The sequence below is a fragment of the Brassica napus genome, chromosome C3, assembly GCF_020379485.1.
Source record: "Brassica napus cultivar Da-Ae chromosome C3, Da-Ae, whole genome shotgun sequence".
In the NCBI taxonomy this organism is placed as follows: Eukaryota; Viridiplantae; Streptophyta; class Magnoliopsida; order Brassicales; family Brassicaceae; genus Brassica; species Brassica napus.
The window spans coordinates 55,059,746-55,126,207 of record NC_063446.1 but is presented as its reverse complement, the minus strand read 5'-3'; the positions used below and the strand labels follow the sequence as shown (position 1 = coordinate 55,126,207).

Sequence of the window (66,462 nt, the reverse complement as noted above, 5' to 3'; positions counted from 1 at the left end):
AAGAGTTGAAGGATTTGTGGTCAACAGGGGTGAGGATGTATGACTGTTCAACGAAGACGAATTTTACGATGCGAGCGATGCTTTTGTGGACCATAAGTGATTTTCCTGCCTATGGGATGTTGTCTGGATGGACTATACATGGACGACATATGCGTTTCAACTGAAGAATGGTATGAAGATAAATTGGTTTGATTGTCACCGTCGATTTCTTCCCATTGGCCATCCTTACCGAAGAAAAAAGAATTTGGTTAGGCACAAAAGGGTTGTGAGAGACACTCCTCCTCCATATCTAACTGGAGAACAAATTGAAGCGCAAATCGACTACTACGGAGCTAACGAAACAGTTCGTTGGGGTGGTAATTGGCATGTCCCTCGTAATATGCCAGATTCTTACGGTGTTCATCACAACTGGCACAAGAAGAGTATATTTTGGGAGTTGCCATATTGGAAGGATCTTCTTCTGCGCCACAACCTGGATGTGATGCATATAGAGAAGAATTTCTTTGAGAACATCATGAATACAATATTGAATGTCCCAGGGAAGACAAAAGACAACATAAAATCGAGGTTGGACTTGCCGGATATTTGCTCAAGAAGCGAGTTACATATTAAAAGCAATGGACAAGTTCCCGTTCCGATATTCAGATTATCTTCAGAAAAAAAGTCGGTGTTGTTCAACTGGGTGGCATCAGAAGTGAAGTTCCCCGATGGGTATGTTTCGAATCTCTCTAGATGTGTTGAAAAGGGTCAAAAGTTCTCCGGGATGAAGAGTCATGATTGTCATGTCTTTATGCAACGACTACTGCCCTTTGCATTTGCGGAGCTACTTCCAACAAACGTACATGAAGCACTTGCAGGTACGTAGTGTATTATATCACAATAATTTACAAAATAATATATGACTAACAATGTGTTTAATTTTTTTTGAATATAAAAGGCATTGGAGCATTTTTCAGGGATCTGAGCACACGCACTCTTAAAGAAGAAGTTGTGGAACAGCTTCAGGAGAACATTCCCATCTTATTGTGCAACTTGGAGAAGATATTTCCTCCCGGATTTTTTGACGTCATGGAGCATCTAGCTGTCCACCTCCCATATGAGGCATTGCTTCGTGGACCTGTACATTACGGATGGATGTATCAGTATGAGCGAGCCATGAAATATTTGAAGGGAAAAGCAAAGAACCTCGCCAAAGTTGAAGGTTCTATAATTGCTGGAAGTTTGACGGAAGAAGTTTCTCACTTCACATCGTACTACTTTGCGTCAAAAGTACGTACCCGGAGAAGAGCTCCAAGAAGATATGATGATGGTGGTGTTGCGCCAACATATGCAGTTGCTGGTGTTCCAGACATCTTTAGCCAGATTGGGCGACTCGGTGGGAAGTCTAAAGAGGTTTGGTGGTCGAGTGAACAAGACGCTCATAGTGCACACACCTATATTCTACTCAATTGCGAAGATCCATTGATGCGTTATTTTGAAAGGTAACATATATTGACACTTCGAAACACATATAAGTATAATTAATTGTATAATTGCGAGAGATTCATTCCTATAAAATGTGATTTTACAGCCTATTTGTTTCTCAAGTCGAAGAAACATTTCCTGGTATATCCACAAGTGACGTAGACAAAAGGAAAGATCAACACTTCATTAAGTGGTTGCGGAATCAGGTATTAACTCAAACTTTTTTCATACATGATCTGTATTTCATTAACATTCTCTTTATTTTTGCAGGTTGATTATGACGACGACGATGCAGATTATCCTAAGTGGTTACACGAAGTAATTCAATCTCCACTTGTAAAGGTCACCACATCACAGATGTATTTCACACGAGGCTATACTTTTCATACATATGACTATGGTAGACAGCGGGCGACCAGTAACTATGGAATATGTGTGAAAGGGGAAACAGATTTCTACGGGATCTTGACGGAGATTATTGAAGTCGAATTTCCAGGGATACTGAAGCTGAAATGCGTCCTCTTCAAATGTGAATGGTTCGACCCCGTCGTCAACAGAGGTGTTCGGTCTAACAAATTCGGTGTAGTTGATGTCAACGGTGGACGAAGGTACAACAAATTCGAGCCTTTCATCTTAGCTTCACAAGCAGACCAAGTTAGCTTCCTTCCATACCCTCGGATGAGAGATTCAGGTATAAATTGGTTAGCAGTGATCAAAGTTACACCTCGAGGACGAATCATCAGTGGAGAAGAACCACCATTGCAAGAAGAACAGATAAATGAATTCGAGGAACCTGAACAAGAAATTGATGACATCCTTCTCATTGATCCGCATAATCACGAGTACGAAGATCTTACCGATGATGCCACAGACGAAGCTGTTGAAGACGAGTTTAATGAAAATGATGATGTTTCTAGTGATGACGAGAATGTCGATGTATCCGATTGATGTATTTGTTTTATGAATATATAAGATGAGGGAGTTTGTTTTATGAATAAGATAATGTGGGGTTTGTTTTATGAATAAGGTAATGTGGGAGTTTGTTTTATGAATAAGCAAATGTGGGAATTGTGGTTTGGAATGGAAATAAAGATGGGGTTTGGAATATATGAAGTAGAAAATAAGGAATGTGGGGTTTGGGGTTTCGGGTTTCGGGTTTTGGATTCTAGGGATTTAAACATAACACTCGTTAATTCCACGTAAGCACAAATCGTCGTAAAGTCCTCGTATTTCAACGAGGAAATAACGACGAAATATAAAAATAAAGAACGCCGGACTCGTTAATTCCACGTAGGATGAAATCGTCGTAAATACCACGTAGGATGAAATCGTCGTAAAAACCACGTAGAATGAAATCGTCGTAAAACCCACGTAAGACAACGAGAAAATAACGACGAAACCTAAAAATAAAGATGGGGTTTGGAATATATGAAGTAGAAAATAAGGAATATGGAGTTTGGGGTTTCGGGTTTGGGGTTTGGGGTTTCGGGTTTGGGGTTTTGGGTTTCGGGTTTGGGTTTCGGGTTTCGGGCTTCAGGTTTCGGGTTTCGGGTTTTGGGTTTCGGGTTTCGGGTTTGGGGTTTGGGGTTTCGGGTTTCGGGTTTGGGTTTCGGGTTTTGGGTTTCGGGTTTCGGGTTTGGGTTTCGGGTTTCGGGTTTCGGGTTTGGGGGTTGGGGTTTGGGGTTTCGGGTTTGGGGTTTGGGGTTTCGGGTTTTGGATTTCGGGTTTTGGGTTTGGGGTTTCGGGTTTCGGGTTTGGGGCTCTAGGGATTTAACCATAACACTCGTTAAAAATAACGACGAAACTAAAAATTGATGGGGTTTGGAATATATGAAGTAGAAAATTAAAGTTGGGGGTTTGGGTTTCGGGTTTCGGATTCTAGGGATTTAAACATAACCTCGTTAATTCCACGTAAGCACAAATCGTCGTAAATTCCTCGTAGGATGAAATTGTCGTAAATACCACGTACGATGAAATCGTCGTAAATACCACGTAAAAGGATTTAAACAAAACACTCGTTAATTCCACGTAAGCAGAAATCGTCGTAAAGACCACGTAAAAGGATTTAAACATAAAACCCGTTAATTCCACGTAAGCAGAAATCGTCATAAATACCTCGTACTGTAAAAACTATAAAAAAGGGGGAAAAGGATCAAAATACCAGAATAACATGTGGCAAGACTTCCAGCAATTATAATACGTAAGTCTCGCCCACATGAATTCTAATATCTTATCCTTTTCCTATTTTTTTCAAATATTTATAATTTGAATAGGATTTTGCTAAGGAATGTGATTTCAGATAGGGTGTAATTTGGGAGTTTGTGTGTGGTTTGAGAATGAGAGTTGTGGGTATATTTATAGGAAAGCAAGCCTCGTTAATTTCACGTAAGCTAAATCGTCGTTAATACCCTGTATAGAAAAACACGGGCCTTTGTGATTCCTCGTAAAAAAAACGGGCCTGTGTAACTGCTCGCTATTTCGTCGTAAAGTTACGAGGAATTTGCGACGATATGTAATCTTATATATACACCCGAGCGCTCACTCTTTCTTTCCTCTCTACTTCCTCTCCATTTCGTAGCAATGGTAAGCCTCTTTGATTCCTCTCTAATTTGGTTAGTTTAGGATAGATTGGGTGGTTAGTATAGGGAATTTAGATAGGTTTGCGGATTTTATGTTATTTAGTGTTGATTAGGTGGATAATGTTGGGAAATATATTGTTGATGTTAATTTTAAAAATTTCATTTTTTTCTCAGGTTCGAAAAGGAAGACTTACTGCCCATTACAGAGAGATCTTCGGTGAGTCGGGTAGTCGTTTAGACCCGGCCTCTTCTTCCGCTCCCGGTTCTTCGGGTCAGGAGACTGTCCCCGAGACTCAGTACACTCAGAGAGTCTCTAGGTCTACTTCTTCTACTGCACCATCGGCTCGTCATGTGCCTTCCTCGATGGCTCATCCGACGATGCCTCCTCATGTGCCTCCTCCGATGGCACCTCCTATGGCCGCCGATATTCATCCTGATTTGATGGTGCCTCCGAGTGCTCCTTACTCGCAGTACACTGTAGAGGACATTCTCAGTCTGCCAGGCAGAGAAGGTTTACCAGTCATCGACCCAGACCGACCGGACGGAATTGTGGTATGTTGCATTAATTTTTTTTTAATTCGTTTAAATTTCTTTTATAACATTAAAAAATAATTTATATTTTAAATTTGTATTTTCCAGGTGGGGGGTTGACGGATGTCTTGCACCGGACGTAACCGACACGATCAAGGGTTACTTCTCCATGCCACATCCAAACTGGAGTAAGACGCCTCACTACGTCAGAAAGACGTGGTTCAAAATTTACGGTGTAAGTTTCTATTAATTAATTATATATACTTTAATTTTTTCATGATTTATATATATACTTTCTAAAAAACTAATTGTTAATTTATTTTTTCCAACAGCAAAAATATAATTGGGCCTTGGGGATCACTGAGAGGGTGAGGAAGAAGTTTAACGCGAAGGCGAAAGTTCGCTTGTTGGACACGGTCTCCAACTGGAAGGGTGACTGGATCGTGAAGGGATATGAGCGTGGCAAACCCGCTGAGCTCACCACGGATGTGTGGGATGGCCTCATCCGTTATTGGCGCCTTCCTGATTCCATTAGAATCGCCCAGGCTTTCTCTAACTCCCGTAACACGGTCGATGAGCACGGAAACGGGCCGATGCTTCACACTACGGGCCAAAAACCCCACGCCGGTGTCCGTTTGGAAATGGTAATTAAATATTTTATTAAATAATTTTTTTAATATATATATTAATTTATTCTAACTTTCTTAAATTTTTTTAGGCCAAAGAGACGGGACATCTCCCGTCTCTTATGGAACTTTACGAGAGGACCCACAAGAACAAGGCGGGCGTATTTGTAGATGGCAAGTCCGAGCAAATCTACAACGACGTAGTTGCTCGGGTTGAAGACCGCCAGACTCAGCTGACCCAGCAGTCTACCGACGGATTACCCGTCACCTTATCCACACTTGAAGTGGATAAGATTTACGAGGAGGTAAATTTTCAAAAAATTAATTTTTTATTATTCATTTAATTTAACTTTAAATTTTTACTTACAATATTTATTTTTTTTTTTAAGGTTGTCCCTAAAAAAAGGGACGGACGTTGGGTATTGGTTCCGTCAACGATGTTCCGAGAGCGACATCGTCTTATGGTCAGCGACGGGATGATGAAGTCACTGAGCTGCGTAGAGAGTCCGCTCAGCTGCGTAACGAGTTGACCGCGACAAAATCTCGTATGGGTGGAGTCGAGGGCTTCTTGGACGTTATTGCGGCCACAAATCCGGAATGGGAGTCCATGTTGAGGAACATGCGACAACAACATCCCATTCAAGGCGAGTCATCCGACGTACATAACGAGGCAGATGTTACGAGGAGGAGTGATGAATTCTACCAGGCGATGAACGACCCTTAGTTTTTTTTTGGTTGTTGTATTATATAAATTCAAAACTTATTTATATATAAAATATTTTCATATTGATTTATTTTTATTTTAAATTTTAATTTATTATTAAATTAAATAATTTTAATTATTTTTTGATTATATTTTTAAATTCTGTAAAATAATAAAAACGAAGTAAATTCGTAGCTAATGTACGATCTCTTTACGTGGAAACCTTACGAGGAAATTACGAGGAATAATAAACGAGTAATTTACGAGGAAACATTTACGAGGAAAAACGAGGAAAGATAAACGAGTATTTTACGAGGAAATTCTTTCGTGGTTGTTACGTGTATTTTGCGAGGAAACTCTTTCAAGGTATTTACGTGTAGATTACGAGGAACTTGTCTCGAGGTATTTACGAGGAAGTATAGCGACGTCCTTACGTGGAATGTTGACGTGGTCTTTACGACGAAATGCTCTACTTCGTCTTTACGACGAAATATATTCCTCGCTAAGTTACGACGAATTAGCGAGGAAATATGTGTTACGACAGATGAGTAACGAGCAAACGCGCTTCCTCGCTAATTCGTCGTAAAGCCTCTTTTACGACGAACTAACGAGGAAAACCGCCCTCGTTAAGATTATGTTTTCTTGTAGTGCAACGTTGACGATGGAGACTCCCACATCTGGAAATGATGGGATGTGGCGATTCAAGAAGAGCTTCGTGAAACGCAGACACAACTTAGGATGGTCAAGGATCAATTCTTTGAGAGTGACCAGAAGGTGGCTAAGCTTGACAAGATCGTGGGTGTGTTAACTAAAAAGACATCAGTGATTAACTATGGTTTGGCAAAGGGAGTTAGTGTAATGGTGTTGGTAATACTGGTCATCGTTATGGGCTGGTAAGTTTCATACCTTATTTAGATAATTAATTTGATTTAAAATTTGAAATTTTAACTGTTTTATCTTATATCATTCAAGGAAGAGCTTCAGAGGTTTTAAACATCAGTGTCAGAACTCGAGATGGGGTTGGCAGGTAACTTGTTTCATGCTTACTTACTAGTTTCAGTAATAAAAAAAAAACTTATCTCTTCATGCTTTAATTGTTTTTAATGCTAGATTTGATAGAATCGTACTTGTTAGGTTTAAGTGTAGCTAGTGTAGAAATTATTAGTATGATTAGAGTGGTGGTAAATGCTTGTTTGCTTTCTATCTGCCTAACACTCCGAAACTAAATGCGAACTTACTTTCTATTGGTTAATTAAGGGTTTGTGTTGCTAATAGAGTAACAGAAACCTATAATCTAAACATGAATACCACAACTGGCTTTGTTAATCTAATGTATTGTCAATCTTCAGTTGATCTTGAGTCACCCAAACCAGCTTGGTTCGGGTCGCAAGGTCCTGATGAGTTTGTTTTCCACCCTGGTGTCGAGTCTTCTTTCCAACCTGGTGTCCAGTCTGCTGTCCAGCCTACTGTCGAGTCTGCTAACAAAAAGAGGAGGAAATGGTCTCCTAATGAGGATAAAATCCTCATTGGTGCTTGGCTTAACACCAGCAAAGACCCCGTTGTCAGCTGTGACCAGAAAGCTGAACGTTTCTGGAAGAGAATTGTTGACTACTACAACGCAAGCCCTCAACTGGTTGGGACAGTACCTAGAGAGCTTGGTCCAGCGAAGCAGCGGTGGGCTAGGATTAACGAGCAGGTCTGTAAGTTCGTTGGATGCTATGAGGCGGCGTTGAGGGGGCAGAGAAGTGGTCAGAATGAAGATGATGTGATGAAAGCAGCCCTCGACTCATTCTTCAACATTTATGAGCACAAGTTCAGCCTCGAACATGCGTGGAGGGAGCTGAGGCATGACCAGAAATGGTGCACCACCTATATGGTTAAAGATGGTGGGAAGGAGAAGCGCAAACCAGTGGTGGACGTTGATACAGAAGATGATGTTGCCGAACCTGAAAGCAGACCAGTTAGTGTGAAAGCTGCTAAAGCAGCTGGTAAGAGGAAGAAGAGTGGCAAGGAAGAAGAGATGTCACAGCTTCAGTCCATCATGGAAATGAAAGAAAAGCTCTCTAAACAAAGCTCTCCAAAAAAGATCCTCTCTCCGAGATGGAAGAATCTCTTAAACTGAAACTCATGACTGAGATGTTATGATGATATTTAAGGTATTAGGTTAGTTACATGTAGTTACATGTAGTTATATGTAGTTTCTATTTGTATCACATGTCGTATTACTTTATTTATTTGCTAACTCTTGTCTTTTGTTTTCTTTCAGGTGTAGCTGTTGGACATGTGAACCTAGTCACGGGTTCTGAAAGTGTTTTGTCGGTTGGCTGAAGTGAATCCAAGTCACGGGTAGTTCTAAGAAATGTACTATAAGTTTCCCTTCTATCATGTCTTTAGGTAGCTATCTCTTTTGCTTAGTTTCCACCAGTCGGAGTTGTAATCTCTTTTGCTGTAACTCGGAAGTTGCGGATGCTCTTATTATCTCCAGCAACTTGTAATCAACTACTACTGCTTCTCTAAATTCGGTAACTTGTAATGAAATCCTCATGCTTCTCTTATATGCAACTCTTTTTAATCAACAAGTACTGCTTTTCTTATATGCTTGTAGTTGATCATGGTTGTAGTTGATAATGCTTGTAGCTGATCATACATATAAACTCGGTAACTTGTAATGAACCACTCATGCTTCTCTTAGTTACATGTAGTTGACCTTGCTTGTAGTTGAACTTATAGCTGATCATACATATAAATCAACTAGGCGTAGGTACATCAAACTTAGAAGGTCGAGTAGTTGGTCATTCTTGTATCACACTGATAAATCAACAAGTATCACACTTATAAATGTATGACCAACCCAAATAAACTTGTAACTTATAAATAAATTAGTGTGTTAAACTTATAGTTTTAAAACTTGTATCACACTTATAAAACTTATAGAAACCATATTAAAAAATAAAAGTTATACTTAAAAAAAAAAGTTATACACATTTTTATAGGAAAAGTAAAACTTATACCTTCTTTGAACTTATAGCTTTAAAAAAAGTTTTAAAAAAAGTTATACTAAATTTAACTTATATATTTTTTTAAAAAAATAAAATTTATACTTTATAGGAAAATGTCGTCATCTTCATCTGACGAAGTTTTCGAAGAAAGATTTGACGAAGTTTTCGAAGAAATCTTCGAAGATACATTCACCAACAGAGTCGAGGCCCAAACCAGTAACCAAAGGAGCCGTGCTTATATTGAACGAAACCGTGAAGGAGGACAAGACCGCTTATGGAATGACTACTTCAGCGAAGATGCGACATTCTCGTCACAAATATTCAGACGCCGCTTTCGCATGAATAACGATTTATTCTTGCGTATTGTCTATGGGCTATCCGTGAACTTTCCATTCTTTCAGCAAAGAAGAGATGCAACCAGAAGGTTTGGTTTTTCTGCACTACAAAAATGTACGGCAGCAATTCGTATGCTTGCTTAAGGTTCTGCGGCTGACACGGTTGACGAATATCACTGCACCTTCCTGTTTACATAATTTCACTAACGGAATAATACAGTTATTCGGAAATGACTATCTACGACGACCCACACCGGAGGATCTTCAACGACTACTCGATATTGTAGAAAAACGAGGGTTTCCTGGGATGGACGGGAGCATTGATTGTATGCATTGGGAGTGGAAAAATTGCCCGACCGCTTGGAAAGGACAATACGCACGAGGATCAGGAAAACCGACAATTGTCTTAGAGGCTGTTGCTTCACAAGATCTTTGGATATGGCACACTTTTTTTGGTCCTCCAGGTACCTTAAATGATATCAATGTCCTCGATCGGTCTCCTGTGTTTGATGACATTTTTGAAGGTCGAGCTCCCAGGGTAAGGTACATGGTCAACGGACACAGGTATAAGTTGGCATACTATCTAACAGACGGTATATATCCAAAATGGTCAACATTTATCCAATCTATCAAACTCCCTCAATCTCCAAAACAAGAGTTATTTGCTAAAGCTCAAGAAGCAGTCCGAAAAGATGTGGAGCGGGCTTTTGGAGTATTGCAAGCTCGATTTGCGATTGTCAAAAACCCGGTTCGTACATTGAACAAAGAAAAGATAGGGAAGATTATGAGAGCATGTATCATACTACACAATATGATAGTTGAAAATGAACGAGATGGATACATGCGGTACGATATATCTGAATTTGAAGAAAGAGACGTCACCAGAAGTTCACAGGTGGAAACCAACATGCCTACAAATCTGAATAATATGTTTCCCAATCGGAATGATCTTCGGGATGAGCATATTCATGAACGGTTGAAAAATGATTTAATCGAAAATATTTGGAATAAATTTGGTGATGAAGATTAATAATTAGTGTTTCTTGATTTCTTTATATTTATCATTGTATCTTTTTTTGTATCATGCAATTAATAAAATTTCAATTTCAATTTATAGAAAAATACTATAATATTCTTAAGGATTAATTTTGTGAGATGTTTTTGTGGAAAATTGTTTCTTATATTTCAGGACGAATTGGGGCAATGTCTTCTTTCTCATTTGACTACTGTTTTTTGGCTGAGGTCACTGCTTCAAATCTAAATGAAGACAAACTTGTGAGTCAATTTAGTTAGTAAAATAAATGGTTTAATCTATTATGTGTCTTTACGTTATTTGTTTGCAGTACCTTCCTGTGGGAGCTACGAGTTCTACTCCTTTGCACAAACAATGTCAAGAGACGATACTGGTGAACAAAGAGGGAAATTTATGGAATGTGAGTTTGCGATTTAGCGAATCTGGCGGCAAGTATTACATCACAAGAGGCTGGAGAAAGTTCTGTCTCGATAACAGATGCGAGATAGGAGACTTATTTGTGTTCAATGTGGTTGGAGATGAGAAAACTACTCCATTGATGTGTGTATGTACGGAAAGAAAAGAGTGCTCTGAAATTCTGAGCAAATACTTGAGCAGAAAGAGTGGTGAGTCTTCATTAGGTGGTGATTTATAATCATGCTGTATTTTAATATTTAATCATCTTATAAACTCTTATGTGTAATCTTTATATTTAATCATGTTTTTATTTAGGATTTTTTCTATCTTTATGTAAAATTATGGTTTTTATCTTTAATTGTTGTATTTTTATGTTTAATTATTGTTTTTATGTTTATTTATTGTATTTTATGTTAAATTATTCTATTTAATCATCCAATATATAAACAAAAAAAATAATTATTGTATTTAATTATTGTATCTTTAATTGTTGTATTTAATCATCTTATATTTCATTAAACAAAAAAAAATACATTTTTTATTCCTAAGAATTCCAACTTCGGAATCACCATTGTACACACATTTTTCACAAGAGTCCTTAACTATTCAAAAATAATAATAATAATAATACTAATACTAATCTAATCCTAAGGACTCCACAATGGGTATCACCATTGTGGATGCTCTTAGACTTTCTTCTTAACCGAGTTCGATCGGTTGGGTTTTTTTTGTTTTTTTTTTTCAGTTTACATGTCTTTAATTCATGGGTTTATTGGCGAAATAACCATTTTTCAGAGACAAATTAGGTAACTAACACTGATTTTGACATAATTTAATGTTTGTCTTTTTACTCACTTTTCAGCCGGTTATCCCCCTTTTAGTTACAATTGTTAAAATAGGTGACGTGGTGCTTTTCTGTCGAATACAAACACGTACATACATATAAAAAGGTGAGACGCCAGCTATTTATCACGTATGATAGTTACATTATAAAGAAAAATAAAAGGATACTAAGTGTACACGTTTTACAACTTATGGAAACGTAACGGAGAAACCAATTTCTTAACAATGCAATTTTATATGACGAAATAGAATAGGTGACGACGTAAAGGCTAAATAGCATGAAAATAAAATACAGAAATGAATATATGTTATAACCTATTAACTAATCACTAAACCCTGCAGAGGAATATGACCCTTAATCCAATATGAACCCATATCACCGAAAGTGTGAAATTCCAGGCATATGCATTCATAGTCTACCTAAAGCGCGTCGAATATAAACTCAACCGAAAATGTGAACTAACAGGCTGATGAATTTTTATTCTGTATGACCCAGGTGGAATAAGAAAATTTAAAATTGCCAACTACAAATGACAAAGCCAATTTTGTAGACATAAACGTATGTTGATATGGATATGGCTTTATGAAGCTGGTACTTCTGGCCCCAAATGTCAACACAAGTCGACTATAATTTAAACCCTTTCAAGTAATCACTATACCCAAACATGAGAATATAAACCCTAAACTCAAATATAAACCATAAATTCAAATAGAATGGAACAAAATAAATAATATAATATGAAAGTTCAGGAGTGTTCTATTCCATACCAAAATAGTATATAACACCAAACTCATACAACCCCTCAATAATTAACCATATAACAACCCCTCCATAAACTCCTAAATACTTAACCTTAAACCATAATCACTAAATCCTAAACTAAAATATAAACCATAAACTCAAATATAAACCTTCAACCTAAATAGAATGAAACTAAATAAATAGCATAATACATATTGATGAAATTATGAAATGTTTATGATATCATGGAAGAAGTTAATGCTAACCTCAACCTTACCCCTTTAACCAACAAAATACTATACTCTAAACCTTAATCATTAAACTCTAAATCCAAATATAACTCATAAACCCAAATATTAAAAGTATGTAAAATAATTAATTTCCTTAAATCATAAACTTAACCCCCAATCTCACCCACCCTCTAAATTCTAAACCTTAAACTTTATTTACTAAACCCTAAATTCAAATATAAATCTTAAACCCAAACAACAAATGTAGATGTGGTTAACAAAATTTGTGTGAAGTTTACACTTATGTGGATCGGGTTAACGAAATGATAAAATTGAGTTTTAAATTCTTAGCTTTGATCAATACGCATAAACTAAGATTCATAGCAATAATACAACAACAAAACATAATAGTGCTTATGCACTGTACAATCATATTTCTATTATATGTTCTGCGTATATAATAGAATACAACAAATAATAAAGATTATATACTCCATTTCACATGAATGGTCTTTCCATTTTACATACACACGATCTATTTCACTTATATACACATTGTATCATTGCATATAAATGAAAATACATTCACCAGCTGGCTCAAATCCAGTTTCGAATAATCTACTTGACAGCCTAAATCTTCAATTTATAACCTGAGAAACAAGAGAAAGATAAAGGTGTTAGGATTCATATAACAAGGTAAATGCAAAATAAATTATATAGTATAACAATAATATGGAATGGAAACTCTGTAAGATGTAACGATATGCATAGCCCACGATCTTAAACCACACAGGAGAATAAGAAACCCTATCAACTAATCATGATACCCTACACGGAAATATGACACTTAATTCAATGTCAACCTCAATCTTGCAATGACGAACTTAATATTCCGAAACTGACCCCTCTCCAATCATCACTAAACCCTACACGGAAATGTAAACCCTAATACAAGTATAAAATTAAGTAAATATAAATACAAGTATGAATTCAGAATCTAAAGAAGGTGATATAAAATTTTCGAATTGATTTCATTCAAAATCAAATGGAATATAAACGTCTATATTTTATTCTATTCCAAGTCAAATGGAATATACCTAACGGATATCATGTCATTTCTAGACGGTGAAACCCGTATGTAACGCAAATGCTATTCTATATCGAAACAATATTACTAACCATTTACTATGCATATCAGATAAAAACACAAGTGGAATAGTTGATTTGGACACAGACAAAGAGAATATGAAAATAATTTAAGGAAAAACACGGAGAACTTACAGGAGTTTCAAAGATCTGTGAAGAATCGAATTCGTGAAGTTGAAGAGGAAGGTTGTGTTACTAACCGCCGGTGAAACACTAACGCGGAAGACAATTGACAAAGGAGATGTAAAAGCTTTCGATTGCATGCGGATGCGAGGCGTTGGAGGAAATCGGCGTCGGAGACCTTTCGACTTCGAGAAAATTACCAAATGAAGTATAAAAGAGGAGATGTGAGGTAGGGGAAGACACGTTTTACTTTTGTACATAGTTAATAATTAATAATTTTAATTTAATTTTTGCAGGTTGCGCCGGTTATACGAAGGGGTATTACAGTATTAATGTATATATTTAATGGCGTGTATAGGACTGTTACGAGAAATAGCTAGTGGGTGAATTACAGTTTTTTTCATGGTTATAGGCTCCAATTTCCCTTAATTCATTCTCCATTTGTATGGATATGTTTCAAGTTTAGGCTTATGTTAGGTTCACGTTTACGTAACCAAGCTTTGTTATTTCTCAACGTATAATTTTTGTGTGTTTTCTTCTTAGTTTTTTTTAATTGCCACACACTGAAATTTAAAACAGATATATTTTGAAAAAGGGCTTTGAATTAAAATGAAGATAAAAAAAAGAATTACAAAGATATGATTTTTCAGATCATATGGTTTGAGAAAGCAAATACAAAAGAGAAGAGCTGCCACTTGAGCTAAAACAGACATGGTTACGGGTATACGCAAAACGATGGACAACAAGAGTCAAGACAATCAATCTTGGTGTTCATCATCTTCACCTTCAGAATCTGCAAAGAATATATATTGAAAACAAATAGCTAACACAAAAAAAATCCGAATAGATAATTTACAACATTATAAAGCACTAGTTGGTTTAGATATATGTATGCATATATATAAATCTTACCAGAACGGACGTCTCTAGCGATTTTGTCTTCGGAACGGATTTGGATGATGAACATACGACATATCAAGACCCACCAGTAGATGTGAAGAATCTGTAAGCACCATAGAAATGTGTTGAAAATGTAGTACATTGTAGAAGGCAGTCCAGTTTCTATGCCAGTAATTTCCATCGAATGCTTCTTGTCCCACTCTAGTTTCACGTTTATAGATTCATAACTGCATCGTTCAAATATCATACGTGGAGAGGAACCAAAAAAAAAAAAAAAAAAACATAAAGATCCAATTAAGTCGTTGCATTATATAAAATGAGTTATGGAGTTTAAGGTGAATGGTATAAACCTGGTACCCCAGAGGATCCATAAAGGGTAATAGATGAGTCGCAGAGCCGTCCATAACAGGAAAAATAGGATGAACGAGACAGTAGCCATGGACTCTTCGCCGCTGTATTTGCACATCTTGCCTATCTCTGCAAACACGTCGGTGATATCGAGAAGAGCCAATATTACAGAACCTACACGAGAAAATCTAGTGTACAAAGTATAACAAGAGGAAGTTGATGAGTTCAAAAGTCTCGAGAAAGATCAGAAAATGTAAAAAAGTCCTTAATATACATTGGGAGAACGTACCTGAAAACGTAAGACAAAATGATGAGGGATGAAGTTACTATGTGATGAACTATCATGACTTTGAAATCAGATCGTCTTGTTTCCCAAAAGAACAAAGCAAATAAAGAATACACATTCAAGCCACCGACAAACGTGTACAGTCCCTTCATTTTCAACCTGCGCAAGGGTAATATACAACTCACAAGAAATTAGGGTTTGATTTCTTGCGTCTGACGTAACACATTAAGTCAAGCTTATTCCTGAATCTTACTTTATCTTTTGGTCAGGCCATATCTGGTTTCCTGGTCCTAACCAGAAGCATCGTGTGTCTTTAAACCATGGCTCATTATAAGTGACGTAGAGAGCAAGTGCTTCGGTAGAGATAGAGCAGAGACATTTCCAAGCTGATTCTTTGAATTTAACCATCCTCTTTCTTCTACCGATTGAATCAACACAGTTTCCTCGAGGAAACACCACTCTTCTAGCAACTCTCTATAATGTGATATATTATGAATCTCTCAGAGATGACTTGCTTCCCAAGTCATGATGAATAGTAAGAGATATAAAACAAACTGAGTAGTGGGGGGGGGGGGGGGGGGGGGGGGGTACTTACCTCGAATATGGATCTGTCGAGTATCAAACGAAGAAAAAGGAAGAAGGGAGCAAAGAAGATGAGAACCCATAAATCAGAAGAAGATGGGTAAGATTCTTGGTTCCAATCCCAATTCAAGATTTTGAGATCCATCTAGTCGAGATCCTACAAAAACCGAAGTGTTTGGAGTATCATTAGTCTGTGTGTTTCACTTCTTGTTCTTCCTCTTTGTCCAAGTCAACCCCAAGACAGGAAGGGATGCACATGCATCCACTAAAATTATTTCAATTTTGGTTGTTCAGTAAGGAAAAATCATTAGATAAAATGGAAAATTTTAATTATTGCATCCATTATTTACATCAAGATTCGCCGCCCCTGGTCAACCCCATAGGAGAAAGAAAAGGAGTATCCTTGCAAGAGAATACATCGGAAAAAGAAGTGTTAACCGGGGTCCAACCCTGTTGAAGCCATCATGAACCAAAACAAACCATTGGACTGATACCGGTTTAACATCACTACACTGACATTGGTGTTCGTCTCGGAGAGCATTATCTTATCGTATAAAATTTGGTTATTCAAAGTTATAATTAACGCACGATTGTGACACATAATAATCTATTATATTAAAATATAAATATTTTCATGTGTGATATTTTTATTTGGACGTAATTTAGTTTTTTTATTAAATGTATTACTTTAATGCTAATAATATATAATTTTTTTACTACTTTAATCATAATATCTTTTGATATCTTTTTAATTTAATATATATATTTATATTTATAAACTCTAACAACTCTATTGAAAAGATTGTAACATGATCTTAATTGTCAAAAATTAAATATAAATGTTTTCATTAATTTCGTAATTAGTAATGAAATGTTATTATACATTAATATATATATATATAGATTCAGTTATATTTTATAAAATGAAATGAATAAAATTATATCCTATTTGATCTATTTTATAAGAATATCAATCATTTTAAAAGAAAACCATTAACTAAATATGATGAAAAGTATTTTAAATTGATAAGTTAATATATTTTGTTTTCATAAATATAAATCATTTGCTAAAAAAATATAATATGTTGGTAGAACGGTTTAACATTAGTAAACTATATAATACATGTATAAAAGTTAACTTATCTGAAACATTTATATATACAGTAATTTATTATATAAAGTGAATAAACATTAAAAAAATTGCTAAAGGAAATCTATCATTTTAATAACGAGTCAGGATCATAATATATTAAATATAAAATAGTTTTCAAATATGTTGTTTCATGCATCAAAATTTTGGTTTAATAATCAAACGCAAATTCAATAGTACAAATATATACTAAAAAGCAACATATATGTAATGATTAATTACTTTACGGCATGAAAACTATAAAATTATTTTATTTGAAATAATTATATAAACATTTAAATATATGAGTAACTTTGAAAATATATACTCTTTCTGTTTCATAAAATTATATATTCTTGAGAACAAATTTGTTTCGAAAGATTTATTTATTTTTTACATTTTCAGTGCATGTTTTATTAACTAATTGCAAACTTCAAAAAACTTAATTTCATTTATTGAATTTTTATTAGCTTAAAAATATAGAAAAAAATCACAAAAAAATTATGCAAATTTAATATGTTTTATTAAAATGTGTGAAAAATTTAAAATATATAATATTTTGAAACAGAGGAAATATTAATTATATAAAACAAATATATATATATATATATAAATGCGAAAAAAATATTTGCACGCACTTGTGCGTATCAAAAATCTAGTAATATATTTAAAATTGTGACATGACGATTATTAAAACAAAAGGTCAAGTAGGACATGGTAAAGATCAGCTTCAGCTTCTGAAGCGTGGAGACGACGATTGAAAATCACGTCGCTGGCTGGAGAGACGTCGGCGGTGATGGATAACTGAAGCAATGCACTCTCAAGAGAAAAGATGCCACGTGTTTCGGAATGCAAGAGCTTCTTCGACGTGTTTTCTGTTGTTGTAATCTTTTTTTTTTTTTTTTGTAACTGGCTTTCTTAAATTAAAATCCAAAATAAGTAAAATGTTTTACAAGAGCCCATAGGCTATATAGTGTTAGAGTCTTGCCCAATAAACTCATATAATGAAAACCCAATTTAACCCAATTAGTGATAGAGCCCAAGATGAGATGGCCCAATGATGAAGATGGGAGCTTTGTAATTGTCGCAGGGGAAGTTTGAGAGACACGACTTTGACGATCAAGGTGTTCGGTGAGAGGGAAGTACGATGATCTCCAAATGGCTCAGCGAATCCATTGCTGCATCATCTCCGACGATCGGATTCCCGAAAACTTTGAATTTTGTTTCTGATCTGATGGTCAATTTGAGAAAAGAGAGAGTCAATTGATCTGAATTGGTTTGTATGCAGGCGTTGATTACGCTCGTACCAGATCCAATACATAGTAGCCTGCCAGCCAAGAAGGGTGAGTGGTCGAGTTGCAGTAGGGGGCGGGAGAGAGATCATCTGGTTGAGGGAGCTCTCCCATCGCCGGTCCGGTCGGAACCTGCATCTATACGAGACTCGGTTCCACAATTCAAACGCAAAGTCGCATTCCGAGTATAGATGATCCCGAGACTCATCAGTTGTGTTACATAGGAGGCATAGTGAAGGGACCTGAAGGCCCCCAGCTGATTAGCCTGTCTCGAGTAGGGATCATGTTCTGCACAACTAGCCAAGCACGAAAACTTTGTCGTGGGATGCTTCGAGAGGTCCAAACTGCCGATGACCAATCAACCTCCTGGATTTCTCCTCGCAGGTGATGATATATCTCCCCCGTGTTATACTTTCCTTTAACCCTTCCATTTATCTCCCACAACTCCTCATTGAACTGGATCGTAGTAATGAAGGAGAGAACCTGTAACTGATGCTCTGTTCTTGCTGCAGGAATCCTCCACGCTCCATTACGATAAAGAGAGGCCAGTGTTGCATCTTATGGAATTCCAAGTCGTGATCTACCACCATCCAAATATTCTCGCAAACTCCCATAAAGACTCCAATTGTCAATCCAGAATCTGCCACATTCTCCATTTTGTATTCTCAGATGAATCAAGGGGTAAGCTACACTTCTTAACTTCAACAATTTGTTCGGTAACCAAGAGAAGTTTTGTGATGGGTTTGTTGTCCAGAAGTATTTTATTGACCCTTTGAGTATCACTTCTTTGAACCAGGTGACCCATACAGAGTCCGGTCTGAAGAAGAGAAGCCATATTAATCGCAGACAACAAGCTTTATTCCACGTCTGAAGGTCCTTCACTCCCAAGCCGCCCTCCTTCTTTTTTTTTACAACCGTAGACCAGGCCACCCTCGCCGTATTATTAGCCTCAAGATTTCCTTTCAACAAGAAGGCGCTGCACATTGAGTTTATCTTGTTCACACAAGCTTTGGGAAGCACAAATGATGCGCACCAAAAGGTGGTAATCCCTGAAATAACAGTTTTTATTAGCGTTAATCTCCTTGAAAATTATACTATTTTTGTGGACCAGGAAGAGAAGCGCGTCTTGATCTGGTGAAGTAACGGTTCACAGCTTGCGAGAGACATTTCCTCGAGTTCGTAGGCACTCCTAGGTATCTTAAAGGTAAGTTACCACACGCCATTCCTGTCGATACTTGAATCGTATTTATCTCTTCTTCTGTTAGTCCTGATGCGAAGAAGCTCGTTTTCTGCATGCTTACAGCCAACCCTGATCTATCTTCGAATTCTCTGAGGACTTGGAGTACACACTGGACTGACTCTAGGTTCCCCTCGATGAAGATCAGTAGATCATCAGCAAAGGAAAGGTGCGTCAATTTTATTTTCTTGCAGTTTGTGTGGTACTTAAACCTTGTCTGAGTTGCTACGGCATTGAGCATGTGGGAAAGGCAATTCATTGCAATGACAAAGAGGTAGGGGGAGAGTGGATCCCCTTGCCTGAGTCCTCTTGTTCCTTTGAAATACCCATTTGATATATGGTGTTTTTAATACCATTATATGTGTTCTTTGAGTTAATTCTCAGTTCTAATTCGTGCTTATTTGATATCATTCCAGGTTTGGAGCAGGTGAAAGAGTAAAGAAGAGAGTGCCATGAAGGAAGAAGTCATTTTGGAATATCTAACGCATAACAGCTAGTCGGATCAATCCGAAGGTTGTTCCCAAAAAGAGCAAGCGACTGACTGTTCCCGACTATTAAGGAAACCTCCAAGATTTCAGGGGTTTGCCCTAGATTTTCTCTCCTTTCTCAGCTGCCGGCGCCTCCATATAAAAAGCCTATGCTATCATTTGTAATTCCTTACGCTAGTTTTACAAGAGACCTAGAATTATATTGGATTTAACAACTTGTAAAGGAGAAGGCTTCATCTCTCATTTTCACGAGAAGATCATTCTGAACCCTTGTCTTTCTATTTTATTTTATATGCAGTACTATTCAGAAATCATGTCTGTGTCATCTTGTTTTATGATTGAGTAGTCGGCTAAGCTTGCTTAGGGTTTAGAGTGTCAATTGCATGAGCTAAACGCAAATAAGTGATTTTAACTGTTCTTCATTCATATTGTTCTTACTGCTTGCATTGAATTGATCACTTAATGTTCAATCTCTAGTTTAATCACCTAGCTAACCGCTTAGGAGATAAATTGATATATATTGAATGAGCTTCATATCCCTAATCAGCGAGAGTAGATATTAGGTATTAAGTGAACTAATCGGACCTGATCTCTAAGGCTTGCTTTCGCGTCTTGTTCCAAGTGAGAGCTTAGGACTCAAGACCGATCAGCAAAGGGAACAAGTCCGCGATAGTGGATTGTTCTAGATGAGTGATCCGAGTTCTAGACTGCACCTTGTTGCACTTGAATAGTTGTTTGGTTCTGCATTGACACCCGATGAACAACCCTAAGCCGGCTTTCATTTAAATCGAATTTGAATCTTTAGGTATTCTAGTTACTTACGTCACCATTGATTTTAAAACCCCACTTGTTTGCCAGCTTAATATTGAACTCATAAGAGTAAAGAGTAAACAGGTCCTCTGGATTGAATCTCAAATATTACGATTACCACTATTAACTTGACAGTAGCAAATATTCATTTTTAGTGTATCAAGTTTTGGCGCCGTTGCGACGGGGACCAGGCTTTTACCTTTATTTTTCGGTTTAATATTTAGTCTAAGATATCTAACTTGCTTTTAATTCTTTGTTGGAACAGATGATCCAAGTGCATGACCAGTAAACATACTCGGAGCAACGCACAAGGACCACTACATCAACTGACCAAGGACGAACTCGCAAGATTAGAAAGATAGAACCGTCAACAATCCAGAACAACCGACACCAACATGGGTGATCACGGCAATCAGGATGACCTCACTACTGCACTGGCAATCATTCAACAACAAATGCAGACTCAGCAACAATAGATGTTGCAGATGCAGCAGACCATACAAAATCAGCAACATGCTCAAGAAGCAGCTGAGAAAGCTGCGCGAGAAGAGCGTGGTGCTCTTATTGGGGAGCGGAACCTTCCGCGGAACTTCGCTACTAACCGCTCCCCCATCAACCCTCCTCCTTGCACTCGGCAAGACTATGAGACCAAACCTTCACTGATAAGTCTGGTACAGAAGAGCACATTCAGCGGTCTCACTACTGACATCCCGATGGACCACATCGAAGCATTTGAGAGAATCTGCAATTTCTCTCGTTCTAACGGAGTGCCACCAGATTATGTCAAATGCACGCTGTTCCCATTCTCTCTTGAAGGGAAAGCTTCTCGCTGGCTCCAATCTCTGCCGACCGGTTCTTTTACCTCATGGGACCAGGTCCGATCAGCGTTCCTGAGCCACTTCTACACGAAGTCTAAAACCGCGGCTCTACGGCACATGATCTCCAATTTCAAGCAGAAGTCTAATGAACCTTTTCATGAAGCTTGGGAGAGGTACAAGGAGTACCAGAGAGAGTGCCCGCACCATGGGTTTGACGATGACTATATATTGGAGGTGTTCTATGATGGAGTGAGCTATGAGTTTTGAAACTCCCTTGATTCTTGAGTAATGGAGACTTCATGACTCAAACCACACCTGGTGCGTTCGAGCTGATTGAGAACATGGCTTCAAGTTCACTAAACAAGAACAAGGAGCATAACCGCTCGAATAGTGTGAACAACATAGATGATCTCGCTGCAAAGGTGGACCAACTGCTTAAGGGAAACCAAAGCCAAGTGTTCATAATGGAAGAAGCAGCTCCTGAGAAGAGTGCCGGTGACCTGGCGTTTGATGCTGAAATATCAAGAGACGATCAGCAAGAGGTGAGCTACGTGAATGGGCAAGGATGACAGCTCAAAAACTACCACCCAAACCCTAACGTGAGGAACAACCCACAACTTTTCTGGCCTAAGCAAGACAAACCAGCTGATCCTGCACAGAGTAACCAAGGTCAGTATGCCGGGTATCAAAAGAACTACCAACCCCAGACCTATGTTCTAAGTCAACCGCAGAACAATCCACCTCAGATGCAGAAACACCAGAACACTCAGCCAGCTACCTCCGCTCCTGTCGCTGTTCCGCAAGATGAGACAAAAGCTATGTTGCAGCAGCTGCTCCAACGACAACAACTCCAAGGGAAGGCTTTAAACCAGGTTACTACCGAGATCAATACCAGAATGAACCATATGTTCAGCGATTTGAGCACCAAGTACGACAATGTCGCGAGTCATATGAGTTAGATGGACATTCAGATTGCTCAGACTGCTGAGAGCATCAAGAGGCAACAAGGTACTCTACCTGGGAAAACCGACAAAAACCTTAAGGAGTGCAATGCGGTTGGGTTGAGAAGTGGAAATCAACTGTCTGAGCCGGTAAAGAAGAGGTTCACTGCGGTTGAGAAGGGGAAGCAGAAAGAGTCGGAACAACCACCAGCCGATACCCCGGTAGCTGAGAAGGAGAGGGAACCAACAGTTGGAACCAATTCGCCAGGACCAGAACAACCAGCTGAGGCTGTCCGCCCGATCCCAGAGCATGTTCCTGCTCGCGAATACAATCCTAAAGTCCCTTACCCTGTTCCAGCAAAGGCTACTCGTAAGGACCGAGAGGAGATGAAGTACAGAAAGATGCTGGAGGACCCAACAGTCCGACTCCCCTTGATGGATGCGATCCAGATGATGCCCTCCATGCGCAGCTTTATGAAGAGATTGATCTCAAGAAAAATATCAGAGGAAAGCGAATTCATGACTGTCTCTAAGGAGTGCAGCGCCGTGCTTCAGAACAGGCAGATAAAGAAGCGAGGAGACCCTGGCAAGTTCATCCTCTTTATCCAGATTGGGAAGACAGTTTTCTCATGCTCCTTGGTTGATCTGGGATCCAGTGTAAACCTCAAGCCCTACTCTGTAGCACGACGTCTGGAATACACGCTTTTCAAACCAACTAAGATGTCCTTGGTGTTCGCAGATAGATCAGTTAAGTCCATAGTTGGTATTCTAGAGGATCTTCAAGTAAAAGTCGGGAACACCTCTGTTCCAGCAGACTTCGAAGTTCTAGAGCTGGAAGAGGAATCCAAAGATCCTCTCATCTTAGCAAGACCGTTCCTATGTATTGTTGGAGCCATCATTGATGTGCGGCAAGGGAAGATTGATCTCAATCTGGGGGAAATAGTCATGCAGTTCGAGATGGATGAGCTGCTGAAGAAGCCGATGTTGGATGGACAGACCTTCGAGGTAGATGAAGGGATTGATCCACTGCAACCTCGCGACGGGATGATCGAGGAGATTCTAACAGAATATCCACTTGAGCTTGCACTAGTAAGAGCTGAGGCCGAGCAGAGTGTCGAGAACATTGACGTAGACGAGTATGCAAAGATGCTTGACTCTGCAAGGAGTTTGGAAAGAATGGTGGCGAGTCTAAGTCTGGGGGAAGAAAGCAACAAGGACGAGAACACTCCAACTGGAGCAACCCCTTTACCGAACTCGCTTGTTCCGCCGAACCTACCTGATGATCCCTGGAGCAAGTTGAAGAATCCCAAGGTTGAGCTAAAACCCCTTCCCAAGGGGCTCAGGTACGCTTTCTTAAGTCTGAATTACACTTATCCAGTCAGTGTGAACGCTGAACTCAATAATGTGGAAACTGCATTGCTTTTATGTGAGCTTAGGAAGTATCGTAAGGCATTAGGATATTCACTAGCTGACATACATGGCATCTCACCTGATTTATGCATGCATAGAATACACCTAGAAGATGAATCAATGACTTATGTTGAATATCAGAGGAGGTTAAACCCGAATCTAAAAGATGTTGTTAAGAAAGAGATAATGATACTTCTTGAAGCGGGTGTGATCTATGCCATATCTGATAGTAAATGGGTTAGCCCTGTTCATATAGTACCTAAGAAAGGTGGGATCACTGTTATCACAAATGAAAAAAATGAATTGATCCCTACTAGAACAATGACATGACATCGTATGTGCATTGATTTCAGAAAATTAAATGCAGCCACTAGAAAGGATCACTTTCCACTTCCCTTCATTGATCAAATGCTTGAGAGAATGGCTTATCACCCATATTACTGCTTTTTAGATGGTTATTCAGGTTTCTTTCAGATCCCTATCCATCCGGACGATCAGGAGAAGACGACATTCACATGCCCATACGGAACGTACGCATACAGGAGAATGCCATTAGGCCTGTGCAATGCGCCAGCAACATTTCAGTGCTGCATGATGTCGATCTTTACTGACCTGATTGAAGACATTATGAAGGTTTTCATGGACGATTTCAGTGTCTATGGAAGCTCTTTTAGTGTCTGTTTGTCAAACTTGTGCAGGGTACTCAAAAGGTGTGAGGAGAAACATCTGGTGCTCAATTGGGAGAAGCGTCACTTCAGAGATGAGATTGTTCTAGGGCATAAGATCTCCGAGAAAGGCATTGAGGTAGATAAGGCAAAGGTCGAGGTGATGATGAGCTTGCAGCCACCAACAGCAGTGAAAGCTATCAGAAGCTTCTTGGGTCACGTAGGGTTTTACAGGAGGTTCATTCAGGATTTCTCATAAATAGCGAGACCACTCACCAGACTGTTCTTCAAGGATATCAAGTTTGATTTCGATAGCGAGTGCTTTGCTGCGTTCCATACGATCAAAGGAGCTCTAGTCAGTGCACATGTTGTACAACCGCCAGACTGGGATCTCCCTTTTGAGATCATGACTGATGCTAGCGATTTTGCAGTTGGAGCAGTCCTTGGGCAGCGCAAGGATAAGAAACTTCATGTGATCTATTACGCAAGCAAAACCATGGATGAAGCTCAATGCAGATACGCTACGACTGAGAAGGAACTCCTGGCTATTATTTTTGCATTCGAGAAGTTCAGATCCTACCTGGTGGGATCAAAGGTGATTGTGCACACAGACCATGTTGCTCTTAAGTACTTGCTCACAAAGAAGGATGCAAAACCGAGGTTGTTGAGGTGGATTCTTCTTCTCCAAGAATTTGATCTCGAGATAAAAGACAAAAGGGGAGTCGAGAATGGGGTTGCAGACCACATGTCCAGAATGAAAATTGAGGACGACACAGCTCTTGATGAAGAACACAGAGTGGAACACGTCAACGCGATTGGTCTGTGCTTCGCGGAACAACCCCTGAGCATAACATCCGATTTTTCTCGCATACCGGAACAACCAGTAGCCGCGATCCAAAAGCAGTACTCTCACCTTCCCTGGTTTGCTGAGATTGCGAACTTCCTAACTGCTGAAAAGGAACCACTTAAGTTCACTGGAAACGAGAAGAGGAAATTCTTAAGAGAGGCGAGGCATTATGTTTGGGATGAATCGTACTTGTACAAACATTGCAAGGATGACATATTCAGAAGGTGTGTTCCAGAGGCAGATATTCCAGTGATTCTACATCATTGCCATGGTTCCTTTTATGCAGGGCATTTCGCCACATTCAAAACGGTTTCCAAAATCCTCCAAGCATGTTTCTGGTGGCCAACTATGTTCAGAGATGCTCACGCCTACATAGCTCGATGCGATGCATGCCAGCGACTTAGGAACATCAGCAAAAGGAATGAAATGCCTCAGAATTACATTTTAGAAGTTGAGGTGTTCGACTGTTGGGGAGTTGACTTCATGGGACCATTCCCTCCGTGCTTCAAGAACGAGTACATCCTGGTCGCCGTTGACTATGTCTCCAAGTGGGTAGAAGCAGTGGCGAGTCCCACTAATGATGCAAAAGTGGTGACTAAGATGTTCAGCTTCGTCATCTTTCCGAGATTTGGGGTGCCTAGAGTGGTCATTAGCGATGGCGGAACACACTTCATCAACAAGGCATTTCAGAGCCTGTTGAAGAAGAATGGGGTGAAACACAAGGTGGCTACCGCTGATCACACCCCCAGACGAGTGGACAGGTTGAAGTTTCCAACAGGGAAGTCAAGAACATTCTACAGAAAACTGTCAATACCTCGCGCAAGGACTGGTCGCTTAAGCTGGACGATGCTCTCTGGACCTACAGGACAGCCTACAAAACGCCGCTAGGGACCACCCCCTATAACCTGGTCTACGGTAAGCCTTGTCATCTTCCTATCGAGCTCGAATACAAGGCTGCATGGGCGGTCAAGTTACTGAATTCCGACATCAAGCCAGCAACTGAGAGGCGCATGATCCAAGTCCTTGAGCTGGAAGAGATAAGGCACCTCGCCTATGAGAGTTCCAAAATTTATAAGAAGAAGACAAAAGCCTACCATTACAAGCGAATCATTCCCAGACGTTTCGAACCAAACGATAAGGTCTTGCTCTTCAACTCCAGACTTAGGCTGTTCCCAGGCAAGCTGAAATCTAGATGGTTCGGACCCTTCACCGTTAAGGAAGTCCGCCCTTACGGTGATGTTGTGTTGCTGGGCAGAAAGGGAGACGAGTTCGTCGTCAATGGTCAGCGCATCAAGCATTACCTTGCTGACTTCACTATCGCAGAGGGTGAAGAAATTCCCCTAAGCGATCCCCCATCAGCCTGATCGGCTGAGCCAAGTCAAGCTAATGACTTTAACTAAGCGCTTGGTGGGAGGCAACCCACTGGTGAGTGTATATATTGTTTTCTATAGTCTATTTTATTTCTTTTCAGATTTAGTTGCATGTCAAAAACAAGAAAAACTGAGGAGGTTCATCGCTCGCGCAACAGACGTTCGTTTGATCCGGCCGAGAACGGCGAGTCCGACTGAGTCCGCAAGGCTATTCTCTATCCATTGTTCTATCTATCTGAACTCTTTATTTTTATGCTTTGTGTTGTTATTTGGCTGACCTCGATTTGGTTTCACACCAGGGATGGTGTAAATTAAATATGGGGGAAGCACTTGTTGTGTGCTGATACTCTTCGTCTTTGTTTCTGAGTCAGTCCCTATGTCATTTGGATGTTTTATTGAGTCAATTTAGGATCGAGTCAGCCAAAATTCTTGTGGGAATTAGGACCTTGTGTTGTGATAATCTTTTAACCACCTCGTGCTCTAACTTTCTTATCCAGTGACCTTAGCAGTGATTAAAGACCCACACTTGGACCTGGAACACCCCTGACTTATCTCATTTGATTCTCCAGAAGCTCTCAACCGATCAGGTTACACTGGGTAGACTCAACTCCACCTAACTTGAACCTAATCTTGGCTGAAGTTCTTCTTGTTATGGGCACTAGATCAGGGAAACGAGACTTACACTCAGGACTTCTTACTCCTTTTACCAATTTTTCTGATCTTGAGTGGCTAGCTCATCTTTAGCTAGTTCCCACCTTGCGCCTGAGCCTTTATTTTTACCCTCATGCACTCTGCTTTTCAGTGTCATATGTGCAGATATGTGCAAAAGGGCCAGAGATGAAAGGATCGACGCAGCCTCTTACTCGTTAATGCCATACACTCAGAGAAGAGAGATCAAGCATGAATAGAACAGTCGATGAGACCATGCTCTAACAAGAGAACAGTCTATGAGTGCATGTTCTAACTAGAGGAACAATAGCGACCAGTGAGAAATAAAAGAATAGACCACCAGTGGCTGCGAAACATTCATTCTGTTGCGTCTCCCTCGCAACCCCATCACCTTGTATTCAAAAAAAAAAAATAATAATATATATAAACACACGCCACTGGGAAGGATGAACAAGGAGTTGGTACCAATTTTTGAGGAGTAGGCAAAGGAAGTCAAGAACTGAAGAACAGTCCCACGGTTGATCCGAAGGACAGAACAACTGCACCCGTGAAGCAGAAACGAGTAAGGTCTGTGGACATCAATGGATCTGTCCTCCCCTACTATTTTGCGCGATATCCTGCATCCACTTAAATTTGGTAGCCCCTAAACACTCTTAGCTCCACAATGAAATAGCCTGTTCCTTACCTAGCCCGTCTACCCTGAATAGTGTCTGTGATGAGAAGCTCACGCTGTTCTTAATTGAATTTAAGGAGTTTTGTCTCGATATTGTACCTTTTTTCAGGTATGAGATACATAGTATGGAGCTGATTTTCGAACAGCAATCGTGGGTGTTCTGGTAAGGGTGTGTGGTCTGAGTCTACAGCTTGTATGGTTCAGAGATGTGTGGTAAGAGTATGGTTATTGAGGTCAAACGAGTTTCCACTCTTTCAAACCTTTCTCCCTGTTCTTGAGGCTTGGCCTTGTTCGAGGACAAACAAGGATCTAAGTCTGGGGGAATTGATATATGGTGTTTTTAATACCATTATATGTTCTTTGAGTTAATTCTCAGTCCTAATTCGTGCTTATTTGATATCAATTCAGGTTTGGAGCAGGTGAAAGAGTAAAGAAGAGAGTGCCATGAATGAAGAAGTCATTTTGGAATATCTAACGCAGAACAACCAGTCGGATCAATCCGAAGGTTGTTCCCAAAAAGAGCAAGCGACTGACTGTTTCCGACTATTAAGGAAACCCCCAAGATTTCAGGGGTTTGCCCTAGATTTTCTCTCCTTTCTCAGCTGCCGGCGCCTCCATATAAAAAGCCTATGCTATCATTTGTAATTCCTTACGCTAGTTTTACAAGAGACCTAGAATTATTTTGGATTTAGCAACTTGTAAGGGAGAAGGTTTCATCTCTCATTTTCACGAGAAGATCATCCTGAACCCTTGTTTTTCAACTTTAATTTATATGCAGTATTATTCAGAAATCATGTCTGTGTCATCTTGCTTTATGATTGAGTAGTCGGCTAAGCTTGCTTAGGGTTTAGGGTGTCAATCGCATGAGCTAAACGCAAATAAGTGATTTTAACTGTTCTTCATTCATATTGTTTTTACTGCTTGCATTGAATTGATCACTTAATGTTCGATCCCTAGTTTAATCATCTAGCTAACCGCTTAGGAGATAAATTGATATATACTGAATGAGCTTCATATCCCTAATCAGCGAGAGTAAATATTAGGGTATTAAGTGAACTAATCGGACCTGGTCTCTAAGGCTTGGTATCGCGTCTTGTTCCAAGCGAGAGCTTAGGACTCAAGACCGATCAGCAAAGGGAATAAGTCCGCGATAGTGGATTGTTCTAGCCGAGTGATCCGAGTTCTAGACTGCACCTCATTGCACTTGAATAGTTGTTTGGTTCCGCATTGACACCCGATGAACAACCCTAAGCCGGCTTTCATTTAAATCGAATTCAAATCGCTAGGTATTCTAGTTACTTGCGTCACCATTGATTTTAAAACCCCACTTGTTTGCCAGCTTAATATTGAACTCATAAGAGTAAAGAGTAAACTGATCCTCTGGATTGAATCTCAAATATTACGATTACCACTGTTAACTTGACAGTAGCAAGGATTCATTTTTAGTGTATCACCATTAATTGTGCCGTTGTAACCAACCATGAAGCTTGTCTTGCAGGTACACGAAGAGAGCCAGTGCACAAACTATTGTGGGACGCCCAGTCAACGGAGGCAAGAGAATAGGAACTCCCAAGACAGAGTGTCGAACGCCTTGGCTGTATCAGCTTTGATGGTAATCTTCTTTGCACCTTTGTTTTTGTGATATCCGTTGATTAGCTCACTAGCTAGGACTGTGTTCTCAAGTAAGAGTCTACCTTGGATGAAAGCTGTTTGGCTTGGGAGAATTAGACTAGGCAGAACATGCTTCAATCTTTTGACAAGCAAGCAAGAGATGATTTTGTAGATAGTATTGAGACAAGAGATGGGCCTAAACTCTGTTATTTTTGATGCACCAGGGAACTTAAGAATCAAAGTGAGGATGGTTGCGTTTGTTGAAGAAGGGAGGAAGCCTGTTAGGAAGAACTGAGTGATGGAGTTTACAACTTCTTCCCCCACTGTGTCCCAAGCTGCCTTAAAGAAACCTGAGGTGAGACCGTCTGGCCCTGGCGCCTTGTTCGGATTGAGCTTGAATATCACAGATTTTATCTCATCAGCCGTTGGGATCATCTACATTTGTGTGCTTTGTGCAGGTGAGACTGTATAGTTTAGAAGGCTTTGAAACCATTTCTGCGAGGAGGAGATGGAAGTTGAGGGATTGAATGGTCCCAAGACAGAGCAAAAGTGGGACACAACCAGGTTACTCATCTCTTCCGGATCAGTTATCCATACACCTGCAGCATTGAGAAATGCTCGGATTGCGTTGTAGCTAGAGCGGACTTGGTAGATCCTATGAAAGAAAGTGGTATTAAGGTTTCCTTCCCTCAGCCAATTTATTCTAGACTTTTGTCTAAAATACAGTTCTTCAATTTCTCTCAAAAAATTCCACTTTTGGTGAAGGTCTCTCTCCACTTGGAAGTTTGTTGGGCTCGGGTCCTGAAGCGCTTGTACCTGCACATGTTGTAGCAAACTGTGAGTTTCAGATACTTTCTCTTGAATTTGCGAGTAATTCTCTCTGTTTATTCTCTTTAATTTACTCTTAATTTGTTTCAGCTTCCAACACAACTGTGTTAGTGTGTGGCACACGCTTCCAGCATGAATCCAAGCGTCATCAACTAAGCAAACCCCGGGTGTTTAGTTAGGTAGTTTTGGAACTTGTAGGGGTAAGTGCCAGTTTTGGGGAGGAAAAGGGCAAGGTTTAGGAGGCAGGGGGTATGATCTGAGGTTTCTTGTGGAAGGAAGGATGCAACAGCGTGAGGATAGGAAGAGATGGTGGTGTTATTGACCAGCAAACGATCGAGTTTCTTTGCGATGGGACTCTCAGGTTGGTTGTTTGTCCAAGAATGGCACGGCCCGAGATAGCGCAAATCAAACAGACCAGCCTGGAGAAAGCAGTCCTGAAGTTGATACATGAGGCTGTCAGTATGATCAACAGCTGGGTTTGAGTGTTCTAGTGGGAAGAGGATCTGGTTAAAGTCTCCTCCTACTACCCAGTTTTTGGTCTCAAGGTCGAGTGCTGAGTGGTTTAGTAGGATATCATTCCAGAATTCAACTCTTTCATCACTGAGATTTGAAGCATAGATGGCAGTATAGATGATAGGGGTTTGGTTTGGTAGAGTGATTGAGCAGGTGAGTTGTTGTCTAGTCTGAGACAAGAGCTGAACCACCAAAGGCTCCTTCCAGATCAGTATGATACGGCCACCAGGGTCTGAAAAATGGTTAGAGAGATACTTCCTGCCATAGCAGATTTTAGTGATGATCGGGTGAAGAAAGGGTTCTTTTATATGAGTTTCTAACAGGGCACCAAAAAGGGGCTTTTGGCTACTAAGCCAATCTACAAAAGGTTTGTGCTTATCCGGGTCATTTAGGTCTCGGACGTTCCAAAAAAAGAGTTTGACACTCATTGGGATGGAGATAGAAGGTCCTCATGAAGAGGAGGTCCTCGAGCACCAATAGAAAAAGAGGTTTGTTGAGAGTTTGGGACAAGTTGGGTAAGGAAGGGGTCTGGAGGTTTAAAGGCAGAAGTGTTCTCAGTTAGAGGCAGAAAAAGGTTTTGTGAAGCAAAAGAGGGGGTTTGGTTTGAGATAGGAGGCGGGGAAAGGGTTGGAGAAGAGCGGGAGCGCTATAGTGATGGTCGAGGAGTAGGGTCGGGCGAGGAGAAGATACAAGAGTTTTGAGGAGTTAGGGATGGGCCAGGCGGTAAGGAAGATGGAGGAAGCTTAGGAGGTGGATCCTTTATGACAGGTTGTTATTTTTTCTGGTTCTTTCTTGAGAACTTTGAGGGGGTGAAGGTAGATTGGGGAGTTTGGAACTTTTGAGAGGTTTTGTGCGGAGGTTTTTGGGGGGTTTCTTTAGGCTTAAGGTTTTCATTATTCTTGGTAGTTGATTATTTCCCTGTTTCAGGGGCAGGAGGTGAGTAGCTGAGACAGTTTCGCACGATGTAACCAAGCTCATGACAGTGCGAGCAAGTTGGGGGAACCCACGGATAGTGGACTAGAACTTCCACAACTTCACCACTTTCCCTCTCGAATTCAACCACATGAGGTAAAGGCACCGTTAAGTCTACTTCAACTTTTACATGAGACACAGTTAGGCTAACTAAGTTCTTTGTGAACTCATCAGTCTCTTTTGGCTCACCAATCAGACCCGCCACTAAGCTTAGCCCTTCATCGTAGCGGAGATCGAGGGGTACACCCGTGAGATGCGCCCAGATCTTAATGGCCTTTAGTGGAGGCGTTGACATGGAGTGATCAGAGTTCCACTAGGCCGTGTGAAACATAGAATCGCCGACGTACCAAATACTCTTGTCGAGGATCTTCTGCCTGAGGTAATCGCTTTGAATTCTGACTATAACTGAGTGGTTTAAGGGATGTTATGAATTTCTAACTTCTTGCCTTTGCCCCACATATAATTAAATACACTTTGTATTTGATTATATAGTGGAGATTTCCCATTGAAGTAGCAAATGATGAAATCTTTGTGAATCTCTGCTCCCTTTTTGAAAACAGAGTCAGGAATGACCACTCTTGGACGGCCTGAAGGAGCTAACGTTACAGGAGCAAGGCGCCTTAAAGATTTATCAGTAGAGGCTCTCAGTTTCTCAACAAGAGTTTGATTCTGAGGATGAGCATTCTCCAATTCAGAGGTAGTTAACGGAGGGTTTGAGTTCACAGGTGAAGAAAGGGAAGGTAGGGTTGGGACAGAAGATGAGGCTTGGTTTGTTTGGATAGGGGAAGATTATCTTGGGGGGAGGATGGTGTAGTTTTGGTTGAAGTTTGTTTCAGAAACTTCAGATTGAACTGTAGCAGATTTAGATTCACTTTCTGGAACAGTGACAATAATGGATAAGGTTGGGTTTTCTTTCTCTATCTCCATTGAAATGGTTCCAGAGCAAGTAATGGTATCTTGCGTCTTCTGCGGGGCAAAAGAAGTAGTGGCAGACAGCTTAGACTCTCGTCGAGGTCCTTTACGAGAGGAACCCGAGAGAACAGTTTTTGTGGCGGTTTCAGTTAGGGTGGGAAAGTTTGCAGGTGAAAGAGGCGAGGTTGGGTCAGGAGAGTCTGGAGGGAGGATGGGAGGAGGTTCGCCAGTGATGAACGCCAGAGGATTCACGTCGGAAGCATGACCAGAGACTTTCCATACAGATTGCATTGGGAGTTGTGTTAGAGAGAATTTGACTTTTTTTTTTTCCTGTTGTAATCTTCTATGATTAGACTAAAAAATTGGTTCTTTTATCATTTCTTTATGTAACGTGCCCATTGAGCTTTATCAATAATATCAATGTTGACCTTAAAAAAAATCTATACTGTGCTTTGTATAAAGTTTTGCAAATCCATGTATAGAATCGAATAATATCGTAGAAGAAAATAGTAGAAAAAAACAAGAGATAAGGAGTAGTAGGCTTATGATTTATGCGCGGACTGGTGCCAAAATGACTAGGATACACATGTTGTATGCATTTTAGCTTCTCTGACTAACATTCACATGCACTCTTCACGACCCTTTAATTTATCACACATTAACACCAAAAGCATATATATAAGAAACCCTTGAACAGAAAGCAAATTTATTTTCAAAATTCTAAAAATTAAACGATAAAAATAAATTGATAAATCGAAGATAGATGTATCTAGTAATTATCACAATATCCCTCTCCATAAAAAAATTGGGTTAAAATTGTGTATTTCAATCATTGGGTCATTGTTTGGGGTTTCTTCTTAATCAAGTTGGGTTTATCTTTTCAATTTACACGTGTTTGATTCACTTTCCTTTGTCTGTATATGTTTCAAGTTTAGTCTTATGTAGTCATCATAGGGTACGTCCCAAAGCTTTGTTATTTGTCATCATTGCTTTGTTAATTCGCAAAAAAATGTGGTTTTATTCGGCAAATGTATCAAACAAGTCGACATCACTGATGCTTCAAATTGATTAGACAAGAGTCTGAGACAATCAATCTTGGTGTTCATCATCTTCACCTTCTGTGTCTGCAAAGAATATATATATTGATCAAAATAATGGTTAAAACAAAAATAAAATATGTATATATTATTTAGAATATCACAAGAACATATGATATTAAAGCATTAATTTGTTCGGTTTAGATATAATGTATGCATATATAAATGAATCTAACCAGAACGAACGTCTTTATCGATTTTGCCTTTGGAACGGATTTGGCTGATGAGCACACGACATATCAAGACCCACCAGTAGATGTGAAGAATCTGTAAGCACCAGAGAAGTGTGTTGAAAACGTAGTACACTGTAAGAGGCAGTCCAGTTTCCATCGTATGCTTCTTGTCCCACTCCAGTTTCACTTTTATTGATTCATAGCTGCATATAGGCCAAACATATCATACGTGGAGAGCAACCAAAAAAACATAAAGATCAGTGTTAAAGGTTTATGGTATAAACCTGGTACTCCAAAGGATCCATAAAGGGTAATAGATGAGTCGCAAAGCCGTCCACGACAGGAGAAATAGGATGAACGAGAGGCTAGTCATGGCTTCTAGGCCGCTGTATTTGCACATCTTGCCTATCTCTAGAAACACGTCGCTGATTTCGTGAAGAGCCAATATTACAGAACCTATACGAGCAAAACTAGCATACAAAAGATAACAAGAGGAAGTTGAATTTCAAAGTCTTGTGGAAGATAAAAAAAAAATATTAGTCGTTGATATCTTTTAATTGTTAGAAGTACCTGAAAACGTAAGATAAGATGATGAGGAATGAAGTTACTATGTGATGAACTATCATGACTTTGAAATCAGATCGTCTTGTTTCCCAAAAGAACAAAGCAAATAAAGAATACACATTCAAGCCACCGACAAACATGTACAGTCCCTTCATTTTCAACCTGTAAAATATATTACTCAAGAGGAAATTAGGGTTTGAGGGATACTTGACGGTTTCTTGCCTCTGACGTAACACATTAACTTAAGCTTATTCATGAATCTTACTTTATCTTTTGGTCAGGCCATATCTGGTCTCCTGGTCCTAACCAGAAGCATCTTGTGTCTTTAAACCATGGCTCCTTATAAGTGACGTAGAGAGCAAGTGTTTCGATAGAGAAAGAGCAGAGACATTTCCAAACTGATTCTTTGAATTTCACTATCTTCTTTCTTCTGTGGTTTGAATCAGCAGAGCTTCCTCTAGGAAACACCACTCTTCTAGCAGCTCTCTATAATGCGATTGTGTATCTCTCAGATCGGTTACTCATAAGAGATTACTTGCTTCTCAAGTCATGATGTATACTAAGAGATAGAAAACAAACAGAGAGTAGTGGGGGTACTTACCTCAAATATGGATCTGTCGAGTATGATTCGAAGAATAAGGAAGAAGGGAGCGAAGAAGATGAGGACCCAGAAATCAGAAGAAGCTGGGTAAGATTCTTGATTCCAGTCCCAATTCAAGATTTTGAGATCCATCTAGTCAAGATCCTACGAAAACCGAAGTGTTTGGCCTCACATTATTCTGTGTGTTTCACTTCTTGTTCTTAGTCTTTATCTAAGTCAACCCCAGAGGAGAAAGAAAAAAAGTACTATCCACTCGACTTTACTTTCGCAAGAGAAATAAAGAAAAGGCTATTACGTAATATCCCTAGTCTTTTTTTTTTTTTTTTGAAACACTCCTAATATCCCTAGTCAGGCATCAGAAAAGAAGAGTTAACCGGGGCCAAGCTATCACAGAATTATTTTAAAAAAAAACGGTTAGTCCGACATCGATTTAACAATACTCTTTAACTCTCAATTATGAAAATATTGATATTGGCTTCTGGATCCAATTCTTGGCACGGTAAGTGATATTTAGCCACCGACGTCTCCGAGAGATTACTTGCATAAAGTTGTAGACAATAATGGATACAGTTGTTGAAATCGTTTTGTTTATTGGATACTGAAAGTAAGTAGAAAATAAACCACTTTTTAAAGAAGAAAAGAAAGCTTGGGTTGGTTGGTGAAAATGGATACAGCTGTGAGAGGGGTACAAATACGTAAACAAAGAATGTCGGATTGTGATTATTACTAACTGATTCACATACTATATGATTTCCTCAAGAGGGAGCCGACAACTTCTCTTTTTTTCTAATGTTTTGACGTTAAACCCATCAAGTATTGTAACTTATGACACTAATACAGATACGTGTCTACGTTCACGCGCAATAATAGTAAAAGAGATTCACACCAAACACAAACATGCATAAAGAGAGTTTTATGTTTAGGTTTAGCATTTGCCTTTAAATTAACAAATTATACGTACATTAAGTGTAGAAGCCATAGTAAACAAACGACCAAAGTACAAGAAAAAATCTACGAGTGAGAGCGGACATGCAAGGCAAGAATTTGGTGCCAAAGGGCACATGACCTTCTTTTTTAAGCCTTTTAGAAAACAACAAGAGACATTATTTCGTTCAACCAATCTATCAAACGTATTTATCTAATTCAATTTGTTTCTTCTAGTTATTAAAAATGACCAACAACAAAATGTCCCTTTATCCTAAATATTCGACGTATATAAGTACTGAAACAAATTACAAATATCAGTGTTGAGAATTTTTCTTTGGTAAAATATAACGGTATATATGGTTATAAGATATAACAACAACATATACTTCACAACTAGCTGCTCCAACATGCCATAAGAGGCAAACAACACAGAGTCCCGTCCCTTTTCTCACTGACTTGCCAACCAAAGTTATCAATTACTTCCAGTGGATATCTGATTATGATGCTTTCAATATCTGTGACTTTTCCAAATTTAAACCTACAAATAAATGAATCAGTGACAATAATAATGACGTACAATGACAATACACAGTCACACATGAAAAAAAAATCCAATGAGTCCAACTCCGTTTTCTTCAGACGTTAACGATGTGTACAAACTCTAATAAATCCTCACACACACATCTCTACAAGCTCATGAGGCCCACTGTAGTACCACCCCCTTTCAGAATTGAATTATTTTTAACAACTTTGAAATAAAAATGTCTTAGTTAAACCCCAAAGCTAAATATGTTTGTTTAACTCAAATATGAGTCAAAGTCAAAACAAAAGATAAACTTTTGTAATATGGACTCTCACACACACTTGAATGTGCTAGCTGTCGCCAAGAGGGACTCCATTGAAGAACATGTTAAGGTGACGCCAGAGATACATGAAACGCATTGAATACAAGTATTATGGACTCAACTAGTTTTTTATTGTGACAGTTGTTATACTCCTTTTTTTTATTTGTCATTCTCTTAAGAAAAAATAAAATGATACAATGAGAGGAGAAGAAAAGGCTGCAACAGTTTTAAAGACACTGAGAGGATTGGAGGAGGAAGAAGGGAGTATTAAAGGAATGAAGAAGAGGAACAGCTCTTAACTTAATTAAGTAAATGCTTCCTTTATTCCTTCTTGTTTGTTGAGGTGGGTCTCTTCTGATTTCCACCTCAAAAGCTGATCTTTAATATTTAAGATACATAAGAGAGAATACATAGAGAAAGTTAAAACTTGCAGTAACAATTGATAGTTACCAATCAAGAAGAGCACAGAAAGGACAAGTTAAAACTTATGAACTTTGCCTACACATCACTAATGACAAAGCTCACAAGGATGGTTTCTCGTTTTGTGGGTATTGATGTGTCCTGACTCTAGATAAGATTACAATTTGTTAGGAACCAAAATATTTTTGTAAAATAAAAGTTAGATTTATTTATGCATTTAGTTATCTTATGGAAAAAGAAGAACATAGGCTTTTAATTCTTTATGTAAAATGAGATGCACTAAGTTCAAAAAAAAAAAAAAAAGAGATGCACTAACCTTTGCTACCTTCCTTGATATATATATATATATATCTGCAGTTGGCTTTGTCATGTAGTGCTTCAAGTGAGTGAAAACAATGGTGCTAGGGTTGCCATGTGGTGAAACTTACTCCTGCTCTTCAATTATATGAGGCTTCTTATAGGCTCCTGCTTTTCCTGATATTTGACAAAAAAAAAACAACTTATTATTTATTGATGATGGAAGAGCAAAGCCAAAGAGAGACACAGACACAGAGCCTATATCAGGGAGTAAATTGCTGAAGTGGATTCAAACAAGTAAGGTAGGTAACTTATTTAAAAACAAGTGTATCTTTTGCATATGTGCTAAACCTAAAACTTTATTTTTGTGTTCTTCTTTGCCTAGAACAAAGCCATGGAATCTCCAAGGGATCATGGAGGCTCTGAGGAGGAGGAGGAATACAACAGTTGTGAGTCAGGGTGGACTATGTACATAGAGGACGCCTTCGGTGGAAATGACCATTCCTCTATTATTGTTGATGATGATGATGATGATGATTCACAGGTAAAAGAGGCTGATGATGGTGGTGATGAGGAGAGTGATGATTCAATGGCTTCTGATGCATCTTCAGGGCCTAGCAATCAACTTCCAAAGAACATCAACAAACATGCAGCGAGGAAGAACGTTTCTAAACAAGTCTACATTCAAAAACGCCAACACACAGAGAAAACATTAAGCAAAGAAGAAGAAAAGTCAGAGCTCAAAGCTAGAACAAGAACAAGTGGAGCTAGTCGTGTCCAGAGTAAAGGCAAGGTGAGCAAAACTAAATAAAACTCATCAAGAAGATATGGTGGAATCCAAATCCTGTAATGAAGAGAGAGTCTTTCACCCAAGCTCTGTTGTTTGCCTTTAATAAGCCATATGTGTAGGTAGTTGCATTGTTTTCTTTTTCCAGAATATGTTCTTTTCTTTTTGGTAAATGCTGTCACGAATAAGTTATCTGCACGGTTCTCCGTTAGAACCCTGTTATATCATATGAACCCTGTTGATCTGCATGCTCGACACAGAAGCCACCAAGATGATGATTCTTGGATGAAAAACTGACATTGCTTGATTAATTTACGGTAGTAATCAATTGATAATCATGTTTCAAAAAAAAAAAAAAAAAATCAATTGATAACCAGTATGTAGCATTGAAAAGTACACATTATTCAATAAATACTAATAATCTTTTTCCAAGAAAAAGAAACGCTCATGGTAGAGGACAAAGAGGTTGATGACAAAAACAGGAGTTTTCTTCGGTTACCAACATTGTTTCTACAATGTGTGGCCAGAGTAGCTAACAGCAGAGCTTTGCTTCTTAACAAATAAAGTCAAGCTACTTTCAAGAGCTTCACATGATTCGTTTACAAAACAACAAACCGTAATCATTCAAAATACTATCATTTTACTATATAAACTGTTTGTAACCACTTCTTAAGAAACTATTTGCATATCAGGAAATGAGTTATTAGAAAATATCAAAAATGAAAGGGAAGCTAGTAGATATATCAACTTAGCTCTAGATAATCATTGCACAGTATTAAAGCTTAATGAGGCAACAATTAATGGGAACAGAAGAGAACAAAGAGATTTTAGCTGGCAACTTTCCAGAAGAGGAAGACCCTCACGTTGATGTTATTCTCAGGTCGCTTTCGACTTTGTATAGTCTCCCATCCATTATCATAATGCTCGTAGGAGCAGTAAACAGATAGATGAAAACGAAAGATGGGCCGTCACAACCTAATTTACGTGACCCCCACAAAAATGTGAGATACATGAGAGAATATTTGCTTGGTAACACTGAACTTGGTCTACCAATTTCACCTTCAGGAAGATTGTAAGGACAAGACTAGTTCAACGATTAAAGGCCAAGAACCGAGCATTTGTGTCAAACAATAGCATGTGGAAGTTCCATTCCTAGTTGACAATGACTGCCAAGAAAGATTAGCAAAATGCATTTAGACAACCTAAGGGAGCACAACAGTGTGTATTGGTAACACCAAACAACCACCAATCATTATTGCTTTGAGAAAACAGTACCTAGGCCTAACAGTACTAAGACAAAAAACAAAAATATGGTTTAAAATCTTTCTTTTCCAGTAAGTCATGTCTTAAAGAAACCAGGTCAAGCCTCACTCATTTTAAGACCTTAATGTTACATTTGAATTTGCCTCGTTAACAGGCTCCTGGTTTGGTATGGGTTAGTACTAAGATCAAGTCCCTAGAATATATAACTATGACCACTTGGAAATGTTAAGAAAGTTTTGAGAAAGGATGAGAGACCTGGAAGGACAAGAAAATGTTTTTGACCGTTTCGATTGGTCTGGGATGATATAGTCTGGGATAACATCATGAACAATAGTGAATACAAAGGAGTTGGTTTGCGCAGGTATTTCCTGTACACTGTTAAAGTAAACCTAAAGCAGAACATAAACGTTACCAGATGGGGGTTACAAGCTGCACTGCTGCAGAACTGGGAAAAAAAAAACAGTAGTAACAATGACACTTATAAAGACTTGCATGTTCCAGCTGCAATGCTCCAGCGAATTTGCCGATGTATATTTCTAGTTTTTGTTACTGTATAAATTACGACAACATCATAAGAATAAGAATAATATCTTATGATAGTTTCCAACAAGAAGCAAACCCGCCACAAGAATCAAAACCGTTGTCCAGGCTACCATATAAAACCATCTTTGAATATATAGGAAGATAGATACAAGTAATGTGAGCTTCTTCTATATCACGAAAACGAATACCATTATAGGAATGTCCTCATGAACTGCAGGACAGATACTAGGGGAAGGGACCTAGAAGTCTTTGCTGAGCAAGCAAGAAAGAACTGTCGATGACGTGCCAGAGATCGTAAAAAATTGTTCACACACAAAACAGCCAAAGAACAATCAGTCACTAACAGCAACTTGTTTGCATTATTAGGCAGTGATAAAAATCTAGATTAAACATAAGAGTGATACAAACTAACAAGGATGATCACTGAAGCAAAACTCAAAGTATGTTATATGCATTTGTTCTCTTCTTTTCAAACCACTTAACTATATATCGCCCGCCAAAACTGTAACTCTCTTGAGTCTCAACAACCAATCGAACAATGGCTTCTAACGACCACGAGTTTTTCTTCAATCCGATTTTATTTTTATTTACTCGAAACAGTAAAAGCTAGAGAGCTTTCTCCAGTAATCCACAGCCACACACATTTTATCCACACCCCCTTATCCCCCAACTCAGTGAAAGAAACAAAAAAAAAAGTTTCAATCTTTCAAACATTTCGAAACTTTGACAAAGAAACAGAGACTATCATGCTTCTCAGAGGCCCAATCTCCACTCCTCCACCTTCTCTCCGGATAAGGTCCACCTTGAACCCACAAAACGCAGCCGCACAGCCATCACAAGCGTCGTTTCCAGCGGCGAAGCAAAGCTACTCAATCACCGACGAGGATCTCCAGTCCAAAGGCTTTCTCCTCCGCCGCACTCCCGAAGGCCTAAACCTGGACCACCTCAACTCCGTCTTCGTGGCGGTGGGGTTCCCGCGGCGGGACACGGCGAAGATAGAGGTGGCGCTGCGGCACACGGACGCGATGCTGTGGGTGGAGAACGAGAAGACGCGGCGGCCGGTGGCGTTCGCGAGGGCGACGGGAGACGGAGTGTTCAACGCGATCATATGGGACGTGGTGGTTGACCCGACGTTCCAGAGCTTGGGGCTCGGGAAGGCGGTGATGGAGCGGCTGATCGAGGATTTGCGGAGGAAAGGGATCTGCAACATCGCTCTGTATTCGGAGCCTCGGGTTCTCGGGTTTTACCGCCCGCTCGGGTTTGTTTCCGACCCGGATGGGATCCGAGGAATGGTGTTCGTTCGCAAACAGAGAAACAAGAAGTGAAATGAATAAACTTTATTTCGATTTAACATTACAATGTCTTTGTAAGTGGAAACAGAGAGAGCTGTATAGAGTATGCAGAGAAGTAGAGATAAAGTTTGTGATACAATTGTTTAAGAAGTAGATTTGGCGTGGTGGAGGAAGGCGACGGAGCAGAGGATGGTGGTGACGAGAGCGAAGAACCCTAATCCGATCATTAGAGAGATTCGGGCGACGATTAGATCCATTGATGTCTGCACGCTTATTCCCATCATTCTCTTGATTTATCTGCTTAGTACGATAAAGATGTGTTCGAGGAAAGAAGAAAAGCCTTTCGCTTTTGACACGTTTTACTAGATGACCAGAGACGGACACATATAGATAGAGATTACATTACATGTGACGTGTCTCACGTTATTTGGTCGGTTTATGTATTTTTTACTAAACTAGACGGCTTTTTTCTCTGTGACTGATTCCGACTTAGAAAGGGGAATTAAGTTCTGGGAATGAGTTGAGGAAATCTTGGCAAGTTTCTGCCAGGGAACATGGAGGATGTAGTTAGTTAAGTAGGCAAATGTGGTGGAGTGATGATTGGTCTTTGATTTCTTTTATCTCAAGTGCAACAACATTAGATGACAGAAACGTTTTAGCCACTTGTACCAGTTCTCAGATAAGGTTTAAAATAACAAGCTGAAAACATACACCAAAGGAGGGAGCATCGCATCAATGGCCGGCTGCCTTCAGATTATCCTTTAGTGTGTTCTTAATAACAGGCGCAAGATCGTCTTGCTCAAATCTCTTCAGCAAAAAAAATAATTGGATTGTCTATTTTAATGACTACTCTCAAAGGTTGAATTAGATGGATAGTCTATGTTCATTAGTCTTTTTGGGTAAAATTGATTGTATGCATTTCAATTTCTCAAAGGCCCTCGAAATCAGTAGATTTTTTTGTCAGGCGAAATGGATAGTCTATTTTGATGAGTATCCTAATTGGATAGTCTACGTTGATGATTCTGTCTCATTTTGGGTAAAATTGATTGTATGCATTTCAATTTCCTCACAGGCTCTCTCGTATTGAATAGATTTATAAGATAATTGCACCTATAAGATAATTAAGATCAAGAAAAATGTTCTTCAAAAGCCAAGCCATATCAAGGTTAAATGCTTAAAATGGAATGAACAAAACCTCATTGAAGAATTTTAATATGGCACCATGCTCGTGTAGTCTGAAGCATTAAATCAGCTTAAACAGACTATGATTTTCTTAGGTGCATAGAACAATCTCCAGGCAAAAAAACAAAACTTTACACCAATGTGTAATCCTGAGAAAAACGGATTAAAAAGAGAAAGGCAGGGCAATTCAGAGAACTTTGAAGGTATGTGATATAATCCACATGAATTTTAATTTCAGAGGCTATTTGATTCTCATCATCATGCTCCACTTCCTTCCAATATAACCAAAAAAAAAACTCAAAGCCCACAAACCATCCAGCAGCACAATATCTGAATACATATTGGCCAATACGCATATTCTGGACAAGTTCAAAAGCTTATGAACATCCCAAGAGATGAATAAAGGAAACGCAAGTGCCAATATATTGCACCAAAAGAGTACCCTTTTCTCGATTTTGTTCCTTAGCATCTATATACTCAAAGATGCAAGGGGCTATACGGTGCTTATACTATAAGCAGAAAACATACAAACTTTCTGCGCACAAAACCAATACATCAACAAACTTTGCTATACGATCCTAAACCCTATGACCCCAAATCGATTAGTAATCACGAAAAAAGCAGAAAATTTGTTAAGAATTGTTTTTGGTTGATGCTAGTAGCGGCTGTCTAGTTTAGGGTTTCATGGAGAAGCATTTTATAACAAGACAACAGCGACAACAACTGTGTAGGAGCAAGAACTGGATTGGGCTTTTTAATCGGCCCAATGTGATTTTCTTCTTTTAGTAACCACTCACAAAATTACACTTAATGCTAACATGTAGATTACGGATTCATGGTAATGGAACATGTATGTACTCATATGAAATATAAGACCATTTTGAAAACTTGCGATTTTAGAATATAACCAATATTTTATCAAAAGATATGCGATGATACTTTACATTATGTAACTTTAACTTCCAAGTCTTGAGTCTGTATATATACTCTCTTGTATTTTCATTATGATAATAATAAAGATACATTCTTTACATGGTATCAGAGCAAACCAATAATTTTAATTTTTTTTTTCTTTCTTCAGACGTCACTTTTTCTCGTCTTCTTCTTCTTAATACTCTTATTCTTTAATCTCGATCTCTACACACCATGAATGCTCCTTTTGATCAGGTCGATAGCAACGCTCAACTTGTTGAACGTTAACATGGTCACCATCACCAAACTCACCTCCATGAACTACATGACATGGAGTCTTCAAGTTCACGCTCTTCTCGATGGATATGACTTGGCTGGCTACATTGATTGCACCAAACCATCACCGGCTCCAACGACCACAGTCAATGATGAAGTAACTGCCAATCCCGAGTTCAACAAATGGCGCCGTCAAGATCGCCTAGTCTACAACGGTCTCATTGGTACCCTCTCCCCATCTATTCAGGCACTGGTCACCAACACCAAGACCGCGCGCGATGTCTGGAAGTCGCTCAGTGCCACCTATGCAACGCCAAGTCGTGGACACATACAACAACTCCGCTTGCAACTAAAACACTATACCAAAGGAGACAAGAGTATTGATGATTACATGAGGGGCTTGACTAGCCGCTTTGATCAACTTAGTCTTCTAGGCAAGCCATTGAATCACGAGGACAAGATTGAGTACATCATTGATGGACTACCTGAGGAGTACAAATCTGTAGCTGAACAAATCGAGGGACGAGACACGACTCCTTCCATCATTGAGATTCATGAAAAGCTTATCAACAAAGAAGCTAAACTCATTGCTGTCTCCGCTCCGGTGTCAAGCTCAATCCCAGTGACTGCTAACGTTGCCTCAGCACGCCCCAAGCAGCATCAGTCGCAATACAACAGAAGCAACAACAACTCCAACTGGAACAAAAGCTACAAATCCAACAACTCCTCCATGCAGAAACAAGAGAACCAGTCAACCAAAGGATATCAAGGTCGTTGTCAACTCTGTGGCGTCTTCGGTCACAGTGCACGTCGCTGCACACAGATGTCTCAACAATATGTCAACACAGGCAGCTCTCCATTCCGCCCCTGGCAACCACGAGCAAACATGGCCGTAGCAGCGCAACACCCCACCAATGCGTGGCTCATGGACTCAGGAGCAACACATCACCTCACCAGTGATCTTCACAACTTGTCTCTCCATCAACCTTATCTAGGAGACGACTCAGTCATGATAGGCGATGGCACCGGTCTCCCTATAACTCACACTGGTTCTATCTCTCTTCCATCTCCTGCTCGCACTTTAAGATTAAATGATGTTCTATGTGTTCCAAACATTCAGAAAAATCTTATCTCTGTTTATCGTTTATGTAATACTAACAAGGTGTCGGTTGAATTTTTTTCTGCTTCCTTTCAGGTGAAGGATCTCTGCTTGGGAATCCCGTTAATCCAAGGCAAGACCAAGGATGAGCTGTATGAGTAGCCAGCCAAACCCTCCACCCTTCAATCCTTTTTTGCCTCTTCACCACCAAAAACAACTCTCCCGGTTTAGCACTACCGTCTTGGCCACCCCCCTGCCTCCATTCTCAAGACTGTTATTTCAATTTTTTCTTTACCTTTTTCTCAATCTGTAACTCAAAACACTTTGTGCTCAGATTGTGCCATCAATAAAACTCATAAACTACCCTTTCATCAAACAACCATTACCTCTTCTCGCCCTCTTCAATACATTTTTACCGATTTATGGAGCTCTCCAGTTGTTTCCATTGATAATTACAAATACTACCTAGTGCTCGTTGACCACTACAGCCGCTACACTTGGCTATATCCTCTGAAACTTAAATCCCAAGTAAAAGAAACATTCAAAGTGTTCAAAGCGCTTGTCGAGAATTACTTCTCCACCAAGATCGGTACCTTGTTCTCAGATAATGGTGGAGAGTTTATAGCTCTCCGCCACCTCCTAGCAGAAGCTGGCATCTCTCATCTCACTTCTCCACCACATACACTGGAGCACAACGGTATATCGGAAAGAAAGCACAAACATGTGGTTGAGACATGCCTCACTATGCTCACACATGCCTCGATGCCAAAGAAATACTGGACTTACGCATTCTCCACAGCCGCATATCTGATCAATCGCCAACCAACTGCGGTCCTCAACATGGATTCTCCATTTCACAAGCTCTTTGGTAATCAACCTAACTATCACAAGTTAAGAGTCTTTGGCTCTCTCTGTTTTCCAAGGTTGAGGCCGTACACAGCTCACAAACTTGAAGACCGGTCTACTCCTTGCGTCTTTCTCGGATACTCCCCAACACAAAGTGGCTATCTGTGCCTTCAACCTCACACTGGATGCATATACATGTCAAGACACGTCCGGTTTGATGAGCTTGTCTTCCCATTCAAGACCTCCTCTCTACCCGCTGTGAATAGCTCAGTTCCAAACCCTGAACCCACACCCTTCTCCCCACCAGTAACTATCGTACCACCTTCACAAACACCTGCTCCCACAACCTTTGCCTCAAACCCAAACCCATCCCCTCCACTCGTACAGAAAACTGGAAGCTCGAGCTCAGGTCCTTCTCTGCCGGGTCAGGTTGATTCTTCCACTCCTTTGTTAAGTAATACTAATGATGATAACATGAGTGACGAGATGTCTGCAGAATCAAATCACTCTGCTCCTGCGCCTCAAACCTCTCCAGTTGTGTCTCCGCTACCGTCTGAGCAACAAGAACCCTCACCATCACCATCGGCGCAAAGCTCACCATCTCCAGAGCCTGCTCAGCCGGAGAACACACACCCTATGCTCACAAGACGCAAAAATCAAATCAGCAAGCCAAACTCGAAGTACAACTACTCAGCTGCTCTGTCTTCGGTCATTCCTACTGAACCAAATACACTAAATCAGGCGCTTAAAGATAGACGTTGGCGAGGCTCTATGTCTACAGAGATTGATGCGTTTGCACGTAATGGAACCTATGATATTGTTCCTCGACAACCACATTACAATGTTGTAGGAAACAGATGGCTCTACAAAAACAAATTCAACTCTGATGGGTCTCACAATTGCTGCAAGTCACGCTTGGTGGCGAAAGAATATAAGCAAGAATACGGTCGTGACTACACAGAGACATTCAGTCCGGTTATTAAAGCCACAACACTTCGTCTTGTCCTCGACATCGCAATCAGCTACTCCTGGCCGATACAACAGCTTGATGTCAACAATGCTTTCCCCAAGGGACTCTCACGGACGAAGTGTATATGGATCAACCACCTGGCTTCGTTGACGCAGACAGACCTGACTATGTCTGCAAACTTCACAAGGCTGTCAATGGTCTCAAACAAGCACCAGAGCCTGGTGCAAGGAACTCATCAGTTTTCTTCTCAACCTTGGGTTTGTGAACTCTCTTGCGGATACTTCGTTATTCATTCATCGACAAGGAAGTCAGGTCATCTATCTTCTTATCTATGTCGACGATATTTTGATAACTAGTAACACAAAGTCTGGCATTGCTCGAGTACTTGTCCTCCTTGCCCAACGGTTCTCTGTTAAAGATGCTGAAGATCTGAATTATTTTTTGGGTATTGAAGCACATCGTACGCAACAAGGACTCCACCTGTCTCAAAGAAAATACATTCTGGATCTACTTCACAAGTACGACATGACTAATGCAAAGCCAGTAACCACTCCAATGGCGTCCTCACCTAAACTACATCTGCACGATGGTGTTAGACTCTCGGATCCAACCAAATACAGACGCCTAATAGGCAACCTTCAGTACCTACAGTTTACTCGGCTAGATATCGCATATGCTGTCAACAAATTATCACAGTTCATGCACATGCCAACTGAATATCATTGGCAGGCAGCCAAGAGGATCCTTCGGTATCTCGCTGGAACACCGACGCACGGCATCTTCTACTCTGCCACCAACAAGCTTACTCTCCATGCTTACTCAGACGCGGACTGGGCTGGGGATTCAGATGATTATATCTCCACCAATGCCTACATTGTTTATCTCGGCAAACACCCCATCTTTTGGACATCCAAGAAGCAAAATGGAGTTGCTCGTTCTTCTACTGAAGCTGAGTACCGGTCCGTAGCTAATACTGCATCTGAACTCAACTGGATCTGCAATGTTCTAACTGAACTTGGTATCTCCTTATCGGCACCACCTGTGGTCTATTGTGACAACGTTGGAGCCACTTTCTTCTATGCAAATCCAGTGTTTCACTCTCGCATGAAGCACATTGCCATAGACAATCACTTTGTTCGCAACCAAGTTCAGAAAAGAGCCCTACGAGTTGCACATGTCAATACTCGAAATCAACTAGCAGACGCGCTTACGAAGCCTTTAACTCGAGCTCGGTTCATGGATCTCAGAAGCAAGATTGGCGCCAGATCCCTGGCTCCATCTTGAGGGGCCGTATCAGAAGATATGCGATGATACTTTATATTTATTGTTATATATATCGAGTCCTACGTTTTAAGAACATTCTGTTAATATGTAACTTAACCTCCAAGTCTTGAGTCTGTATATATACTCTCTTGTATTCTCGTTATAATAATAATAAAGATACATTCTTTACATATTTTACCCAATAATTTAAAGGAAAACGGAGGAACATTCTTCGACGTATGAGAATTTGTGTTAGGTGTGAAATATTGTGTATATGTTTATTACCAACATATAATTAACAACCACTAGCAATCAAGAGGCCACTATCCGTAGTTAAATCAGAGTCTTTGAAAAATCCATTTCGGTGTTTACTGTATACGGACCTTGTTGGTATAATTTAAGCCTATATACGAAAGCTCGTCGGTGAAGCAATTGAACCAAATATATCGCGTAAATAATCTTTTGATATAAAAATGTAAAATTTACTTGTTGAAAATGCAAGATTGATACAGGTGATTTGTATCTCAGGCATAACAGCAATTTTCAGCATAAGAATCCCAAAAAAATAATAAAAACACTATTGGCCATGTTGACAAAACTGTTATTCTCTCTAAGCCTTTCTAACCAATGTGAATCAGTTTCTAGTCCTTCTATGTTTTATTAATCTCGGTCTTCTTGTAGGAGATATCTCTGAGGTGTCGCGAGATTTTACTATACATGAATAATGGTTAATAGCTTTACCTTGCTTTTGTAACAACGTCTCCAGTATTCTCACAGCCTTGAAGTCGATTTTTTTTTTCTGTCATCACCTTGAAGTCGATTATCAAATCGAAAAGTAAATATATTTCTGAAAACCGAGTGCATTTACGTGCATGACTAGTGATATGTTCATAATAAACATATTGTACCATGCAATAATTATTAGCTCAATAATCTCTAAGAAAGATTTATTGCACATTGGTTTTGTTCTATGCACCGACAAAAAGATATAAAACTCTATAGCTCAATAAACAAACACAATAGAAAGAGTCTTCCAAAAATGACATGGAGTTTACACATTGACAACTTCAAAGTTTAAACCAAAACGTTTCATTCATCTGTCATGTTCTTGCCAGTTTTTTTTTCCAATTGCTTACACTAATTAAAGGAGATATTTACTTTTTATGATCAAAATGATTTTTTATGATCCATAAATGTCTTCTTAAATTTGCGAGCAAGTTGTTCGAGTTTGAAGTCTGAAGATATTATTATAAGAGAAACCAAACTAACTTGGAAGAGCAAGTGAAGTACATTTTGAAACGTTGTCTTAGCAAAAGTTTTGCAAGGTCACTATAAAACCTATGCATATGTTTTATATGTTATGCCTCTCCTGTCACGCGTACATGTGATGAATGTAAAATCATAATTATATACGTTACATCAACTTGAAATTTTCTTTTTCAAATTTAACTATAAGAACATGGAAAAGTTCTTTTGCTTATGCGCTTTAGCCATCTAACGCTACACTGCTAAATGACGTTGAGTTTAAATTGACAACTTCAAAGTCTAACCATCCGATCTGAAAGTTAGTAAAGGGTAGCTACCAAAGACTTCTTCCTGATTTTTATCTTAAACAAACTTTGAAGTTAATTTGACTTATTAAACAATTTAACCCTATTGCAATAAGAAACATTCATAACCTTCAATAAACAATCATACCAATTGCAGTGATGACTGCTATATAAACTGCTTGGTTGCTATTACAACATATTCAACAATAAGTTGGTTAGAAAGGCTTAGAGAGTATAACAGTTTTGTAAACATGGCCAATCCTAATTGGCCATCTCTACTTATGTTGGTCTTGGCTTTGTTTACCATTGTTGTTCATTCAAGTGCACAATATTCTCCTCCATCACCACCACCATATGCTTATAGTTCTCCATGGCTTCCACCATATGTTTACAAGTCTCCTCCACTACCTCCATACGTATATAACTCTCCACCGCCTCCTCCATATGTTTACAACTCGCCACCACCTCCTCCTTACGTCTACAGCTCTCCACCGCCTCCTCCCTATGTTTACAAGTCTCCTCCACCACCTCCATACGTCTATAGCTCTCCACCACCACCACCATATGTCTACAAGTCTCCTCCACCACCTCCATATGTCTATAGCTCTCCACCACCACCACCATATGTCTACAAGTCTCCTCCACCACCTCCATACGTATATCCCTCTCCACCTCCTCCTCCGTATGTCTACAAGTCTCCTCCACCACCTCCATATGTCTATAGCTCTCCACCACCTCCTCCGTATGTTTACAAGTCTCCTCCACCACCTCCATATGTCTATAGCTCTCCACCACCTCCTCCGTATGTCTACAAGTCTCCTCCACCACCTCCATATGTCTATAGCTCTCCACCACCACCACCATATGTCTACAACTCTCCTCCACCACCATATGTCTATAGCTCTCCACCACCACCACCATATGTTTACAAGTCTCCTCCACCACCACCGTATGTCTACAAGTCTCCTCCACCACCACCGTATGTCTACAAGTCTCCACCACCACCTCCATACGTCTATAGCTCTCCACCACCTCCTCCGTATGTCTACAAGTCTCCTCCACCACCTCCATACGTTTATAGCTCTCCACCACCTCCACCATATGTCCACAAGTCTCCTCCACCACCTCCATACGTCTATAGCTCTCCACCACCACCACCATATGTCTACAAGTCTCCTCCACCACCTCCATACGTCTATAGCTCCCCACCACCTCCACCATATGTCTACAAGTCTCCTCCACCACCTCCATACGTCTATAGCTCTCCACCACCACCACCATATGTCTACAAGTCTCCTCCACCACCTCCATACGTATATAGCTCTCCACCACCTCCTCCGTATGTTTACAAGTCTCCTCCACCACCTCCTTATGTCTACAGCTCTCCACCGCCTCCCCCGTATATTTACAAGTCTCCTCCACCACCTCCTTATGTCTACAGCTCTCCACCGCCTCCCCCGTATGTTTACAAGTCTCCTCCACCACCTCCCTACGTGTATAGCTCTCCACCACCTCCACCATATGTCTACAAGTCTCCTCCACCACCTCCTTATGTCTACAGCTCCCCACCTCCTCCTCCGTATGTTTACAAGTCTCCTCCACCACCTCCGTACGTGTACAGTTCTCCTCCACCACCATCTTACATCTACAGCTCTCCACCACCTCCAAGCTATAGTTATAGCTATAGCTCACCCCCTCCACCAATATACTAACCATATATACATAATACAAAGAAGGTTTTACTAATAAGTTACGACCATGGTATCCACGGTTTTACAATATTTCCCTTTCGAGACTTCAATATAGACGAAATGTACTTTCGTTTGTACTTATACTTGTGCATTTTGATATTGGGTTGTTGCTTATGATGTTTGTTATGCCTACTAAAAGGCCAGTGTATTAATGTCTTAATTTATAGCTATTGAATAAACTTAATTACTTTTTAATGAATCGGGTAAATATATTGGTTCATAAATTTTTCAAGTTGTACAATAGAGTATATATATGAAATTATAGCTCAATTAACCGGCAGACCTAAGTCAAAGTTGGCCAGATCCTGGACATAAACAGGCCATTAACTATATAGAGAAAAGATCAATTAACTTACTATTATGGCCGCGCGAGTACACCAATATATAGGAAAGTAGAACGTGTAAGATTATTCATATATATTTGCTTCTAAACGAAAAGTTGGTACAGAATTTGTTATCGTTGTGTGTAGTACATATGTTGTAAAGATCAAATATGAAAATTGATTGATTCACATTAACAAGAATATTATAATAATAATAATTACTATTATTATTATTTTATACTAGGCAAAGAACCCATACGATATCACACGGGAACTCATTTTATATAAAAAAAATATGCTACATTTTATATAATTGGTTTTAGAGAAATACATGTGTTACAAATTATCTTGCATATATCTATATTTTGTTTATAGATTGGTTGTGATAAAAAAAATACAAATATGTCAATACCAGTTTGTAAAGACACACATTAAAAATTTAATGCATGTTCTAAATTATCATCAGAAACTTTTTTTATTAAAAAAATATACCATTTTGTAGAAATTATACTTTTATATAAAATATTTTATTGTGCTATAAAAGAAGTTCTTGTATCATCAAAGTAAACTTAAATGAGAAGAAAATTCTTATATTTTGATTTCCATAAACCTTTAAAATTTATAATATAAGTAAAATGAGAATAACCACAAACCATATCAATAACAAATATTCATAATGAAAAGACACATAGTTACATATATTGCTTTACTGAGAAATATGTTTGCCAAATAACTTGTTAGTAACAATATCTTATTTGTTTCAGTGATTGCTATTCCAGCCAGATTAGAACTAAAGTTATATGATTTATTTTTATAGTAAAAATAAATTCTTGACCAACAAAATTTACACTCAAAATTGACATTAGGACATTGTCTCCAGCCCCACTGTCAATTTTATTTCATGTATACTATATTTGATATCATAGTGTTCTTTAAATATCATTTTATGTATTCAGAATAACTTATAATATGTTCAACTAATTCGGTAGGTAATTTACTTAAAATCTCTGAAACATCTTTGTTAACATTGTAAAGGATGATGTATATAAACTAATTTCAATTATTTTTGCATGACATTTAAATAATTTTTGTTAACATTTTTTAAAAAAATCTGGAGAGCTATTAAAATAATTTTTTTTTTATATCAGATTAGGAAATTGTCTTCAGAATACATATTTTAAATGTTAAATTCATCTTTATACATTTTTGATAATATCGTAAAAATCTATGCAATGTTTTAGAACAAAAAGATACATCACTTGATCAAAAGATAACTGATTAAAAATCTATGCAATTTTAGAATGAACAAAATACATTATTAAAAAACACATCTTTAGACCATTTTGACAATCACTTACAAAACAATTCGGTTTCAAGATGAAAATGCACATCTTTAAATATTTTTGGATTACTATTAGTAACCTGTTATTTCAGAATCCATGTGTCCTAAACACACCAACGATGGAACACAATCACACATATTAATATCTCACCAACACACGGATTTAATTATTCAATGAGACGTAACTCTATTTTATAGTACAATATATAATCAATCCACAAGCAATCCAAAGACAACCAAATCGTATTGCGCTGTGGATCAAAAAATCAATTTAATGATAACTGAAAGAATGAATTTAACAAGGGATATATATGAAGACATGATGAATTTGGGTTTGCCAAGTTCCAGCGTGGTTACCGCAAAAGACCGATAAAATATGACACCGCAAATGACACTATAAAAAAAGGGAAAATTATTTTTTTTAGAGCAAAACAATGGTAACTATGTTCTTTTAGACTAATTTTTATTACTTTATGCTCCATTAGACTATTTTTTTTTTCAAAATGGCAGTAATGCCCTTAAAATTGTAATGTTTTTAAATAAAATCTCTGTTCGGAACTACGCTAGGCGCTAGTCGGGCGGCAATTCCGGGCCTAGCTAGTTACCGAAAAATCGGGGATTAAGCGGGGACTAAGCGGGGTCTAGTTTTTTGTACTTTTTTATGTTTATATGTGGATATATATAAGTATATGCCTATTGTGACATAGATGTCGATGTCTCCTAGTGGTTTGGTCCTTGATCTGGCGCGCTATACAACCCGGGTTCGACGGTCGATCTATATAAAGTCTTCTACATGATTGAAATATTTCAAGATATTTGGGCTTCTTAATAAGCCCCAAAAATATCTCTATTAGTTAAGATTTATTTTTTTGAGTTTTTATTGGTCTGATTTATTTAATAATCGGCCACCTAATCGGTAAATGGGCCGATTAATCGGTTATTGGGCCGATTAATTGGTGACCGATTTTTTAGTCCGATTATGGTAAACTCGGGGCGGTTGGTCTCCGTCCAGCGCCTGGGCGGACGTCTAGGCGGCTAGGCGCCCGCGTTTTAGAACAGGGAATAAAATATATAATGATTTCGATCATGCGGGACCGATCAATCCGAATTTAGAAGGTCCAACAGATCGATCGATCCCGATCATTATGCAGAACAAAAAAACGCGGAGTATATACTGATCGACATGGTCCATTTCACTCGATCAGCGAAGGTCGATTTATATAGATCGACCGATCTCTCAATACGGATCGATCGATCCCGTGCCACGGAAGGTATCCCAAATTGATTTTTTGGTTTTCTTCGATTATATCCGGATTGATTCCCACTTGATTTGAACCGACCAAGCATGATTTCAACTCTTTAAAGTCGATTTCTTTGGGATGAAATCCATAATTTTCCATTCACGAACAATCAATGGAATATAGAAGACGGCGAAGAAGGTTACCAAGGTTTTTTTTCGTTTTTTTAGTTCCTTTTTCGTTTTTTTATCAAAAAATCGATTTTTTTTTAGAAAATATAAAAGTGAATATTCCCAAATATTTTGTTTCCATATTTTTAGGAACTGATTTCATATCCGTAGAATACAACTAATCTGTAGAAATCGGTTTCTACAGTTTTTTAGAATTATAGTAATGTGTAGATTTTTATTTCTACATGTTTTAGATTTATAGTAAATCTGTAGATATCGGTTTCTACGTGTTTTAGATTTATACTAATGTGTAGATTTTGATTTCTAAAGATTTTAGAACGGTAGGTTAAGCGCGGAATGTGTATTCTAAATTTTTTTTAGAATACTCCTATTTACGTAGATCACGTATTCTAAACATTGTAGATTCAATGAAAAAAGTGGATTTCGTTTTCTACTTCGTAGAATGTCATTTCTACTTCGTAGAATGTCATTTCTACTTTATTTAGAACATAATCTGAAATTTATGATTTCAACTTTTTTATAACTAGAAAAAATACCACTAAGTTCGTATAGATATTTTATCAAAAGTTACTATTTTTCCAATTTTTTTGTTTGTAAAACTATTTATTAAATTTATTTTCAAATATATTAAAGGGTGTTATAGGAAAAAATGGCACAAAATAGAGATTAGTCTAAAATGACGTAATTATCATTTTTTGCTCTAAAAAAATAATTTTCCCAAAAAAAAGACACGAGAAAACATGGATTGAGAACATAAACGTTACAATTTGTAGAGATACTAATCAATGAATTTAAGAATGAAAGAAGACAATTTTCTTTGATAGAACATATCCTGCAATAATTAGATGAACCCAATTATTTATCGCTAGAATTTATACAGTGGCGATAATAGGAAAGATTTGCTTTTGAAATATATATCATTTTTAGATTTTCAAGCAACCCGAGGTCCTTAGATTAAAACCTACAAAACTGAGAATTTAATCGAAGAAAATCAGTCGATACGAGGAAACAACAATTGGAGGGAATAATATATCAGATGTAAGAATTGGAAACTTCAATTTATAAATCTTTTCTAAAAGGTATCTTTGAAAACTCCAATTCCCGATAGGCAAAAACACGTCGGGTATGAATGGTGACCAGGGAACGGCGAAGAATAATGCATTTCCTAACGTTCCTAAAAAAAATCACCATTCACAAAGAATAATAATTTACTTTCATTCCTTTTTTTTGTAGAGAATTAAAGAACAAAATTATTCCTTGTTAAATTTGATAAGGAACAACCATTCCTGCTATTTTATTCCCGTACATTCCTTTTTTATTCGTTCTTCTTATTTCCCGAATGGTCACCAGTCAGACCCAGACCTTTTCTTCAATAAATGATGACATCATATTTTTACAATCTTAGAAAATTATTTGCATTATGAGTGAGAAGACACATCATTTTAGAATGTAAAGACACATTCTAATGATCAAAAAACATATCTACATACATTTTCACAATTTTTTCATAAGACACGCACATACTTATAAAAATACATATCACTTCATAATTTGACAAAAAAGTTAAACCAGATTTATTTTTACAATGGAAAGACATAACTATTTACACTAACTAATAAACAACTCTTGAAAGTTGAAACAAATGATTGTACAAAGACATTTTTGGGATATTTTACAACTTTTGAAACTAATATATCATTTATGATGAAAAGACACAACTCTTAAATCTAACATTTTTTTAAGTTAATGTCTTAAAACACAACCTATCACTACAAGAAAACACAACTATAGCGACTAAAATTTACGAGGAAAATTAATCCTCGTAAATTTACTTCGACTTTACGAGTCTCTTACGAGGAAATTTAAAATCAACGTAAGTTCGTCGTAAAATGACGACGAAACGATTTTCTCGTAAAAACGACATAACATAACGTGATTTTTACGAGGAAAAATGGTTTCCTCGTAAACTCGACGTAAAATTAGCGTCTACTTTACGAAGAATATTTTACGTTTACTTAATGACAGAATTTTGAGTCTACCAACTTTGTAGTTGTAACACGTTTTTTGTTTCGGCTACCTAACTAAATTTCGTCGTAAATTCGTAGTAAAATTTCAACAACCAGATTCAAAAATTTCCTATAAATATGGACGTTTGAACATCATTTTAAACACAACAACAAGAAAAAAAATAAAAACGTGAAAGAAAAAAAAATGTCGAGCTCCGGGAATATTTTCGAGTTGCGGAGGTGGATGTATATGCACAGAGATGCTAACGGGAGAGTGACGAAAGAATACCTCGAAGGGCTGGAGACATTTATGCATCAAGCAGATTTCACACCGCTCACCCAAGAAAGCGGTAAGATGTTCTGTCCTTGTCAGAAATGCGACAATTCGAAATTGGCAAATCGTGAAAATGTTTGGAAGCATTTAATAAATAGAGGTTTCACGCCAAATTACTATATATGGTTTCAACATGGAGAATGTTATAATTATGAGAATGAAGCTAGTAGTAGTAATAGAAATTTTCAGGAAGAACCGGTTGATCATCATTTGCATAAAGAACATAGTTACCATCAGGAGGAGCAGATAGTAGATTAGGATAGGGTTCATGATATGATAGCTGATGCATTCGTAGCTCAAGATGAAGATGAAGAACCTAACATAGATACAAAAAAGTTTTATGAAATGTTAGATGCTGCGAATCAGCCACTTTACAGTGGTTGTAGAGAAGGTATCTCTAAATTGTTGTTGGCTGCTAGAATGATGAATATTAAAACTGATCACAATCTACCTGAAAGTTGCATGAATGAATGGGCAGACTTGTTTAAAGAGTATTTGCCGGAAGACAATGTGTCTGCTGATTCTTATTATGAGATTCAGAAACTGGTTTATAGTCTTGGGTTGCCTTCGGAGATGATAGACGTTTGCATCGACAATGGCATGATCTACTGGGGAGATGATGAGAAGTTAGAAGAATGTCGATTCTGCAAGAAGCCACGATTCAAACCGCAAGGACGAAGACGTAATAGGATACTGCACCAAAGGATGTAGTAGCTACCAATTACAAACAGATTGAAAAGATTGTACCAATCTGAGCAGACTGCTGGAGGGATGAGATGGCATGCCGAGCATACTCAGACGAATGGTGAGATGACTCATCCATCAGATGCAAGAGCCTGAAAACATTTTAACAAAGTACATCTGAAATTCGCTAGCAATAGCCGGAATGTGTATCTCGGATTATGCACAGGTGGATTTAGTCCATTCGGAATGTCAGAGAGACAATATTCATTGTGGCCAGTTTTTCTTACACCATACAACCTGCCACCGGAGATGTGCATGCAACGGGAGTTGCTATTCTTGACCATATTAATATCTGGTCCGAACCATCCAAAAAGGTCTCTGGATGTTTTCCTACAACCACTGATAAAAGAGTTGAAGGATTTGTGGTCAACAGGGGTGATGACGTATGACTGTTCAATGAAGACGAATTTTACGATGCGAGCGATGCTTTTGTGGACCATAAGTGACTTTCCTGCCTATGGGATGTTGTCTGGATGGACTACACATGGGTTATTAGCTTGTCCATATTTTAATGGAACGACAGATGCGTTTCAACTGAAGAATGGTAGGAAGACAAGTTGGTTCGATTGTCACCATCGATTTCTTCCCATTGGCCATTTGTACCGAAGAAACAAGAAATTGTTTATGCACAAAAGGGTTTTGAGAGACACTTCTCCTCCATATCTAACTGGAGAACAAATTGAAGCGCAAACGATTACTACAGAGCAAACGAAACAGTTCGTTGTGGTGGTAATTGGCATGTCCCCAGTAATATGCCTGATTTTTACGGAGTTCGGCACAACTGGCACAAGAAGAGTATATTTTGGGAGTTGCCATATTGGAAGGATATTCTTCTGCGCCACAACCTCGAGGTGATGCATATAGAGAATAATTTCTTTGAGAACAACATAAATACAATATTGAATGTCTCAGGGAAGACAAAAGACAACATAAAATCGAGGTTGGACTTGCCGGATATTTGCTCAAGAAGTGAGTTACATATAAAAAGCAATGGACAAGTTTCCATTCTGATATTCAGATTGTCTTCAGAAAAAAAGTCGGTGTTGTTCAACTAGGTGGTATCAAAAGTGAAGTTCCCCGATGGGTATGTTTCAAATCTCTCTAGATGTGTTGAAAAGGGTCAAAAGTTCTCCGGGATGAAGAGTCATGATTGTCATGTCTTTATGTAACGACTACTTGCCTTTGCATTTGCGGAGCTACTTCCAACAAACGTACATGAAACACTTGCAGGTAGTATATTATAACACATTAATTTTATAATGGCTTAGTTTGCAATAATATATGACTACAAATGTGTTTAATTGTTTTTAAAATATACAAGGCATTGAAGCATTTTTCAGGGATCTGAGCACACGCACTCTTAAAGAAGAAGTCGTGGAACAACTTGACGAGAACATTTCCATCTTTTTGTGCAACTTGGAGAAGATATTTCCTCCAGAATTTTTTGACGTCATGGAGCATCTAGCTGTCCACCTCCCATATGAGGCATTGCTTCGTGGACCTGTACATTACAGATGGATGTATCAGTATGAGCGAGCCATGAAATATTTGAAGGGAAAAGCAAAAAACCTCGCAAAAGTTGAAGGTTCTATAATTGCTGGAAGTTTGACGGAAGAAACTTCTCACTTCACATCGTAAGAAGATATGATGATGGTGGTGTCGCGCCTACATATGCAGTTTCTGGTGTTCCAGACATCTTTAGCCAGATTGGGCGAATCGGTGGGAAATCGAAAGAGGTTTGGTGGTCGAGTGAAGAAGACGCTCATAGCGCACACACCTATATTCTACTCAATTGCGAGGATCCATTGATGCGTTATTTTGAAAGGTAACATATTTTATGGAAACTTCTAAATACATATAAGTATAAATTATATAATTTCCAAAGATTAATTAATATAAAATGTGATTTTACAGCCTATTTGTTTCTCAAGTCGAAGAAACATTCCTAGGTATATCCACAAGTGCCGTAGACAGAAGGAAAGATCAGCACTTTATTAAGTGGTTGAAGAATCAGATATTGACTCAAACTCTTAATTTTTACAGGTTGATCGATCAAACTCTTTTTTCATAGATGATATGTATTTCAACGTTCTCTTTATTTTTGCAGGTTTATTATGAAGACGACGCAAATTACCCTACGTGGTTTCACGAAGTAATTCAAGCTCCACTTGCAAAGGTCACCACATCTCAAATGTATTTCACACGAGGCTATACTTTTCACACATATGAGTAACTATGGAATATGTGTGAAAGGCGAAACAGATTTCTACGGGATCTTGCAGGAGATTATTGAAGTGGAATTCTCAGGGTTATTGAAGCTTAAATGCGTCCTCTTCAAATGTGAATGGTTCGACCCCGTCGTCAACAGAGATGTTCGGTTTAACAAATTCGGTGTAGTTGATGTCAATGGTGGACGAAGGTACAACAAATTCTTTTTTGACATACATGATCTGTTTGATTAATTTCTACGTTGTCTTAATTATTGCAGGTACAACAAATTCGAGCCTTTCATCTTAGCTTCACAAGTAGACCAAGTTAGCTTCCTTCCATACCTTCGGATGAGAGAATCGGGAATAAATTGGTTAGCCGTGATCAAAGTTACACCTCGTTGACGAATCATCAGTGGAGAAGAACCACCATTGCAAGAAGAACAGATTAATGAAGTCGAGGAACCTGAACAATAAATTGATGACATCCTTCTCATTGATCCGCATAATCATGAGTACGAAGATCTTGCTGACGATGCCACAGACGAAGCTGTTGAAGACGAATTTAATGAAAATGATGATGTTTCTAGTGATGACGAGAATGTCGATGTATCCGATTGATGTATTTGTTTTTAATATGATTGATTTTCAGACTTAATGCATGTGATTTGATGGATTTAATCATGAAAATCTATGTATATAATTTGATTTTGTGTAAGGTAATGGGGGGGGGGGGGGAGGGGTTTGAATTAGAAAGAAATGATTGAGATTATAAATTAAGGAATTGTTGTTTTAGAATTTGGGGTTTGGAATGGAAAGAAGAGATTGAGGTTAAAGGGAAGATTGGTTTGGGGTTTGGAATATATGAAGTAGAAGATAAGGAAGATGGGGTTTGGGGTTTCAGATCTTAGGGATTTAAACATAATGCTCTTTATTTCCTCGTAAACTAACGAGGAGCTTACGACGAATCCTAAAAATAAAGAACGTGGGACTCGTTAATTCCACGTAAGCAGAATTCGTCGTAAAAGCCTCGTAATAGGAAAACGCGGGCCTCGCTAATTCCTCGTAATTAAAAATGCGTGTCTCGCTAATTCCACGTAAATCAACGACGAAGTTACGAAAAAACAGAATGCTGGCCTCACTAATTCCTCGTAAAGAAAAACACGGGCCTCGCGAGTTCCTCGTAACTTTACGAGGAAATTACGAGGATTACTGATTTCTTATATATACACTCGAGCTTCTCACTTCCATTTCGTCTCGACTTCCTCTCTCTTTCGTAGCAAAGGTACGTACTCTCTCTATTTGCTCTCTAATTTGATTAGTTTAGGATAGATTAGGTGGTTAGTGTAGATAATTTAGATAGGTTTACGGATTTTATGTTAATTAGTATTGATTAGGTGGTTAATGTAAGGAATTTAGCTAGATTTATAGAATTTGTTAATTATAGAATTTGTTAATTACTGTTGATGTTAATTTTAAAATTTTATTATTTTTTCCAGACGGTTCGAAAGAACAGATTTACTCCCCATTACAGAGAGATGTTCGGTGAGCCTGGTAGTCGTTTAGACCCGTCTTCTTCAGCTCTCGGTTCTTTGGGTCCGGAGACCGTCCCCGAGACTCAGTCTTCTCAGAGAATCTCTCGGTCGCCTCCTTCTGGTGCCCCATCGGTTCCTCGATTCGTTTCACCACTGATCATGTGCCACATGTGCCTCCTCATGTGCCTCCTCCGATGCCGGTCGGGATTCATCCGGATTTGATGGTGCTGCCGAGTGCTCCTTACTCGCAGTACACTGTCGAAGACCTTCTTGCTCAGCCAGGCAGAAAAAGTTTACCATTTTTAGACCCCGACCGACCGGACAGAACTTTGTGGTACATTACATTTTTTAAAATTCTTTTATAACAATAATAAATAATATATACTTTAAATTTGTATTTTTTTCAGGTTTGGGGTTGACAATTGTGTTGCTCGGAACGTAACCGAGACGATCAAAGGTTACTTCTCCGAGCCACATCCGAACTGGAAAAAGACGCCGATCTACGTCAGAAAGACGTGGTTCAAAATTTTCGCTGTAAGTTACTATTAATTAATTATATATATTTTAATTTTTTATGATGTAGATTTTTTAATTTTTTAAAACTAATTCTTAATTTAATTTTTTTCTGTCATAGCAAAAATACCATTGGTCCATGGGGGTCAATGAGAAGGCGAAAGCTCGCTTGTTGGATACGGTCTCCAACTGGAAGGGTAACTGGATCGGGAAGGGATATGAGCGTGGAAAACCCCATGAGCTCACTACGGATGTGTGGGATGGCCTCATCCGTGATTGGCGGGATCCTGACTCCATTAGAGTCGCCGAATCTTGCTCCGCCTCCCGTCAGATGGTAGATGAGCACGGCCACGGGCCGATGCTTCACTCTACGGGTCAAAAATCCCACGCCGGTGTCCGTCTGGATATGGTAATTAAATATTTAATTTAATTAATTTATATATATGTATATATATATATATATTCTAACTTTCTTAAATGTTTTTTAAGCCAAAGAGATGGGAGAACTCCCGTCTCTTTTGGAACTTTACCAGAGGACCCACAAGAACAAGGCGGGCCAATTTCTAGATGCTAGGTCCGAGCAGATCTTCAACGACTTGGTTGGTCAGGTTGAAGACCGCCAGACCCAGCTGACCCAGCAGTCCACCGACGGATTACACGTCACCTTATCCACACTTGAAGTGGATAGGATTTACGAGGAGGTAAATTTTTTTAAATTTTAAATTTTTTTTATTATTCATTTAACTTAACTTTAACTTTTTACTAACAATATTTATTTTTTTGTTTTTAAGGTTGTCCCTAAGAAAAAGGGACGTACGTTGGGGACTGGTTCCGTCAATGATGTTCTGAGAGCGACATCGTCTTATGGTCAGAGAGACGGGATAATGAAGTCACTCAGCTGCGTAACGAGTTGGACTCGATGCGATCGGCGTTCACGGCTCGTATGGGTGGAGTCAAGGGCTTCTTGGACGTTGTAGCGGCCTCAAATCCGGAATGGGAGTCTTTGTTGAGGAACATGCGACGACAAAATCTCATTCCAGGCGAGTCATTCGGCACACATGATGAGGCGGATGTAGAGAGGAGGAGTGAAAAATTCTACTGGGCGATGAACGACCCTTAGTTCTTTTTTTTTCTTTTCGTTGGTTGTATTATAAATTCAAAACTTATTTATGTATAAAATATTTTCGTATTTACGTTTATTTTTCAAATTATATTTTTATAAGAAATTAAATAATATTTATTATATTTTTAGTTCTGGAAAATAAAAAATCGAATTAAATTCGTAGCTAAATTACGACTACATTACGTGGAAAGTTTACGAGGAGAATACAAGGAAAACTTTTACGTCAACACTACGAGGAAAGCTGTACGAGTATTTTACGTGGAAGGGTTTACGTGTAATTTACGAGGAATTACTTTCGAGGTATTTACGAGGAAATGAAGCGTCCTCCTTACGTGGAAAGGTTACATGGTTTTTACGATGAATACTTTTCTTCGTCTTTACGACGAAATGTGTTTTTCGCTAGTTTACGATGAATTAACGAGGAAAAATGCGTTACGGCGAACTAATAACGACGAAACTTGTTTCCTTGGTAATTCCTCGTAAAATCTATTTTACGACGAACTTGCTACGAATTTCGCCATCGTTAATGTTGTGTTTTCTTGTGCTTATGCGCTTTAGCCATCTAAAGCTACACTGTTAAATGACGTTGAGTTTAAATTGACAACTTCAAAGTCTAACCATCAGATCTGAAAGTTAGTAAAGGGTAGCTACCAAAGACTTCTTCCTGATTTTTATCTTAAACAAACTCTGAAGTTAATTTGACTTATTAAACAATTTAACCCTATAGCAATAAGAAACATTCATAACCTTCAATAAACAATCATACCAATTGCAGTGATGACTGCTATACAAACTGCTTGCTTGCTATTACAACATATTCAACAATAAGTTGGTTAGAAAGGCTTAGAGAGTATAACAGTTTTGTCAACATGGCCAATCCTAATTGGCCATCTCTACTTATGTTGGTCTTGGCTTTGTTTACCATTGTTGTTCATTCAAGTGCACAATATTCTCCTCCATCACCACCACCATATGCTTATAGTTCTCCATGGCTTCCACCATATGTTTACAAGTCTCCTCCACTACCTCCATATGTATATAGCTCTCCACCGCCTCCTCCATATGTTTACAACTCGCCACCACCACCTCCATACGTCTATAGCTCTCCACCACCACCACCATATGTCTACAAGTCTCCTCCACCACCTACATATGTCTATAGCTCTCCACCACCACCACCATATGTCTACAAGTCTCCTCCACCACCTCCATACGTATATCCCTCTCCACCGCCTCCTCCATATGTTTACAAGTCTCCTCCACCACCTCCATACGTCTATAGCTCTCCACCACCACCACCATATGTCTACAAGTCTCCTCCACCACCTCCATATGTCTATAGCTCTCCACCACCACCACCATATGTCTACAAGTCTCCTCCACCACCTCCATACGTCTATAGCTCTCCACCACCTCCTCCGTATGTCTACAAGTCTCCTCCACCACCTCCTTATGTCTACAGCTCTCCACCGCCTCCCCCGTATATTTACAAGTCTCCTCCACCACCTCCTTATGTCTACAGCTCTCCACCGCCTCCCCCGTATGTTCACAAGTCTCCTCCACCACCTCCCTACGTGTATAGCTCTCCACCACCTCCACCATATGTCTACAAGTCTCCTCCACTACCTCCTTATGTCTACAGCTCCCCACCGCCTCCTCCGTATGTTTACAAGTCTCCTCCACCACCATCTTACGTGTACAGTTCTCCTCCACCACCGAGCTATAGTTATAGCTATAGCTCACCCCCTCCACCAATATACTAACCATATATATATAATACAAAGAAGGTTTTACTAATAAATTACGACCATGGTATCCACGGTTTTACAATATTTCCCTTTCGAGACTTCAATATAGACGAAATGTACTTTCGTTTGTACTTATGCTTTGTGCATTTTGATATTGGGTTGTTGCTTATGATGTTTGTTATGCCTACTAAAAGGCCAGTGTATTAATGTCTTAATTTATAGCTATTGAATAAACTCAATTACTTTTTAATGAATCGGGTAAATATATTGGTTCATAAATTTTTCAAGTTGTACAATAGAGTATATATATGAAATTATAGCTCAATTAGCCGGCAGACCTAAGTCAAAGTTGGCCAGATCCTGGACATAAACAGGCCATTAACTATATAGAGAAAAGATCGATTAACTTACTATTGTGGCCGCGCGAGTACACCAATATATAGGAAAGTAGAACGTGTAAGATTATTCATATATATTTGCTTCTAAACGAAAAGTTGGTACAGAATTTGTTATCGTTGTGTGTAGTACATATGTTGTAAAGGTCAAATATGAAAACTGATTAATTCACATTAACAAGAATATGATAATAATAATTATTACTACTATTATTGTTTTATACTAGGCAAAGAATCCATGCAATATCGCACAAGAACTCATTTTATATTAAAAAATATGCTATATTTTATATAATTGGTTTTAGAGAAATACATGTGTTACAATTTATCTAGCATATATCTATATTTTGTTTATAGATTGGTTGTGATAAAAAAAATACAAATATGTAAATACCAGTTAGTAAAGACACACATTAAAAATTTAATGCATGTTCTAAATCATTATCAGAAATTTTTTATATTAAAAAAGTATACCACTTTGTAGAAATTATACTTTTATATAAAATATTTTATTGTACTATAAAAGAAGTTCTTGTATCATCAAAGTAAACTTAAATGAGAAGAAAATTCATATATTTTGATTTCCATAAACTTTTAAAATATATAATATAAGTAAAATGAGAATAACCACAAACCATATCAATAACAAATATTCAAAATGAAGACACATAGTTACATATATTGTTTTACTGAGAAATATGTTTGCCAAATAACTTGTTAGTAACAATATCTTATTTGTTTCAGTGATTGCTATTCCAGCCAGATTAGAACTAAAGTTATATGATTTATTTTTATAGTAAAAATAAATTCTTGACAAACAAAATTTACACTCAAAATTGACATTAGGACATTTCTCCAGCCCCACTGTCAATTTTATTTCATGTATACTATATTTGATATCATAGTTTTCTTTAAATATCATTTTATGTATTCAGAATAACTTATAATATGTTCAAGTTATTCGGTAGATAATTTATTTAAAATCTCTGAAACATCTTTGTTAACATTGTAAAAGATGATGTATATAAACTAATTTCAATTATTTTTGCATGAC

At 38.6% G+C, this 66,462-nt stretch overlaps 7 protein-coding genes, 1 long non-coding RNA gene and 2 other non-coding genes across 11 annotated transcripts; 6 read left to right on the top strand and 4 right to left on the bottom strand.

The window, feature by feature from the left end:
• The first annotated feature begins 7,203 nt into the window (after nt 1-7,203).
• LOC106359245 (glutathione S-transferase T3-like) lies at nt 7,204-8,025 on the top strand. The gene has a single exon (XM_013798974.1). It carries the CDS (start codon nt 7,204-7,206, stop codon nt 8,023-8,025), a length of 822 nt encoding a protein of 273 aa, XP_013654428.1.
• Nucleotides 8,026-14,334: 6,309 nt separating this feature from the next.
• Nucleotides 14,335-16,171, bottom strand: LOC106360139 (ceramide synthase 1 LOH3-like). Its single transcript, XM_013799734.3, has 6 exons — nt 15,880-16,171; nt 15,538-15,758; nt 15,288-15,443; nt 15,001-15,186; nt 14,663-14,877; nt 14,335-14,543 (listed from the first exon to the last, which is right to left on the bottom strand). The coding sequence occupies exons 1-6, from the start codon at nt 16,009-16,011 to the stop codon at nt 14,509-14,511; spliced, it is 945 nt and encodes a 314-aa protein (XP_013655188.2). The 5' UTR covers nt 16,012-16,171; the 3' UTR covers nt 14,335-14,508.
• Nucleotides 16,172-18,084: 1,913 nt separating this feature from the next.
• LOC106361911 lies at nt 18,085-20,323 on the top strand. The gene is made up of 6 exons (XR_001272986.3): nt 18,085-18,671; nt 18,800-18,968; nt 19,084-19,326; nt 19,399-19,491; nt 19,591-19,693; nt 19,941-20,323. It is a non-coding gene; the product is annotated as an uncharacterized LOC106361911 (long non-coding RNA).
• Nucleotides 20,324-21,745: 1,422 nt separating this feature from the next.
• Nucleotides 21,746-21,852, bottom strand: LOC125584802. The gene has a single exon (XR_007321710.1). It is a non-coding gene; the product is annotated as a small nucleolar RNA R71 (small nucleolar RNA).
• A 12,153-nt stretch (nt 21,853-34,005) lies between these two features.
• Nucleotides 34,006-35,837, bottom strand: LOC106360138 (ceramide synthase 1 LOH3). Its single transcript, XM_013799733.3, has 6 exons — nt 35,487-35,837; nt 35,151-35,371; nt 34,892-35,047; nt 34,606-34,791; nt 34,325-34,524; nt 34,006-34,175 (listed from the first exon to the last, which is right to left on the bottom strand). Exons 1-6 carry the CDS (start codon nt 35,616-35,618, stop codon nt 34,141-34,143), a joined length of 930 nt encoding a protein of 309 aa, XP_013655187.1. The 5' UTR covers nt 35,619-35,837; the 3' UTR covers nt 34,006-34,140.
• Nucleotides 35,838-38,007: 2,170 nt separating this feature from the next.
• Nucleotides 38,008-38,989, top strand: LOC106361909 (protein SOB FIVE-LIKE 1). 2 transcript variants are annotated; one of them, XM_013801721.3, is made up of 2 exons: nt 38,008-38,272; nt 38,361-38,989. In XM_013801721.3, exon 2 carries the CDS (start codon nt 38,370-38,372, stop codon nt 38,784-38,786), a length of 417 nt encoding a protein of 138 aa, XP_013657175.1. In that variant the 5' UTR covers nt 38,008-38,272; nt 38,361-38,369; the 3' UTR covers nt 38,787-38,989. The 2 variants fall into 2 exon arrangements, with proteins under 2 accessions (XP_013657175.1, XP_013657174.1); XM_013801720.3 differs by having other exon boundaries at nt 38,016-38,277.
• Nucleotides 38,990-41,132: 2,143 nt separating this feature from the next.
• Nucleotides 41,133-41,921, top strand: BNACNNG04490D (serotonin N-acetyltransferase 2, chloroplastic). Its single transcript, XM_013801719.3, has one exon. It carries the CDS (start codon nt 41,315-41,317, stop codon nt 41,891-41,893), a length of 579 nt encoding a protein of 192 aa, XP_013657173.1. The 5' UTR covers nt 41,133-41,314; the 3' UTR covers nt 41,894-41,921.
• Nucleotides 41,922-43,223: 1,302 nt separating this feature from the next.
• LOC125584891 lies at nt 43,224-43,307 on the bottom strand. The gene has a single exon (XR_007321798.1). It is a non-coding gene; the product is annotated as a small nucleolar RNA R160 (small nucleolar RNA).
• Nucleotides 43,308-50,031: 6,724 nt separating this feature from the next.
• LOC106360137 (extensin-2-like) lies at nt 50,032-51,904 on the top strand. The gene has a single exon (XM_022698267.2). The coding sequence runs from the start codon at nt 50,210-50,212 to the stop codon at nt 51,668-51,670; it is 1,461 nt and encodes a 486-aa protein (XP_022553988.2). The 5' UTR covers nt 50,032-50,209; the 3' UTR covers nt 51,671-51,904.
• A 10,043-nt stretch (nt 51,905-61,947) lies between these two features.
• On the top strand, nt 61,948-65,263 carry LOC106360136 (extensin-2-like). Its single transcript, XM_048750815.1, has one exon. The coding sequence runs from the start codon at nt 64,135-64,137 to the stop codon at nt 65,026-65,028; it is 894 nt and encodes a 297-aa protein (XP_048606772.1). The 5' UTR covers nt 61,948-64,134; the 3' UTR covers nt 65,029-65,263.
• The last annotated feature ends 1,199 nt before the right edge of the window (nt 65,264-66,462 follow it).

What these genes read in the sequence shown, in the direction of transcription:
- LOC106361909 (XM_013801721.3), top strand. Translation starts at nt 38,370, where the DNA reads ATGGAATCTCCAAGGGATCATGGAGGCTCTGAGGAGGAGGAGGAATAC.
- LOC106360136 (XM_048750815.1), top strand. Translation starts at nt 64,135, where the DNA reads ATGGCCAATCCTAATTGGCCATCTCTACTTATGTTGGTCTTGGCTTTG.
- BNACNNG04490D (XM_013801719.3), top strand. Translation starts at nt 41,315, where the DNA reads ATGCTTCTCAGAGGCCCAATCTCCACTCCTCCACCTTCTCTCCGGATA.
- LOC106360139 (XM_013799734.3), bottom strand. Translation starts at nt 16,011, where the DNA reads ATGGATCTCAAAATCTTGAATTGGGATTGGAACCAAGAATCTTACCCA. An exon ending in TCGACAGATCCATATTCGAG is followed by an intron (nt 15,759 to 15,879) that starts GTAAGTACCCCC and finishes ATCACATTATAG; the next exon opens with AGAGTTGCTAGAAGAGTGGT. An exon ending in TGGATCCTCTGGGGTACCAG is followed by an intron (nt 14,878 to 15,000) that starts GTTTATACCATT and finishes TGAACGATGCAG; the next exon opens with TTATGAATCTATAAACGTGA.
- LOC106360138 (XM_013799733.3), bottom strand. Translation starts at nt 35,618, where the DNA reads ATGGATCTCAAAATCTTGAATTGGGACTGGAATCAAGAATCTTACCCA. An exon ending in ATCTTATCTTACGTTTTCAG is followed by an intron (nt 34,792 to 34,891) that starts GTACTTCTAACA and finishes TTTGTATGCTAG; the next exon opens with TTTTGCTCGTATAGGTTCTG. An exon ending in TGGATCCTTTGGAGTACCAG is followed by an intron (nt 34,525 to 34,605) that starts GTTTATACCATA and finishes GCCTATATGCAG; the next exon opens with CTATGAATCAATAAAAGTGA.
- LOC106360137 (XM_022698267.2), top strand. Translation starts at nt 50,210, where the DNA reads ATGGCCAATCCTAATTGGCCATCTCTACTTATGTTGGTCTTGGCTTTG.
- LOC106359245 (XM_013798974.1), top strand. Translation starts at nt 7,204, where the DNA reads ATGAATACCACAACTGGCTTTGTTAATCTAATGTATTGTCAATCTTCA.